The sequence below is a fragment of the Triticum aestivum genome, chromosome 2A (assembly GCF_018294505.1).
Source record: "Triticum aestivum cultivar Chinese Spring chromosome 2A, IWGSC CS RefSeq v2.1, whole genome shotgun sequence".
Classification (NCBI taxonomy): Eukaryota; Viridiplantae; Streptophyta; class Magnoliopsida; order Poales; family Poaceae; genus Triticum; species Triticum aestivum.
This window is the reverse complement of record NC_057797.1, coordinates 52,929,987-53,002,075: the sequence shown is the minus strand read 5'-3', so window position 1 is coordinate 53,002,075 and position 72,089 is coordinate 52,929,987. Positions and strand designations below refer to the sequence as shown.

At 45.0% G+C, this 72,089-nt stretch overlaps 1 protein-coding gene and 2 pseudogenes across 1 annotated transcript; all 3 read right to left on the bottom strand.

Annotated features, from left to right (window-relative positions):
• Positions 1–17,295: 17,295 nt before the first annotated feature.
• LOC123191482 (cell division control protein 48 homolog C-like) lies at positions 17,296–19,311 on the bottom strand (annotated as a pseudogene).
• Positions 19,312–22,415: 3,104 nt separating this feature from the next.
• LOC123184669 (galactinol synthase 2) lies at positions 22,416–23,944 on the bottom strand. Its single transcript, XM_044596749.1, has 3 exons — positions 23,541–23,944; positions 23,002–23,463; positions 22,416–22,898 (listed from the first exon to the last, which is right to left on the bottom strand). Exons 1-3 carry the CDS (start codon positions 23,844–23,846, stop codon positions 22,698–22,700), a joined length of 969 nt encoding a protein of 322 aa, XP_044452684.1. The 5' UTR covers positions 23,847–23,944; the 3' UTR covers positions 22,416–22,697.
• A 2,574-nt stretch (positions 23,945–26,518) lies between these two features.
• On the bottom strand, positions 26,519–49,207 carry LOC123191481 (galactinol synthase 3-like; annotated as a pseudogene).
• Positions 49,208–72,089: the final 22,882 nt, after the last annotated feature.

Sequence of the window (72,089 nt, the reverse complement as noted above, 5' to 3'; positions counted from 1 at the left end):
TGGAGCAATAAAAAATTATAGATACGTTGGAGACGTATCAGTGGGTGGCGTGAGTGACAGAAGCACAGACCCGAGTAAGTAGGTTGTTTGCGTATGGGATAAAGAGGACTTGATACTTTAATGCTATGGTTGGGTTTTACCTTAATGATCTTTAATAGTTGTGGATGCTTGCTAGAGTTCCAATCATAAGTGCATATGATCCAAGTAGAGAAAGTATGTTAGCTTATGCCTCTCCCTCAAATAAAATTGCAATAATAATTACCGGTCTAGTTATCGATTGCCTAGGGACAAATAACTTTCTCGTAACAAAAAGCTCTCTACTAAAACTAATTTAGTTGTGTCTTTATCTAAACAGCCCCTACTTTTTATTTACATACTCTTTATTACCTTGCAAACCTATCCAAAAACACCTACAAAATACTTCTAGTTTCATACTTGTTCTAGGTAAAGCGAACGTCAAGCGTGCGTAGAGTTGTATCGGTGGTCGATAGAACTTGAGGGAATATTTGTTCTACCTTTAGCTCCTCGTTGGGCTCGACACCCTTACTTATCGAAAATTGTTGCGATCCCCTATACTTGTGGGTTATCAAGACCTTTTTCTGGCGCCGTTGCCGGGGAGTCATAGCGTGGGGTGAATATTCTCGTGTGTGCTTGTTTGCTTTATCACTAAGTAATTTTTATTTACTGTTCTTAGTTGTTTTCTATCTTTAGTTATGGGTAGGAAACACAAAATACCAAAAAAATAGTTGTACCTACTGAACCAATGGTTGAAGAACCACTCAAAATCTATCACACTCATGAAGCTTATTACTTGGATCATCTTCGATCGCTATGTGCTCGTGCTGAAACCCCAACTAGCTTAGTTGAGGGCAAATCTTTAGATGAGCATGCTTGTTATGTGCGACATCGGATATCTGAAAAAGGGAAAATTTTACTGGGTCAAATTCATCGTTTGCAATGCTATGCTTGGAATTGATGCGAAATATATGATATTACTTGTTGTTCTGAAAACCCTAAGAAACACCTTCCCTATCAATGTGAGTTTAGTGATAATGGAATCGTATCTTCGTATGCTAAGTGTGTTTGTAGTTACTATGATGTTCAACAAATTGAAGAATTTGTTGCTTTTAAGGGTGCTTATGAAATTGCTTCTTTGATCGAAACGTATGATGCTGCTCTTTACAAATCTGAAAAATTTGCCATACTTAAATATTGCTATGATAATTATGCTTCTAATGCCTATGTTGAACCATATATTGAGGACTACCCCGCTGTCCAAGAAGAGACTAAGATTTTGCAGGAGTCTATGGAAGAAGAAATTGATGAAACTGTGAGCTCATTGGATGAAAAAGATGAGGAGGAGAGCGAAGAACAAAAGGAGGAAGAGCGGATTAGCTACCTGTGCCCACCTTTTAATGAGAGTAACTCTTTAACTCATACATTGTTTAATTTCCCTTCGTGCTTATCGAAGGATGATTGCTATGATGATTGTTATGATCCTTTTGATTCTCTTGAAATATCCCTTTTTGATGATGCTTGCTATGCTTGTGGCCAAGATGCCAATATGAATTATGCTTATGGAGATGAACTTGCTATAGTTTCTTATGTTAAACATGAAATTGTTGCTATTGCATCCACGCATGATAGTCCTATTATCGTTTTGAATTATCCCGACTACACTATATCGGAGAAGTTTGCACTTATTAAGGATTATATTGATGGGTTGCGTCTTATTATTACACATGATGATTTTGATGAATATAATATGCATGTGCTTGCTGCTCCAACTTGCAATTATTATGAGAGAGGAACTATATCTCCACCTCTCTATATTTCCAATACTATAAAATTGCAAGAAACTGTTTATACTATGCATTGGCCTTTACTATGTGTGCATGAATTTTTCTTTTATGACATGCTGATGCATAGGAAGAGAGTTAGACTTCGTCATTACATGATATATGTTGCTTTGTGCTCACTACTAAATGCTAAATCATTGCTAATTAAAATTGGCTTTGATATACCTTGGGATCCGGATGGATTCATTACTTGAGCACTATATGCCTAGCTTAATGGCTTTAAAGAAAGCGCCAGGGAGACAACCCGGAAGTTTTAGAGAGTCATTTATTTATGTTGAGTGCTTTCATATAGTTTAAAAATAACAAAAATAAAGAGGGGAACCCAAAACCTTTTCAAAAAGGAAAGTGAAAGTGAGAAAGACAAGTATTGTTGAAGTGGGAGAGCTCCTTGAACTTTGTTCATGCTCACGGCAACTATGTGAATCTTGATCACAGAAACTTTTCAATAAAAATAATTATTCCCTTGTATAATTCCATTGTATTATAAAAATTATGTGCCAAGGTTTGCTTTTAGGATGTTTACATTTGCTTGATGGTTTGTACGGTGCAGGACAGAAACTTTGGCTGTAGTGCGCGGTTTTACATTTTTTACTGGAACGTCAAACGGTTCTGATTCTTTTTGCACTGTATTTATTTATAAATTGTTTATTCTTCCTAATTTTAGCAGAATTTTTCAAGTATCATAAGTATGATGAATGTTCAGATTGTTACAGACTGTACTGTTTTAGACAGATTCTGTTTTTGATGCATAGTTTGCTTGTTTTGATGAAACTAACGATTTATATCAGTGGATTAAGCCATGGAAAAGTTATATTACAGTAGACACAATGCAAAAACAAAATATGAATTGGTTTGTAACAGTACTTGGAGTAGTGATTTGCTTTATTATACTAACGGATCTTACCGAGTTTTCTGTTGAAGTTTTGTGTGGATGAAGTGTTCAATGATCGAGAAGGTCTCGATGTGAGAAGAAGGAAGAGAGGCAAGAGCTCAAGCTTGGGAATGCCCGAGGCACCCCAAGTAAATATTCAAGGAGACTCAAGCGTCTAAGCTTGGGGATTCCCCGAAAGGCATCCCCTCTTTCTTCAACAAGTATCGGTATGTTTTCGGATTCGTTTCGTTCATGCGATATGTTCAATCTTGGAGCATCTTTTGCATTTAGTTTTCATTTTCTTTTATGCACCATGCAGGTATGAGATAGTCCTTGGTTGATTTATAGAATGCTCTATGCACTTCACTTATATCTTTGGAGTATGGATTTATAGAATGCTTCATGTGCTTCACTTATATCTTTTGAAGTTTGGATTGCCTGTTTCTCTTTACATAGAAAACCGCCATTTGTAGAATGGTCTTTTGCTTCACTTATATTTGTTAGAGCGTGGGCATATCCTTTGTAGAAAGAATTAAACTCTATTGATTCACTTATATCTATTTAGAGAGATGACAGTAATTGGTCATTCACATGGTTAGTCATAAAAGCCTACATAAAACTTGTAGATCACTGAATATGATATGTTTGATTCCTTGCAATAGTTTTGCGATATAAAGATGGTGGTATTAGAGTCATGCTAGTGGGTAGTTGTGGATTAGTAGAAATACTTGTGTTGAGGTTTGTGATTCCCGTAGCATGCACGTATGGTGAACCGTTATGTAACGAAGTTGGAGCATGAGGTATTTATTGATTGTTTTCCTTATGAGTGGCGGTCGGGGACGAGCGATGGTCTTTTCCTACCAATCTATCCCCCTAGGGGCATGCGTAGTAGTGCTTTGCTTCGAGGGCTAATAAACTTTTGCAATAAGTATGTGAGTTCTTTATGACTAATGTTGAGTCCATGGATTATACGCACTCTCACCCTTCCATCATTGCTAGCCTCTCTAGTATCGCGCAACTTTCGTCGGTATCATAAACCCACCATATACCTTCCTCAAAATAGCCACCATACCTACCTATCATGGCATTTCCATAGCCATTCTGAGATATATTGCCATGCAACTTCCATCATCATCATATACATGACTTGAGCATTCATTGTCATATTGCTTTGCATGATCGTAAGATAGCTAGCATGATGTTTTCATGGCTTGTCCGTTTTTTGATGTCATTGCTATGGTAGATCATTGCACATCCTGGTACACCTCCGGAGGCATTCATATAGAGTCATATCTTTGTTCTAGTATCGAGTTGTAATATCGAGTTGTAAGTAAATAAAAGTGTGATGATCATCATTATTAGAGCATTGCCCCAGTGAGGAAAGGATGATGGAGACTATGACTCCCCCACAAGTCGGGATGAGACTCCGGACTTTAAAAATAAATAAAAGAGGCCAAAGAAGCCCAAATAAAAAAAGAGGCCAAAGAAGCCCACCATAAAAAAATAAAAAATAAAAAATAAAAATGAGAGAAAAAGAGAGAAGGGGCAATGTTACTATCCTTTTACCACACTTGTGCTTCAGAGTAGCACCATGTTCTTCATATAGAGAGTCTTTTGAGTTATCACTTTCATATACTATTGGGAATTTTCATTATAGAACTTGGCTTGTATATTCTGATGATGGGCTTCCTCAAATGCCCGAGGTCTTCATGAGCAAGCAAGTTGGATGCACACCCACTCAGTTTCAGTTGGAGCTTTCATACACTTATAGCTCTAGTGCATCCGTTGCATGGCAATCCCTACTCACTCACATTGATATCTATTGATAGGCATCTCCATAGCCCGTTGATACGCCTAGTTGATGTGAGATTATCTTCTCCTTTTTGTATTCTCCACAACCACCATTCTATCCCACCTATAGTGCTATATCCATGGCTCACGCTCATGTATTACGTGAGGGTTGAAAATGCTGAAGCGCGCTAAAAACTATGAACCAATTGCTCGGCTTGTCATCGGGGTTGTGCTTGATGTGAATATTTTGTGTGGTGAAGATGAAGCATAGCCAGACTATATGATTTTGTAGGGATAACTTTCTTTGGCCTTGTTATTTTGAAAAGACATGACTGCTTTATTAGGGGGCTTGAAGTATTATTGTTTTTGATGTCAAATGATAGACTGTTGCTTTGAATCACTCATGTCTTAATATTCATGCCATGATTAGATATGTGATCAAGATTATGCTAGGTAGCATTCCACATCAAAAATTATCTTTTTTATCATTTACCTACTCGAGGACGAGCAGGAATTAAGCTTGGGGATGCTGATACGTCTCCGTCGTATCTATAATTTTTTATTGTTCCATGCCAATATTCTACAACTTTTATATACTTTTGGCAACTTTTTATATTATTTTTGGGACTAACATATAGATCCAGTGCCCAGTGCCAGTTCCTATTTGTTGCATGTTTTTTGTTTCGCAGTAAATCCATATCAAACGGAGTCCAAACGGGATAAAAATTGACGGAGTTTTTTTTGTTTGGAATATATGTGATTTTTGGGCCTGCCTCCTAGTTTCTTGTGTTCTGTGCATATTGTGTATTGGGCCCGCCTCCTAGTTTCTTGTATAGTGGAGGTCCGTGGCCCACCGTTGTATATCATATATACGTGCCTATGTATAAGAGCAATACATCGTGCAATCATAATCTCATACATGCTCCATTCATTGCTCTTCTACACATCCTCGACAAAGACACATTTCTGCACCTGACACGAATTTGCTTTGTCGAAAGACGAAGACACATTTCTGCACCTGACACGAATTTGCTTTGTCGAAAGATGCTTGTTAGCAAATCAATCTGTGGTTGAATGGTTAGAAAGAAAATGGTATCCCCAGCCCATCAAGCTTCAAGTTCTAGACTTGACACCGGTGGTCGTACCCCCAGCCCACCAAGCCTTCTCACGATGCTCGTTCAGTGGGATCGGAGGAGATGTTCCCATCGACTACGAATGTCAATCTCAAGATGACATGCTGACTCAGTCTCTCAAAGGTGCTCATATGAGTAGGGCATGTGTGTGTGCATTCATAGGGATGAGTGTATGTACCTATGTATGAGTGTTTGCATCTATATTGTTTAAAAAAAGACGCTAGTTAGTAGCCTTTTGCAAAGTGATGACAAAATTACACGTACAAGGTCTTTCAAATTGATGTTCCAATATCTTCTTGTCATTTTTTCACACTTTTTTTCTTTTCTTTTTTCCATCATACCATTCCATTCCATATTTTTTTAAGAATAATAAAGATCCAAAATAGCTTAAAGTAAATAATATTTGTTTCGAGGGAACCTTGTACTAAGAGCAATGTAGAAAAAGCTTACATGCATAATTATTTATAAACCAAAAGAAAAAGATTTGTCTACGGCATAAAAGGATGCTCTAAGTAGTTGAGCAACAAAACCACAGCAATAGCGTCTATTACAAGCCTCTTTTGCAAAGCGATGCCGAAATTACGCGTACAAGCTCTTTCAAATTGATGTTCCAACTTCTTGTCATTTTTCCACACTTTCTCTTTTTCCATCCTACTATTCCATTATGATTTTTTAAAAATAAAAATGATTCAAAATAGCTTGAAATATAAATAATATTTTGTTCCGAGGGAACCTTGTACTAAATGCAACGTAAAAAAACTTATGTGCATACTATTTTTTTAATATTTTGTCTACGGTCCACACTTTCTCTTTTCCATCCTACTATTCCATTATGATTTTTAAAAAATAAAAATGATTCAAAATAGCTTGAAATATAAATAATATTTTGTTCCGAGGAAACCTTGTACCAAATGCAACGTAAAAAAACTTATGTGCATACTATTTTTTTAATATTTTGTCTACGGCATATAAGGATGCTCTAAGCAGTTGAGCAACGAAACCTAACCTGCGGTTGATAAAACCGACGCTCTAACTAATTGAGCTACAAGATCTCACCAATTATGAATATTATTTAACTTTTAAATATTGAAATTAATATGTATTGCAAGCTTATTACGTGCATAATTTTAAAAATATTGGTCTCGGAGGGGCTTGAACACTCAACCTGCGGCATATAAGACCGATGCTCTAACGAATTGAGCTACAAGACCTTGACAATTACGTTCATTGTTTAATTATTAAATATTGAATATTTGCTTGGTCAGCATACGAGGAAGAAATTGGATTATTAGAGAACATGCATGGCGAACCATGATTAACACAATTATGTAGAGCAATCTCCACACCACACAGGTAGCTATCACGGTACGTAAAATCTCAACACCACACTGTTCTTGATTGCGAGCATATGAAAAAGTTGAAGTATTTCATTCCGCAATTTAGTTATTAATGGATCGTTTGTGATTGATTTTTTTTGGCAGGAAAATGCGGGAATGTATATATTACTCAAACAGGACAAAACATCATTCATACAGACCTTCGTATGGGGAAGAGTCGAACGTATCAGCGTTGACAAAGAGCATTATACACAACAGCGATGAGATATACTAGGTCAAAAGAAATCTGCATGATGCTTCATTTGTTAAGGTGCGTCCTTCCAGTGTGTGATCTCATTCCAAACATGCCAAGACACCAAAGGGTCATGAGCAGAACCATTCTTATCGTCTCAGGTAGATCAGCAAGGACGTCCAGCAGCCACTCCGGCCCTGTGTTGCGGACGGAATCAACATCCGGCAGGGGCTAGTTTTCTGCCTTGGCCCGCCAAAGAGCTCTCGCACGAGGGTACCTGTTATGCCTGTCGCGTCAGCAAACATGTTCGCCTCCTGTTTAATAACTCCACCATCATAGCTTCTTTTCCTTTTCAGTTGATTCATAGCGATGTGTGGACCTCTCCGGTTCCTAATAATTCGGGCTATTTATATTATTTGGTTATCCTTGATGATTATTCTTATTATGTATGGACTTTTCCTTTGCGCAGAAAGTCGGATGCACTTTTCACTTTGACGGCTTTTTACTCATATGTCAGCATGCAGTTTGGGCGTCTCATCCTTGCTCTTCAGACTGACAATCAAAAAGAGTTCGACAACCTTGCTTTCCGCACTTTTCTATCGCACCACGGCACAATTTTTCGTCTCACATGCCCGTATACTTCTCAGCAGAACAGTCGAGCCGAACGCGTCCTTCGCACTCTGAACGACTGCGTTCGCATGCTCCTGTTCCATGCTAACATGCCGCCTCGTTTCTGGCCGGACGCACTCGCTACTGCTTCGAACGACTGCGTTCGCACGCTCCTGTTCCATGCTAACATGCCGCCTCGTTTCTGGCCGGACGCACTCGCTACTGCTTCTCTTCTCCTTAACCTTCGCCCTTACCGCCCACTGTGGAACTATGCACCTCACCATCTTCTCTTCGGTATGCCCACATCTTATGATGGCTTGCGTATTTTCGGGTGCCTTTGCTATCCTAGCACTGCCGACTCCGCTCCTCACAAACTCGCACCTTGTTCTGTCGCTTGAATTTTCATCTGCTACCCCTCCAACTTCAAGGGATATCGGGGCTACGATCCCGTTTCCCACCGTGTGTTCACTTCCCGGCATTTTTACTTTGATGAGCATGTGTTTCCGTTTCACCAGGTACCCGCGGCTGTTCCTCCCGCCACCGGTGACGCGGGCTCCTCGACACCTCTCCCAGGGCGCTCGCGCGCCTCTCTTGGCCTGCCCTTGGCTTCGAGGCGCGCCCCCGCATGTGGCGCCTCCTCCAGCCGCGACGTTGGCGCCCCCAGCGCCCCAGGCGCCCGTGACCGGTCCGGTCACCCGCGCCCGTACGGGTGTTTTGCCCAAGCTCGCGCTACGCCATGGATGACTATGTCCACTTGTTGAGGAACGCAGTATTTCAAAATTTTCATACGATCACGCAAGATATATCTAGGAGATGCATAGCAACAAGCGAGGAGAGTGTGTCTACGTACCCTCGGTTGACGTAGTCGAACGTCTTCACGATCCAACCGATCAAGTATCGAACGCACGACACCTCCGCGATCTGCACACGTTCCGCTCGGTGACGTCCCTCGAACTCTAGATCCAGCTGAGGCCGAGGGAGAGTTTCGTCAGCACGACGGCATGGTGACGGTGATGATGAAGTTACCGGCGCAGGGCTTCGCCTAAGCACTACGACAATATGACCGATGTGGAAATCTGTGGAGGGGGGCACCACACACGGCTAAGAAATCAACTTGTGTGTCTATAGGGTGCCCACCTTCCCTGTATATAAAGGAGGGGACGAGGAGGAGGGCCGGCCTCAAGGGGCACGCCCAAAGGGGGGATTCCTACTCCTAGTAGGAGTAGGTTTCCCCCATTCCTAGTCCATGTAGGAGAAGAAGGAAGGAGAGGAGAGGGAGAAGGAAAGAGGGGGCCGCCGCCCCCTCCCTAGTCCAATTCGGACTAGCCCATGGGGGGGCACCCCTTGAGGCCCTTCTCTCCTTTCCCGTATGGCCCATTAAGGCCCACTACTTCCTCTGGCGAATTCCTGTAACTCTCCGGTACTCCAAAAAATACCCGAATCACTCGGAACCTTTCCGATGTCCGAATATAGCCTTTCAATATATCGATCTTTACGTCTCGACCATTTTGAGACTCCTCGTCGTATCCGTGATCTCATCCGGAACTCCAAACAACCTTTGGTACATCAAATCACATAACTCATAATACAAATCGTCATCGAACGTTAAGCGTGCGGACCCTACGGGTTCGAGAACTATGTAGACATGACCGATACACATCTCCAGTCAATAATCAATAGCGGAACCTGGATGCTTATATTGGCTCCTACATATTCTACGAAGATCTTTATCGGTCAAACTGCATAACAACATATGTTGTTCCTTTTGTCATCGGTATGCTACTTGCCCGAGATTTGATCGTCGATATCCTCATACCTAGTTCAATCTCGTTACCGAAAAGTCTCTTTAATCGTTCCGTAATGCATCATTCCGCAACTAACTCATTAGTCACATTGCTTGCAAGGCTTATAGTGATGTGCATTACCGAGAGGGCCCAGAGATACCTCTCCGACAATCGGAGTGACAAATCCTAATCTCGATCTATACCAACTCAACAAACACCATCGGAGACACCTGTAGAGCATCTTTATAATCACCCAGTTACGTTGTGACGTTTGATAGCACACTAAGTGTTCCTCCGGTATTCGGGAGTTGCATAATCTCATTGTCATAGGAACATGTATAAGTCATGAAGAAAGCAATAGCACTAAACTAAATGATCATAGTGCTAAGCTAACGGATGGGTCTAGTCCATCACATCATTCTCTAATGATGTGATCCTGTTCATCAAATGACAACATATGTCCATGGCTAGGAAACTTAACCATCTTTGATTAACGAGCTAGTCAAGTAGAGGCATACTAGGGACACTCTGTTTGTCTATGTATTCACACATGTACTATGTTTCCGGTTAATACAATTCTAGCATGAATAACAAACATTTATCATGATATAAGGAAATAAATAATAACTTTATTATTGCTTCTAGGGCATATTTCCTTCAGTCTTCCACTTGCACTAGAGTCAATAATCTAGTTCATATCGTCATGTGATTTAACACCAATAGTTTCACATCTTTATGTGATTAGTTCACATCTCCATGTGACTAATACTCAAAGGGTTAACTAGAGTCAATAATCAAGTTCACATCGCTATGTGATTAACACCCAAAGAGTGATCATGTTTTGCTTGTGAGAGAAGTTTAGTCTATGGGTCTGCAATATTCAGATCTGTATGTATTTTGCAAATTTCTATGTTTACAATACTCTGCACGAAGCTACTCTAGCTAATTGCTTCCACTTTCAATATGTATCTAGATCGAGACTTAGAGTCATCTAGATCGGTGTCAAAAGCTTGTATCGACATAACTATTTACGACAAACTCTTTTATCACCTCCATAACCGAGAAATATTTCCTTAGTCCTCTAAGGATAATTTTGACCGCTGTCTATTGATCTACTCCTAGATCACTATTGTACTCCCTTGCCAAAATCATGCTAAGGTATACAATAGGTCTGGTACACAGCATAGCATACTTTATAGAACATATGACTGAGGCATAGGGAATGACTTTTTCATTCTCTTTCTATTTTCTGCCGTGGTCGGTTTTTGAGTCTTTACTCAACTTCACACCTTGCAACACAGTCAAGAACTCATTCTTTGACTGTTCCATTTTGAACTACTTCAAAAACTTCTCAAGGTATGTACTCATTGAGAAATTTATCAAGCGTCTTGATCTATCTCTATAGATCTCGATGCCCAATATGTAAGCAGCTTTACCGAGGTCTTTCATTGAAAAATTCTTATTCAAGTATCTTTTTATGCTATCCAGAAATTCAGTATCATTTCCGATCAACAATATATCATCCACATATAATATTAGAAATGCTACAGAGCTCCCACTCACTTTCTTGTAAATACGGGTTCCTCCAAAAGCCTGTATAAAACTATATGCTTTGATCAACTCATCAAAGCGCATATTCCAACTCTGAGATGTTTGCACCAGTCCATAGATGGATCGTTGGAGCTTGCACACTTTGTTAGCATATGTAGGATTGATAAAACCTTCTCGTTGCATCATATACAACTCTTTTTTAATAAATCCATTAAGGAATGTAGTTTTGATATCCATTTGCCAGATTTCATAAAATGCGGTAACTGCTAACATGATTTAGACAGACTTTTAAGCATCGATACGAGTGAGAAATTCTCATCGTAGTCAACACCTTGAACTTGTCGAAAACCTTTTGTGACAATTCGAGCTTTGTAGATAGAAACATTACTATCAGCGTCCGTCTTCCTCTTGAAGATCCATTTATTCTCAATGGCTCACTAATCATCGGACAAGTCAATCAAAGTCCATACTTTATTCTTTATACATGGATCCCATCTTAGATTTCATGGCTCAAGCCATTTTGCGGGATCTGGGCTCATCATCGCTTCCTCATAGTTCGTAGGTTCGTCATGGTCAAGTAACATGACCTCCAGAACAGGATTGCCGTACCACTCTGGTGCGGACCGTACTCTGGTTGACCTATGAGGTTCGGTAGTAACTTGATCTGAAGTTTCATGATCATCATCATTAACTTCCTCACTAATTGGTGTAGGCATCACTGGAACTGATTTCTGTGATGAACTACTTTCCAATTCGGGAGAAGGTACAATTACCTCATCAAGTTCTACTTTCCTCCCACTCACTTCTTTTGAGAGAAACTCCTTCTCTAGAGAGGATCCACTTTAGGCAACAAAGATCTTGCCTTCGGATCTGTGATAAAAGGTGTGCCCAATAGTTTCTTTTGGGTATCCTATGAAGACACATTTCTCCGATTTGTTTTGAGTTTATCAGGCTGAAACTTTTTCACATAAGCATCGCAACCCCAAACTTTAAGAAATGACAACTTTGGTTTCTTGCTAAATCACAGTTCATACGGTGTCATCTCAACGGATTTTTAGACGATGCCCTATTTAACGTGAATGCAACTGTCTCTAATGCATAACCCCAAAATGCTAGTGGTAAATTGGTAAGAGACATCATAGGTCGCACCATATCTAATAAAGTATGGTTATGACGTTCGGACATACCATTACGCTGGGGTGTTCCAGGTGGCGTGAGTTGCAAAAACTATTCGACATTGTTTCAATTGAAGGCCAAACTCGTAATTCAAATATTTCGTCTCCGCGGTCAGATCGTAGAAACTTTATTTTCTTGTTACGATGATTCTCCACTTCACTTTAAAATTATTTGAACTTTTCAAACGTTTCAGACTTGTGTTTCATTAAGTAGATATACTCATATCTGTTCAAATCATATGTGAAGGTCGGAAAATAATGATACCCGCCGCGAGCCTCAACACTCATCGGATCGCATACATCAGTATGTATTATTTCCAACAAGTCAGTGGCTCGCTCCATTGTTCCGGAGAACGGAGTCTTAGTCATATTGCCCGTGAGGCATGGTTCGTAAGCATCAAATGATTCATAATCAAGTGATTCCAAAAGTCCATCCGCATGGAGTTTCTTCATGCGCTTTACACCAGTATGACCTAAACGGCAGTGTTACAAGTATGTTGCACTATCATTATCAACTTTGCATCTTTTGGCATCAATATTATGAATATGTGTATCACTACGATCGAGATTCAATGAACCATTTATATTAAGTGTATGACTATAGAAGGTATTATTCATGTAAACAGAATAATAATTATTTTTTGACTTAAATGAATAACCGTATTGCAATAAACATGATCCAGTCATATTCATGCTCAACGCAAACACCAAATAACATTTATTTTAGGTTCAACACTAATCCCGAAGGTAAAAGGAGTGTGCGATGGTGATCTTATCAACCTTGAAATCATTTCTAACACACATCGTCATCTTGCCCTTAATTAGTCTATGTTCATTTGCAACTCCTATTTCAGAATTAAACTATGTACTGTGTACTCAATGCTCCCCAAATCTAGTGCATGTGATAATAGCGCAAATTTAGTTCAGTTCAAGTCTTCAAGATTAAGTGTGGGTGCCATTTAGATCATTTTTTTCTATGGGCAATAGCTGCCATTTAGCTCAGTTCAAGTTCAGGTTTTGGTGCCATTTAGTTCAACTCAGTTTGGAGCATCAATTGGCAAGCAATTCAGTTTAGATATTTGCATATGTACTCCTGTTCAATTCGGTTTGGAGCAACAGCTGACATTCAGTTCAATCCAGATTTTTAGCATATGCACTCCTGTTCAATTTGCACATGCACAATGTTTATCTGAACATTCGTTGAACATTCATTTATTCATGGGGGGGGGGGGTGCTATGCATCCACCGGCTGCTGCCGGGTCGCTAGCCGCCAGATTTAGCGCCACCAAGCGGCTGACGGACATCCTAAATTTTAAAACATAGATTATGTTGCAGAATTTTTTGGAATAGAGATCATGTTGCGAAAATGTCGGTAGAATTATTATTTTTCTATACTACTATTAAACAATCAAACAAGAACTTTTTTAAGCACACCCCACAAAGCGTACACAGATCCAATACCACCGCACGATTAGGCCCACTAAAATCAATCTAACGGTTAGCCTTAACCTAAACCATTTTCTGTGTGCACTTAGCAATTTACATTGACTGACCGTACTCCACCATGGAGGAAAATATGAAACTCCACGCTTGAGCAATTAGGAAACTAATTATCACGGGTGCATCCTATTTTAGGAAACTAAATCAGAGTGCATCCATCCTATTAGGAAACTAATCTCAGACAAATCCATCCTATTAAAAAACTTATCTTGGATGCATCCATCCTATTAGGAAGCTAATCGCGAGCCGCCTGCCGCCATCATGCACGCTAGCCACGATGGGGGAAGCGCGAGGAGCTTCGTCTTTCTTCGGGAACATCTATACTACTATTAAACAATCAAACAAGAACTTTTTTAAGCACACCCCATAAAGCGTACATAGATCCAATACCACCGCACGATTAGGCCCACTAAAATCAATCTATCGGTTAGCCTTAACCTAAATCATTTTCTGTGTGCACTTAGCAATTTACATTGACTGACCGTACTCCACCGTGGAGGAAAATATGAAACTCCACGCCTGCGCAATTAGGAAACTAATAATCACGGTGCGCCCTATTCTAGGAAACTAAATCAGAGTGCATCCATCCTATTAGGAAACTAATCTCAGACAAATCCATCCTATTAAAAAACTTATCTCGGACGCATCCATCCTATTAGGAAGCTAATCGCGAGCCGCCTGCTGCCATCATGCACGCTAGCCACGATGGGGGAAGCGCGAGGAGCTTCGTCTTTCTCCGGGAACACATGTGCTATCGCCGCCATCGTCTTCTGTTTGGAGGCCAGACACTCTTCTGCCGCTACTGCGACGACTCCATCCACGTCCAGGGCATGCTCTCCAGCAACCATCGACATCTGCATTGACTTCAGCTCCGTTCGCAGCACCCATGCCGACAAAGTGTCTGTTCAATGGGTGCACGTGCATTACATATTAAATAAGAATCACGGGCCTTCAAGCAATCTAGAATTATAGATTTGGGATTATCTTAGGTTGCCGATTGCTGTACTGAAAATGTGTAATTATATATGGCACGTACATAAGAATGCAGCAATCTTGTCTTACAAAGTAGGATCAAGAGGGATATTGAAGAAGTCAAGCAGAGTCTATTTCCCATGATTACTTCTCATGTTCATGTCGGCTTCCTTCGGCTTTACTTCGTACCACCATATGCATTAAACTGGACCGTATCAAGAGGTAACACCATCCCCTTGATTAGAATTGCCTTATTTGTGCTATTTGATCAGTGTGTGTTTTACGTATGACGTTGCTTTACCTGGAATTAAGGTGGGTTGCACCTGCCTAGGCACTATCTCTAGGGATAGGTTGGAAATCAGAATATATGATTCATTCTTAGAGAAAACTTTACACGCGTTACTTTAACATAATTGCACAGCAATCCAGTAAATTATGTAAGATTCAGTAGGAGGCAAGATATTGAAGATGTACTACTATTTCAGTTACATGATTCTATACATCTAAAACGGGTCACATGACTCCGTAACTATTGTTAGAGAATATCTCTTGCTGTTCTGTAAAGGTATGCAATCTCTACTGCGTTCCAATAAAGAGAATTTTACCATACAGAAGGATCCAATGAGGAAACTAATCCGGCTGAGTTCCAATAAATAGATCCTTCAAATGATCTGTCCTAATACAGCTGCTGTATATTGGTACAGAGAAATCATATAAATTGTACTCAGTCAGATTTTTTGTTTCATGACAGAGAAACCAAATACCTTTCGCTATTTTGGCATATATATTTATTCTTATATATTTGTGCAGTTTCGAATGATCCAACATATCTGCAGTCATCAAACTTGAAGACATGATGTTTAAGGCCTTATTTGCACCGCCTCTCTTTCTTTGTCTGTGCGCCTCTTTCCTCCAATAATAATAATGAACAACTTTTTTCGGATCAGGTATTACATTATTACAAATGTATGCTGAAGCTACTCCTTACGACAAGGAAAAAGAGGATGAATGCTTTCTATCTTCCCCAGTTTTGTAGCATGTTCCAAATTGTTGGCTCTTTCTTATTTGAGGATTCATCATTTTTTTGTAATTTAGAAGCTGACCTGAAAGCTTGATAAGGTTAAGCTTGACAAATACTCTAGAATACTTTTCCTTCCATTTTTATTTTTCTTCATAACTCATTTCAGTTTCTATACGTACAAAGCGTCTTACATCATTGTAAGTTAGTATGGTTGCCAACGCATAAACACATACAAAACCGGATAAATATTTTCTATTATGATAATTATTGGATTTCTTCTAGCCCTTTTACATTTCAATTAGTTCTTGTAAATCATCTTTATTTCATATAGAAGTCGTTGTAGTCACATATCATCTTCTATTTCCTATTATCCATAGTAGGTAGCTATATAATTTTGGCAGTCCACACAACCAAAAAATATATGTAATTTGATCCAAATTAGTACAAATATATATTTTGCTATGCAGATTAATAGAATAAAATAAGATTCAAGAATTAAGCATCTTGAACAATATAATTGCACCGTAAGGTAGTTTATACTTTTTTTTCCTGGCTGCACTCGAAGAGAAGACTAAACTACATGCATATATTACTGCATTAATAAATAATTGCTGATTTTATTTAAATGAGAATATTTTCCTGCTATTACTCTATGCAGCAACATAACCACTATTGTGTCTCGCTTTTGAAAATACAATTTGAGCGACATCAAACATTGTGTATCCATTTAATTTATATTTTTAAAAACGTTTATTTTTTTATATTATGTGAATTCACCTGTTTTACGTTTGAGACGTGCGTTGCACGTGCATGCTTACTAGTGCAACATAATTTATGTTATAGAATATTTTCTGCATCAGCGATCGTGTTGTGGAAACATCTATAGAGTTTTTTTTTGCCAAAGGTCGTATTGCATAATTTTTTGCAACAGAGCACATGTTGCAGAAACGTCACTTGATTTTTTTTCTTGCAATAGAGGTCGTGCTGTAGATTATTTTTCCAACAGAACGCTTGTTGCAGAAGACGAATGAAGAAAAAAAGAAACAAATGGCACTCAGTCATTAACGATTAAGATAAGAAGGAAAAAGAATGAGCGATGACAGGACCCACATAAGAAGCGTGGTGTGCATCTCATGCTGCGGACGAAGCGCTGTAAATCGGCCGGCCGAAGGAAATCTTTTCCCAAATTTAATGGGTACCCCAAACAGCCAAGTAACAAAAAAAGTTCCAATGTGGAATCAAAGCTAAAAGGATTTTACATTTCGTTACCCGTCTTTTTTTGTCTACTCTGCGAGGCTTGCTGTGTACATGCTACAAGTATAAAAGTTTGAAATAAGAATTTGAAATGAACCATGGGGTTTACGATTTCTAATATGGAACAGCGCGCTTGGTTGCTGGATCCCAGCCACAAATAGCCAGATCTATCAACGTAGATGCATGGTGTTGGGTCAGTTTGCACACTATTTCTTCCACAAGGCGTCGTAGAATTTCCTTTGCTGCCACACCAACAAAAGTAAAATGTAAGGCATGCATATGCTGCTACATAAAAGGGGTAAGCAAAACGAGAGATGATCGATTAGAATGTCGGCCTGCACCTGTTCTGACACTGACGGCTTTATTTTGGATAGTGCTCGCTCAAAGTGCGAGAGTTCAATCGACTCACCCAAACCTGACCCCAATCTATCTTCCAGAGCTTCCATGGCTGCTTCATTCATCTGAACAAGGAAGCAAGGAAGCATACATGCTAACTGGTTCCACTTTGCCCGTTGGATCATAGCCTAAATTACATCCATGCTTCATCAATGAAGAAGAAAAAGTCACAAAAGTACTTACCAGTGATGCTAGGTCAGCACCGGAGAGATTGTTGCACTCCTCACGGCGAGCTAGTGCATCCAAATCGACACTGGGGGAGAGTGGTTTTTTCCCGGAACCTGCTAGTGATTTGAGTATTGAAGCACGCTCATTAGCACCAGGTAGAGGTACACAACGTTTCCTCCCAAATCTACCAGGCCGTAGAAGAGAATCGTCTATCGCATCAGTTCTGTTTGTAGCTCCAATAACAAAAACACCTTGATCAGAACTACTACCAAGTTCAGTAAGTAACTGCAAGTGCAAAGATGAACTAACATGAGAAATACAGAGCATGGAAAGAAATGACTGAACATGTTAGAGAATCTCTGCATTGCCAATATATATCGGATGTTGAAGTTACCTGGTTCACGACACGTTCAACAACCCATGCTCCCTCATTCCCTCTTTTTGTTGTCAAGGCATCTATCTGGCACGTACAACAAATTAATGGATTAACTAAAAATTTGAGCACCGTATTTTGCTTAGAATATTAAGCACCTTATCAAGCAACACATGCAAGTTGCTGAGCAACTCTAAATTCTAATAGCACAGATCAATGTATCAGACATTAAAAAAATGTTCCAGACTTTCACAGTTTCACTAAACAGGATAAATGTTACAATGAGCAAAGCAAGGACTTATTTTACCTCATCAAAAAATATTATGCATGGGGAGTTCGTCCGTGCACGGGCGAATATTTTCCTTACTCCTGATTCACTCTCCCCAACATATTTGGTTAACAGCTCAGGCCCCTAAGTTCCAAACAAAACAAGAATCTTAGTTAGCAGTCTGTATGAAACTAGAGCAAGTACTGAGAATATGGAAATCTCAACATGAGTTACCTTTTTGTAAATAAAATTAGCCCCTGCATCGTGTGCAACTGCTTTTGCTATTAGTGTTTTCCCACAGCCCGGAGGCCCAAATAGCAAAAAACCATCTTGCATATCCACTCCAAATTTCTTTAAAGGTAGATAACAGAGGACATGAATATACAAAATTACAAATAAATAAAGGATACAATTGAAACACATATAAAACATGCTGGATTTCAAGCAATATTGCAAATAAAGCACCACAGGTGCCCATGACTCTAGCTATGAGATCTGTCTTCAGTATACAAATGAACTCAATATGCAAGCCAAACAACAGACTGGAGAAAAATAGCACTTGAACTAAAACCATGACAAGAATTATGGAATGGAGGGAGTATGATAGAACACATTTCATCACGGGATTCACCTTATAAAGTTGAGGGTGCTTGATACACCGGACGATGCAGCGATCAAGTTCTTGCTTTAAAGAATCAAGACCTCCAACATCAGTCCATTTGACATCAGGGATAGAGGAAAATCCTTCCCTTATCAATGATGGTTGAGCCACTTTAATTGCTTCCTTCAGATCAATGACAAAGGTATATATGTTAAACATGGTACAGTCTACTGAAATCCCCCCTTTTCACATGAGCGGAGGAATTAATTAATTCAACTGTTGCATGTAGCTAGATGTAAAAGTTGAAAAATCATGCTTAACTTAATTACCTCAAAGTTATCCATGGTGACACTTAGGCTCTACATCTCGTTTTGACTAAAAGGATGCCTCCACCAATTCAGTCCATTCTCATTCATTTTTACATGTATCATTAGGCAGATATCTCGTTTTCCTCCCTTAACCCTAAGCGGAGGAAAAACTCTTCCCTCCAAGCTTCATCGGCGAGCCCGTGGATTCCTTCCCTCTGCTTGCCGCTACGGCGGTCAGTGGCCGGAAGGGGAATCCTGGTGCCTCCACTCTGGTTAGTTGTTTAGATTAGGGTATTTAGTCCTTGCAGGGGTTTTTCGCCACTCGGGCGAATGGCGAAGCTTCTTCTTCGAGTTTATCTTTCGGGCTCTAATCCTCCTTGAATTCGTCTGTCTGGGCATAGTCGACGGAGCTCGATGTAAATTCCTCTCGTCTCCTTGGGGTGATGAGGTTAAAGTTTCTCCTCGTGTGACGAGATTTGGTGTCAGCTGCTTCACATCTACTATTCAAGTGTAAAGTGTTCAACGGCCACAATTGCGGCTCCAAAGTACTATTCCGTGGTGACACGTGCATGAAGACTTCCCGACTGTCATCGGCAAGGTCAAGCCAACTTAGATAGGGAGCGGCGACAGTGACCCATCGGTAGCTCGTTCTAGCGGCAGTAGTGATTGTTTGGTGGTCTCGAAATCTTGATGTAATTTTTATTATACTTGAGATGTTGTACTTATGAGGAATTTTTATAATAATTTGATCCTTTTCACACAAAACATTATAGCATTAGGCAATATTATAGGGCCACATATCTAGGTGTTAGATCGAATATCCATGGACAATATATCCAAGACTTCATTATTGTAAATAATTGGAGAGCAGGTATATTATGTATAAAACATATAGAGAACTTACTTCTAAATAATGAAAGTCTTAGCATGTGTGTGATTATTTTATATTACATCTCAACAAAAAGATATTAACAATACATTATTATTTTCGTCATAATTTAAATCGCCAAAACTGCTATGCAAACGATTGCCAAAAGATAGGTTGCATGTGCATGCCGAATGATAGTGTTGGCTGGGACACCATTGTATGACGTCTATTAGGCCACCCGGTTTCGAGACGATTCTGTGTGGGATTTCGTCGTCAGTCCGACATAGCGGATGTGGCATTTTATATCCACCCTTATATTTGGGCTGGATATGAGGAATGCCGGTCAGCCCGGGCGTTTGAAGACGGCCGTTTAAATCAAATTTTCATGCTCGATCAATGACCGGGCCGTCCGTCCGAACATTTGAGACGTGTTTGAGCAGCCATAGATGTTCTAAGGTTGTGTACACGTTCCAAACACCTGCAGCAATTAAAAATAAGTTCTGCTACTGTTGGGGTAAACCACGACGGCTGGCCGCCCAGCACGGAAGGAACCAGTAGCGTCCGGCCGGCCGAGCACATGCCAGACGAGGCAGCGGTGCTAGTGCGGCCTAGAGCGACTTTTCCTTTGCGCTCACCGAATCATGCATGCAACTTTGGCCGGTCAATCGCTCCGTCACGCAGCTAGTCAGATCAGGCTTCCCGAAGCAGCTCGCATTTGCTCGACTGACCGCCCTGCCCCGGTCCCCGGAGGCCAACGACGCTTGTCAGTTCATCCTCGCCGCGTTGTGCCGTGGCTCGTAGGGAGCAGCGCAGTGTTGACGAATCGCGTCCGATCAATCGATCGGCACGAGACACTTGTTCCACGCTTGTGCATGGCGCCCTGCAGATTGATTAGACTGGACTTCCGACCGTGTACGTGTGCGCCGGTCTAACGGGGTGGCCAGCAGCACGCGACTTCAGCGCGGTCGGTCGCCGGCCGCCGCCGGCGGAAACTTATAGTGGACATAAATTTTCTGGGGGCTGAATGTGCTGTGCCCTGAGCTGCATGCTACCCTGATCGATCTAAGTATTCTTCGTGACTCGGTGTGTAGTATGAACAGTAATTACTCTAATATAAAGCCTTGCACGACATGGAACTCAGTCATCGCTAGTTTACTACTACTACGTACGTATTTGTCCAAAGATAGTACGTGGCCGGCCGGTTCGAAATTCTCGAAACAGGGGTACGTGGCATTGACAAAAGGGATCGCCGTTTAAATGAAGGCGTAGTGACCGTTGGTGCACGCACGCTAACGTAACGGTGGATGCAGTTACGGTCTTACGGACAGGATGCTGCGATGAGCGGCAAAGAGACGAGGGTACGAGGCGCAGCTACAGTACGCCACGTATGCGGGGAAACATGTCCTCTTCCGTCGGTCAGTACCGGCACGCACACCAGCAGCAAAGCTACTGTGCCTACCTAGTATACTAGCTTGCTTGGGCGGCCATGCGCGTCGTCCGTCCGTGTGTCGGTCGGTCTGTTCATGCTCATGCCGAGGCAGCAGGACGACGTACACGTACAGGTGGCGCGTTCCGTGCGACTGATGAAACCGGCCGGATGTCCGTAAGTTAAGTCAAACGCTTTGAACGTATAGCATGCAATAACTATCATCGGTGTCACCGTTTTTTATGCCGGATAAGGCGCTGGTCAACGTCGGCGATACACCTGCCCATGTGGGCGATCAGGACGAAGACGACGACGGCTCGTAGACGTCCCGGCGAACGTTGGCCAGCACCGGCCGTACGGACGTGGACGCGCCACCGGAACGATTTAGACACGCCGATCGTGATGCCGGAACGTTCTTGCGCCGGCCACCCAGAGTAGGAAAGCACCGTCAGGGACCGAGCTGTTACGGTCGTGGACAAAGGCGCAAGGGACAGCCGTCGCATCGTCACAGGCTACTATTCCTTCCATTTTTAAATATAAGTCTTTGTAATTCCACTATAAACTACATATAGAGTAAAATGAGTAAACCTACACTCTAAAATGCATCTATATAGATTCGTATGTGGTTCATAGTGGAATCTCTACAAAACTTATATGTAGGATTGGAGGGAGTAATTATCTGTCGAAACAATCGATAAGGACACGCGCGGGGATCAAAAGACAGATCCATTTTGGATGAGCGGCCGCGGATTTGGCTTTGACTACTACTAATTCAAATCTTTGCAGATGCTACTCCCTCCGTATCAAATATAAGACCTTTTTTGATACTCATTCCGCGTGTCGTGGCTCGAAAAACTCACACGGCGCGATCTCACAGAAAAAACGACAGAGCCCTGTGGCATTCACAAGAACATGCACAATAATTTGCAAATAGCTTTGATTTAAGCATGCAAAATACACGTAGGTAACAAGAGTATATCTATACATTGTGTACACGCGTCTATTTTTCTTGCAAACTAATATTAAACAAGAAACATGGACTAGATTGATCTACCATACCAAAAAACGTCTAGATCGATCCCTCATCCATACTTCGATGCTATAGTAAAGTTCATTACCGAAAATCCGAAATCCCCTACAGATAATACTTAATTAATCATTGCGACGACCCAGCCGGGCAAACGCCGGCATGCAGCGAGCCTACGCGGCCGAGGGCGCCGGGAAGTACTTCACGGCACCGGCCTCAACCAGAGCTCCACGTAGCAGGTTGGTGCCCTCATCGCCGGCCTTGTAGTCCAGGCTCTCGTCGTTGTAGATGTCCCACCATTTCTTCACGAGCATCTTGATGTCCTCCCTGTCCATGTTGGCCTCCTCGCCGGTGTACCTCCACGGCTTCGAACCCTGCATCATTCATGCATGGCACAGAAACATCGAGCATGAATTCAGATATAAGAATAAACAGACTAAAAATGTTTGTACTAGGAAATCGATGACAAAGACGTACCGCTGCGCAGTAGTGCACGACCTTGACCTTGTCGAGCTCGACGTTCTCCGGGTGCCTCCAGAGCATGGCCAGCACCAGGTTGTACACCGGCGGGATGGGCTTGTACACGTCCCTGAAGAACATGTTGAGAAAGTCCTGCTCGGCGAACGGGGTGGGGTTGGTGACGACGAGCCTGTCGAGGAGGGCCTTGGCGGTGGCGAGGCTGGGCTCGTGCACGAACATGCCGGCGTTGAAGTAGAGCGGCGGCGGGGGCACGCTGAGCTCACGCTCCGGCCACGCCACCCGGTCCGGGCACTGCTGGCAGTAGCCGATCCTGTACTGCAGGGTGTGGCTCCACGTCTTCTCGCAGAAGCAGTCCATGATTGCGTAGAAGCTGCCCTTGTCGAGGTCGAAGAGGTGGTCGATGTTGTCGAACACCTGGATGTCCGCGTCCAGGTACACCATCCTCTCGTATTCCACGAACTGTTCGTGCACCAGAATCAGTCAACATCTAACGATCCAGGATGGAAGAAGAAGAGAGCTAGAGAGTAAGTAGGTACCTCCCAGATACGGAGCTTGGAGTAGTTGATGACGTAGTAGGCCATGGCGAACTGGGTCTGGCTCTCGGGCGGGTACACCGGCTCGATCTCGCGGACGAGGCATCCCTGGTCGACCAGCTTGCGGCGGTGATCCTCGGGGACGTCGGGGAGCACGGCCACCACGAGCGGGTAGGCGGAGTTGACGGCGCGGAGGCCCTTGGCCAGGCCCACCACGCCCTTCCAGTAGTCGCCGGAGCCGGCGAGGAAGGTCACGTACGCCGCCCTCTTGGGCGCGGCATCCACGATGCCCTTGAGCATGGGAGCCATTGCTCGCTCGATCTCTCTTGTCTTGCTTGACAGAATGGGTGAGATGGGTTTGCTGTGTGTTGTGCACTAGTGCGTGTTTGTGTTTGATGATGCTTGATGATGGACGATGGTGGTGCCTGCTGGCGTTTATATAGGGCAGCGGGGCGTGGGATCCGCCACGAAATGGAAAGCGTTAAAAAAAAGGGTATAAATGTGGATTGGAATGTTTGAGATGGTGCTATTTTCTTGGGTGATTTGTTTCGGTGGATATAAGGTGACAAAAATCAAACATTATCTTGTCGTAGATCTCTTGCCTTATATGGTAACTGATGACTTAATTAAAGATGGCAAGGAGTGATTTTGGGTGTGATACTCCCAAAATTACCGACCATTTCTGCCACGTATGGTTCGTCGACGGATGGCATCTTCTAGTTTGACTTCAGTATATGCTGCTACTGTATTAAATGGCATGTAGGAATATATTGGCAAGAGATCATCAAACGATTTATCTATCCAATCCGGATAATATTAGTTCACCCGAAATAAAAAGATGCGTACTAATATTAGTTGATTCAATCCATTCCAATCCAATTGTAGCAGGGGCCAGGAGGTACGTCGGTTTTACAGATAAAGGTGAAAATCCCAGGCAGAGTCTAGCTACTTCAACCGCCCTCGCGAGGCGCGTCCAGTGAAATCTGCGTAGTATTTCTTTCCACGTCTTGCTTTTCTGTCTAGTCACCCTGCATCCATCACGACAAAATGTTGTTTCTACGACCGCCAAGGAAGATCGACGGAACCTTTTGTGGTTGAGCTACCTTTCACGGTGTGGCCCATGCAAAGGAATCCATCGACAGATCGATCGCGAGATAATTAGTTAGCACATGACTGTGGTCAAATCAAACAACGAACACAAGGATTGCTAGCTATAGTGCACTGTGTCATCAGCTCAGACGGACAACAGAATGATGATGGAACTTAATTGGACTGTGCATTGTGAATTTGATACTACTATACAACATACTGCTACTAATATTATCCACGGCGCGAAGGTGAATGAAATCGTCGGCCTAGCCTGCGTGGAACAATCAGACCAGATCCCAACCAACCTTTTGTACGAACCCAACAGGAAGCTTGTATGCACATTGATCATGGACGGTGCAGCAGTTGGTGTCGCCGTTTTTCTGGATAACGTACGTACGTGGTGTGGCCGGTTACTTAATTGTATGCTCCTGCGCCGTGAGAACAACACGGCTGGCAGCAGAGAGACGTACGCGTTTTCCCCCCGCCGACGCGAGGTCACTCTCCGTCGAGTCAGTAATAGCATCGAGCAGTTTTCAATGGAGAGAAATAGCGAGTCTTGAGCTAACAAGATTTGGACGGTGAAAGCAGCCAAGATGGATGGAAGCGGCCGAAGCTGAGCTGAGCTCGTCCGGTTGGGAGAGTGCGACACCACAAGGTGCGGGCAGTTCGTGTCTCCCTGCCTTTTCCCTCAACTCTCTCGTTCCTAGTCGTCGTGGGCATGGCCTCGTTTGGACATGTGCGGCAACAAGACTTCTCGCGTATCCTGCAGCAACAACAGGAGCCGCTGTGTCTCGCCCGCAGCGTGACACAAGCTCGTCTCGCCGAAGCCTCGCAAACTAATGGACCAGCCCAAGTAGCTTTGCAGGTTAATACTTTTTTATTCTCTTTTGTTTATATTTTAAAAAAATAGTCCAAGTGCATGCATTTCAAAATTTAGATGCACTTCAAAATTTAAAAACCACACACAAATTTGAAAATTGTTAATGCAATGTAAATAAACATTAGCGTAATTATAAAAAATGACGATAGCAATAAACAAATTTTTTTGTTACATTTAAAAATGTTCACATGATTCAGAGTGTACGTGACACTACAAAATATGTTTATACAATGTAAAAAATGTTTTATAATTCATAAAACAAATTTTTGTACCATTCTAAAAAGTATAGGGTACATTTAAAAAATTGCACACACTTTCAGAAATATGTTCTTGATAAAATGCTCAGAACATATTAGGAAAATTTTCAAAAACATGTAGTATATGAAAAAATGTTAATCATGCAATTGAAAAAAAAGTTAATTGTGTATAACAATATGTTTCTGATGTATACCAAAATTTATGACGTGTATGAAAAAAGTAGACATAGAATCATATATTTCCAAAAAATGTTATGTATTTGAAAAAATTTCAACATGTAAAAATATATTTTAAATGTATACGGAAAATGTACATATGTATGAAAAAAAAAGCAGACAAAAAAACATATCTTTGAGCGAACCAACCTGTCGTTGGATAGTTAGGTGGACAGTGGTATCCCCAGGCTCCCAGTATTCAAGTCCTAGTGCTCGCATTTAGGGGCAGTTCCCACAATCATATCATTACTTTGAGATTTAAGAATCATTTTGGTCAAACATTCAGCTGCAATGTTGAAAATAAAAGGAAAGAGGGGGTCACCCTGTCTGACCCCCTTAGCACTTTGGAAATAGGTGCCTACTTTATCATATTTTTTTTGTGAGAAAAAAAACCCTCTAACTTGTTGCAATTAATCTAAATAGGGGCCTACTTTATCATTAATCTAAATGGACATGGTGCAATTACGTAAAACTTGTTTTGCCCAATTGCATCATTTTTAATTAAAACCTCTAACTTGGTGGCAGGCAATAAGAATGTCTTAATTGACCATGCCGTACGCCTTCTCAAAATCAAGTTTAGCAACAAGCCCCACTTGCTTTTTAACATGAGCATGCTGCATTACTCGTGTAAAGAAAGATTGTCATGCACAATAGATCGTTTTTTATTAAAGAATCCTGATGAACACTAAACGGTTTAATAAAAAAGGATTCAAACAAGTTGTATCTAGAATATCAGTTATATATGTGGTATGAGGATGTAGGAAGGGACAAACCTTACTACGCACGTCAACACATTCAACCAGGTGATCATGGAAATAGGTCGGCTAGAGGTCAAAGCGGGAAGACAAAGCGTCAACACATTCATGCATGGCACAGAAACATCGATCATGAATTCAGATATAAGAATAAACAGACTAAAAATGTTCGTACTAGGAAATCGATGACAAAGACGTACCGCTGCGCAGTAGTGGACGACCTTGACCTTGTCGAGCTGGACGTTCTCGGGGTGCCTCCAGAGCATGGCGAGCACGAGGTTGTACACCGGCAGGATAGGCTTGTACACGTCCCTGAAGAACATGTTGAGGAAGTCCTGCTCGGCGAAGGGGGTGGGGTCGGTGACGACGAGCTTGTCGAGGAGGGCCCTGGCGGTGGCGAGGCTGGGCTCGTGCACGAACATGCCGGCGTTGAAGTAGAGCGGCGGCGGGGGCACGCCGAGCTCGCGCTCCGGCCACGCCACCCGGTCCGGGCACTGCTGGCAGTAGCCGATCTTGTACTGCGGGGTGTGGCTCCACGTCTTCTGGCAGAAGCAGTCCATGACGGCGTAGAAGCTGCCCTTGTCGAGGTCGAACAGGTGGTCGATGTTGTCGAACACCTGGATGTCTTCGTCCAGGTACAACATCCTCTCGTACTCCACGAACTGTACGTGTTAGACTCTGTATTTAATGGGCCCACTTGTAATTATGTTATAATCACTATATAATAAAAAGGTCACCCCACGTTTGGAGGTGTGCCACAAACCCTAAAAACCCTTGTCTAATATGGTATCCGACCTACCGATCTAATGTCTTCCGCTCCGCCCCCGTCACCAGCCGCCGCCGCCGCCTCAAGCACCGCCGGCACCGCGGTTTCCTTCCTCATCCTTCTACCGCCGGCCCCCGTCCACATGGATCACTCGTTCCTCCCACCGTCCCTCGTGCGTCTCCTCAACGTCGGGACTGCGCCCTACACGGCGGACGGATCGCTCGGCCCCCTGCAGACTCAATCGGCGGGGTCTCTCTTCGTCGGCCCGGTGTCTTCGCTGTACGCCGGCGTCTCCTCTCGCTGCTTCGGCCCGGTCCCAGCAACCGTCGCCGCTGCTGGCTGCCGTGCACTCCCTTGTGCCTGCGCCGCCACCACCTACCGCGTCGCACCAGATGCGTGCGATCGCGCCTGCTCCGGCTGCCTCCATCTACACCGCAGCCGGCCCTACTGTTGCCGATGCCGCCCATGCCAATCACGGCGGCTACCCACTGTACGCGGCGCCGTACGGCCCGTCGCCACCTGCACGTCCTTCCTATGGTGCGTACCCTGGCCAGGGCGCGTACCCGGCTCCGCCGCCCTATGGGGCGCCCTACCCGTACGACCCCTCGCACCTGTACGCACCGGCTGCGGCGCCATCTGCACCAATGCCCTCTCCGACGCCATACGTGGATGCCGAAGCTGCTCTGGCCGCGATCTCCTCGCCGCCGTTTTTATTCTCGCACCTCCTTCCGGTGAAGCTTAAACCGGACAATTATCTATATTGGCGTGCTCGGGTGCTTCCTCTCCTTCGCAGCCATTAGTTGGAGGGGTTCGTCAACGGTACACTGCCATGTCCACCGCCACATCATCCGATGTTCCGTGCGTGGATCGCTCAGGACCAAGCCATCCTCTCAGCCATCCAGTCTTCTCTGGGTGAGGGTGTGGCCGGGCTCGTCCTCTTTGCTTCGTCCTCTCATGAGGTGTGGGACATCCTGGAGTCGAGTTTCTCGTCTTAGTCTACTGCTCAATCCATGGCCATCCGTGCCAAGCTTGGTGAAACTCGCAAGGACAATGGTACGGTGACCACCTTCTACAACAAGATCAAGAAGTTAGCTGACACTCTTGCTTCCATTGGAGAGCCCCTTTGTGACAGCGAGTTCACATCCTTCATCCTAGCCGGCCTCAACAGCGACTACGACTCGCTTGCCGAGGTGATTAATGAACGCAAGGAGCCTCTTCTGTTGGGTAACGTAGTAATTTCAAAAAATTTCCTACGCACACGCAAGATCATGGTGATGCATAGCAACGAGAGGGGAGAGTGTGATCTACGTACCCTTGTAGATCGACAACGGAAGCGTTAACATGGTTGATGTAGTCGTACGTCTTCACGATCCGACCGATCCAAGTACCGTTACTCCGGTACCTCCGAGTTCTTGGCACACGTTCAGCTCGATGACGATCCCCGGGCTCCGATCCAGCAAAGCTTCGGGGATGAGTTCCATCAGCACGACGGCGTGGTGACGATCTTGATGTTCAACTGTCGCAGGGCTTCGCCTAAGCACCACTAAATATGACCGAGGTGGAATATGGTGGAGGGGGGCACCGCACACGGCTAAGGAACGATCACGAGGATCAACTTGTGTGTCCTAGGGTGCCCCCTGCCCCCGTATATAAAGGAGCCAAGGGGAGGGGGCGGTCGGCCAAGGAGGGCGCACCAAGGGGGAGTCCTACTCCCACCGGGAGTAGGACTCCCTTCTTTCCTAGTTGGAGAAGGAGAAGGGGAAAGAGGAGGAAGAGGGAAAGGAAAAGGGGGGGCGCCGCCCGCCTTCCCTTGTCCTATTCGGACTAGGAAGGGGAGGGGCGCGCGGCCACCTCTTGCCTCCTTTCCTCTTCTCCCTTAAGGCCCATGTAGGCCCAATAACCCCCCAAGGGGTTCCGGTAACCCCCCCGGCACTCCGGTAAAATCCCGATTTCACCCGGAACGATTCCGATATCCAAATATAGGCTTCCAATATATCTATATTTATGTCTCGACCATTTCGAGACTCCTCGTCATGTCCATGATCATATCCGGGACTCCGAACAACCTTCGGTACATCAAAATACATAAACTCATAATGAAACTGTCATCGTAACGTTAAGCGTGTGGACCCTACGGTTCGAGAACAATGTAGACATGACCGAGACACGTCTCCGGTCAATAACCAATAGCGGAACCTGGATGCTCATATTGGTTCCTACATATTCTACGAAGATCTTTATTGGTCAGACCGCATAACAACATACGTTGTTCCCTTTGTCATCGGTATGTTACTTGCCCGAGATTCGATCGTCGGTATCTCAATACCTAGTTCAATCTCGTTACCGGCAAGTCTCTTTACTCGTTCCTTAATACATCATCTCACAACTAACTCATTAGTTGCAATGCTTGCAAGGCTTATGTGATGTGCATTACCGAGAGGGCCCAGAGATACCTCTCCGACAATCGGAGTGACAAATCCTAATATCGAAGTACGCCAACCCAACATGTACCTTTGGAGACACCTGTAGAGCTCCTTTATAATCACCCAGTTACGTTGTGACGTTTGGTAGCACACAAAGTGTTCCTCCGGCAAACGGGAGTTGCATAATCTCATAGTCATAGGAACATGTATAAGTCATGAAGAAAGCAATAGCAACATACTAAACGATCGGGTGCTAAGCTAATGCAATGGGTCATGTCAATCAGATCATTCAACTAATGATGTGATCCCGTTAATCAAATAACAACTCTTTGTCCATGGTTAGGAAACATAACCATCTTTGATTAACGAGCTAGTCAAGTAGAGGCATACTAGTGACACTCTGTTTGTTTATGTATTCACACGTGTATTATGTTTCCGGTTAATACAATTCTAGCATGAATAATAAACATTTATCATGAAATAAGGAAATAAATAATAAATTTATTATTCCCTCTAGGGCATATTTCCTTCAGTCTCCCACTTGCACTGGAGTCAATAATCTAGTTCACATCGCCATGTGATTTAATAGCAATAGTTCACATCACCATGTGATTAACACCCATAGTCCACATCGATATGTGACCAACACCCAAAGGGTTTACTAGAGTCAGTAATCTAGTTCACATCGCTATGTGATTAACACCCAAAGAGTACTAAGGTGTGATCATGTTTTGCTTGTGAGATAATTTTAGTCACTGGGTCTGTTATATTCAGATCCGTAAGTATTTTGCAAATATTTATGTCAACAATGCTCTGCACGGAGCTACTCTAGCTAATTGCTCCCACTTTCAATATGTATCTAGATTGAGACTTAGATTCATCTAGATTAGTGTCAAAACTTGCATCGGCGTAACCCTTTACGATGAACCTTTTTTCACTTTCATAATCGAGAAACATATCCTTATTCCACTAAGGATAATTTTGACCGCTGTCCAGTGATCTACTCCTAGATCACTATTGTACTCCCTTGCCAAACTCAGTGGTAGGGTATACAATAGATCTGGTACACAACATGGCATACTATATAGAACCTATGACCAAGGCATAGGGACTGACATTCATTCTCTTTCTATCTTCTACCGTGGTCGGGCTTTGAGTCTTACTCAATTTCACACCTTGTAACATAGGCAAGAAACTCTTTCTTTGACTGTTCCATTTTGAACTACTTCAAAATCTTGTCAAGGTATGTATTTATTGAAAAAACTTATCAAGCGTCTTGATCTATCTCTATAGATCTTGATGCTCAATATGTAAGCAACTTCACCGAGGTCTTTATTTGAAAAACTCCTTTCAAACACTCCTTTATGCTTTGTAGAATAATTCTACATTATTTCCGATCAACAATATGTCATTCACATATACTTATCAGAAATGTTGTAGTGCTCCCACTCACTTTCTTGTAAATACAGGCTTCACCGCAAGTCTGTATAAAACTATATGCTTTGATCAACTTATCAAAGCGTATATTCCAACTCCGAGATGCTTACACCAGTCCATAGATGGATCGCTGGAGTCTGCATATTTTGTTAACACCTTTAGGATTGACAAAAACTTCTGGTTGCATCATATACAACTCTTTTTTAAGAAATCCATTAAGGATTGCAGTTTTGTTATCCATTTGCCAGATTTCATAAAATGCGGCAATTGCTAACATGATTCGGACAGATTTAAGCATAGATACGAGTGAGAAACTCTCATCGTAGTCAACACCTTGAACTTGTCGAAAACCTTTTGCGACAATTCTAGCTTTGTAGATAGTAACACTACTATCAGCGTCCGTCTTCCTCTTGAAGATCCATTTATTTTCTATGGCTTGCCGATCATCGGGCAAGTCAACCAAAGTCCATACTTTGTTCTCATACATGGATCCCATCTCAGATTCATGGCCTCAAGCCATTTTGCGGAATCTGGGCTCATCATCGCTTCCTCATAGTTCGCAAGTTCGTCATGGTCTAGTAACATGACTTCCAGAACAGGATTACCGTACCACTCTGGTGCGGATCTCACTCTGGTTTACCTACGAGATTCGGTAGTAACTTGATCTGAAGTTACATGATCATCATCATTAGCTTCCTCACTAATTGGTGTAGTAGTCACAAGAACAAATTTCTGTGATGAACTATTTTCCAATAAGGGAGAAGGTACAATTACCTTATGAAGTTTTCTACTTTCCTCCCACTCACTTCTTTCGAGAAAAACTCCTTCTCTAGAAAGGATCCATTCTTAGCAACGAATGTCTTGCCTTCGGATCTGTGATAGAAGGTGTACCCAATAGTCTCCTTTGGGTATCCTATGAAGACATATTTCTCCGATTTGGGTTTGAGCGTATCAGGATGAAACTTTTTCATATAAGCATCACAATCCCAAACTTTAAGAAACGACAACTTTGGTTTCTTGCCAAACCACAGTTCAGATTGTGTCGTCTCAACGGACTTAGATGGTGCCCTTTTAAACGTGAATGCAGCTGTCTTTAATGCATAACCCCAAAACGATAGTGGTAGATTGGTAAGAGATATCATAGATCGCACCATATCTAATAAAGTACGGTTATGATGTTCGGACACACCATTACACTGTGGTGTTCCAGGTGGCGTGAGTAGTGAAACTATTTCACATTGTTTTTAACTGAAGGCCAAACTCGTAACTCAAATATTTTACTTCTGCGATCATATCGTAGAAACTTTTATTTTTTTTACGATGATTCTCCACTTCACTCTGAAATTCTTTAAACTTTTCAAATGTTTCAGACTTGTGTTTCATCAAGTAGACATGCTCATATATCCTCAAATCATCTGTGAAGATCAGAAAATAATAATACCTGTCGCGAGCCTCAATATTCATCGGACCACATACATCAGTATGTATGATTTCCAACAAATCTGTTGCTCGCTCCATTGTTCCGAAGAACAGAGTCTTAGTCATCTTGCCCATGAGGCATGGTTCGTAAGCATCAACTGATTCATAATCAAGTGATCCCAAAAGCCCATCAGCATGGAGTTTCTTCATGCGCTTCACACCAATATGACCTAAACGGCAGTGCCATAAATAAGTTGCACTATCATTATTAACTTTGCATCTTTTGGTTTCAATATTATGATTATGTGTATCACTACGATCGAGATCCAATGAACCATTTTCATTGGGTGTGTAATCATATAAGGTTTTATTCATGTAAACAGAACAACAATTATTCTCTAACTTAAATGAATAACCGTATTGCAATAAACATGATCAAATCATATTCATGCTCAACGCAAACACCAAATAACACTTATTTAGGTTCAACACTAATCCCGAAAGTATAGGGAGTGTGTGATGATGATCATATCAATCTTGGAACCACTTCCAACACACATCGTCACTTCACCCTTAACTAGTCTCTGTTCATTTTGCAACTCCCATTTCGAGTTACTACTCTTAGCAACTGAACTAGTATCAAATACTGAGGGGTTGCTATAAACACTAGTAAAGTACACATCAATAACATGTATATCAGATATACTTATGTTCACTTTGCCATCCTTCTTATCCGCCAATCACTTGGGGTAGTTCTGCTTCCAGTGACCAGTCCCTTTGTAGTAGAAGCACTTAGTCTCAGGCTTAGGACCAGACTTGGGCTTCTTCACTTGAGCAGCAACTTGCTTGCCGTTCTTCTTGAAGTTCCCCTTCTTCCCTTTGCCCTTTTTCTTGAAACTAGTGGTCTTGTCAACCATCAACACTTGATGCTCTTTCTTGATTTCTACCTTCATTGATTTCATCATCATGAAAAGCTTGGGAGTCGTTTTCGTCATCCCTTGCATAATATAGTTCATCATGAAGTTCTACTAACTTGGTGATGGTGACTAGAGAATTCTGTCAATCACAATTTTATCTGGAAGATTAACTCCCACTTGATTCAAGCGATTGTAGTACCCAGACAATCTGAGCACATGCTCACTAGTTGAGAAATTCTCCTCCATCTTTTAGCTATAGAACTTGTTGGAGACTTCATATCTCTCAACTCGGGTATTTGCTTGAAATATTAACTTCAACTCCTGGAACATCTCATATGGTCCATGACGTTCAAAAACATCTTTGAAGTCCCGATTCTAAGCCGTTAAGCATGGTGCACTAAACTATCAAGTAGTCATCATATTGAGCTAGCCAAACGTTCATAACGTCTGCATCTGCTCCTGCAATAGGTCCGTCACCTAGCGGTGCATTAAGGACATAATTCTTCTGTGCAGCAATGAGGATAAACCTCAGATCACGGATCCAATCCGCATTTTTGCTACTAACATTTTTCAACACAATTTTCTCTAGGAACATATCAAAATAAACACAGGGAAGCAACAACGCGAGCTATTGTCTACAACATGATTTGCAAAATACTACCAGGACTAAGTTCATGATAAATTTAAGTTCAATTTAATCAAATTACTTAAGAACTCCCACTTAGATAGACATCCCTCTAATCCTCTAAGTGATCACGTGATCCAAATCAACTAAACCATGTCCGATCGTCACGTGAGATGGAGTAGTTTCATTGGTGAACATCACTATGTTGATCATATCTACTATATGATTCACGCTCGACCTTTCGGTCTCCGTGTTCCGAGGCCATATCTGTATATGCTTGGCTCGTCAAGTATAACCTGAGTATTCTGCATGTGCAACTGTTTTGCACCCGTTGTATTTGAACGTAGAGCCTATCACACCCAATCATCACGTGGTGTCTCAGCATGAAGAACTTTCGCAACGGTGCATACTCAGGGAGAACACTTCTTGATAATTAGTGAGAGATCATCTTATAATGCTACCGTCAATCAAAGCAAGATAAGATGCATAAAAGATAAACATCACATGCAATCAATATAAGTGATATGATATGGCCATCATCATCTTGTGCTTGTGATCTCCATCTTCGAAGCACCGTCGTGATCACCATCGTCACCGGCGCGACACCTTGACTCCATCGTAGCATCGTTGTCGTCTCGCCAATCTTATGCTTCCACGACTATCGCTACCGCTTAGTGATAAAGTAAAGCATTACAGTGCGATTGCATTGCATACAATAAAGCGACAACCATATGGCTCCTGCCAGTTGCCGATAACTCGGTTACAAAACATGATCATCTCATACAATAAAATTTAGCATCATGTCTTGACCATATCACATCACAACATGCCCTGCAAAAACAAGTTAGACGTCCTCTACTTTGTTGTTGCAAGTTTTACGTGGCTGCTACGGGCTTAAGCAAGAACCAATCTTACCTACGCATCAAAACCACAACGATAGTTTGTCAAGTTGGTGCTGTTTTAACCTTCGCAAGGACCGGGCGTAGCCACACTCGGTTCAACTAAAGTTGGAGAAACTGTCACCCGCTAGCCACCTTTGTGCAAAGCACGTCGGGAGAACCGGTCTCACGTAAGCGTACGCGTAATGTCGGTCCGGGCCGCTTCGTCCAACAATACCGCCGAACCAAAGTATGACATGCTGGTAAGCAGTATGACTTATATCGCCCACAACTCACTTGTGTTCTACTCGTGCATATAACATCAACATATAAAACCTAGGCTCGGATGCCACTGTTGGGTAACGTAGTAATTTCAAAAAAATTCCTACGCACACGCAAGATCATGGTGATGCATAGCAACGAGAGGGGAGAGTGTGATCTATGTACCCTTGTAGATCGACAATGGAAGCGTTAACGTGGTTGATGTAGTTGTGCGTCTTCACGATCCGACCGATCCAAGTACCGTTACTCCGGTACCTCCGAGTTCTTGGCACACGTTCAGCTCGATGACGATCCCCGGGCTCCGATCCAGCAAAGCTTCGAGGATGAGTTCCATCAGCACGACGGCGTGGTGATGATCTTGATGTTCAACTGTCGCAGGGCTTCGCCTAAGCACTGCTACAATATGATCGAGGTGGAATATGATGGAGGGGGGCACCGCACACGGCTAAGGAACGATCACGAGGATCAACTTGTGTGTCCTAGGGTGCCCCCCTGCCCCTGTATATAAAGGAGCCAAGGGGAGGGGGCGGCCGGCCAAGGAGGGCGCACCAAGGGGGAGTCCTACTCCCACCGGGAGTAGGACTCCCTTCTTTCGTAGTTGGAGAAGGAGAAGGGGAAAGAGGAGGAAGAGGGAAAGGAAAAGGGGGGGGGGGGGGGCGCCGCCCCCCTTCCCTTGTCCAATTCGGACTAGGAAGGGGAGGGGCGCACAGCCACCTCTTGCCTCCTTTCCTCTTCTCCCTTAAGGCCCATGTAGGCCCAATAACCCCCCGGGGGGTTCCGGTAACCCCCCCTGTACTTCGGTAAAATCCCAATTTCACCCAGAATGATTCCGATATCCAAATATAGGCTTCCAATATATCGATCTTTATGTCTCGACCATTTCAAGACTCCTCGTCATGTCCATGATCACATCCGGGACCCCGAACAACCTTCGGTACATCAAAATACATAAACTCATAATGAAACTGTCATCGTAATGTTAAGCGTGCGGACCCTACGGTTCGAGAACAATGTAGACATAACCGAGACACGTCTCCGGTCAATAACCAATAGCGGAACCTGGATGCTCATATTGGTTCCTACATATTCTACGAAGATCTTTATCGGTCAGACCGCATAACAACATACGTTGTTCCCTTTGTCATCGGTATGTTACTTGCCCGAGATTCGATCGTCAGTATCTCAATACCTAGTTCAATCTCATTACCGGCAAGTCTCTTTACTCGTTCCGTAATACATCATCTCACAACTAACTCATTAGTTGCAATGCTTGCAAGGCTTATGTGATGTGCATTACCGAGAGGGCCCAGAGATACCTCTCCGACAATCGGAGTGACAAATCCTAATCTCGAAATACGCTAACCCAACATGTACCTTTGGAGACACCTGTAGAGCTCCTTTATAATCACCTAGTTACGTTGTGACGTTTGGTAGCACACAAAGTGTTCCTCCGGCAAACGGGAGTTTCATAATCTCATAGTCATAGGAACATGTATAAGTCATGAAGAAAGCAATAGCAACATACTAAACGATCGGGTGCTAAGCTAATGGAATGGGTCATGTCAATCAGATCATTCAACTAATGATGTGATCCCGTTAATCAAATAACAACTCTTTGTCCATGGTTAGGAAACATAACCATCTTTGATTAACGAGCTAGTCAAGTAGAGGCATACTAGTGACACTCTGTTTGTTTATGTATTCATACATGTATTATGTTTCTGGTTAATACAATTCTAACTTGAATAATAAACATTTATCATGAAATAAGGAAATAAATAATAACTTTATTATTGCCTCTAGGGCATATTTCCTTCATCTTCGTCCTCAAGAACTCTACAGCCGTCTCTTGTCAACGGAGCAACGGCTCAACGCGCGCTGCCCCGACGTCTCCATCGACTCCTCCGTCAACGCCATGTACCGCGACAAAGGCGGTGGCCGTGGCCCCTCTACAGCTTCCTCGGGAGGAGGGGGCAAGTCCGGTGGTGGTGCGCCCTCGGCACAACAGCAGCAGGCCCCGCGTTCTGGTGCCCCAGTAGTCGTCGTTGACGGCCGCGCCTGCGCCTGCTGTACCGCCTGTGGTGCGGCTCAGCCATGTCAGCTCTATGGCCTGCCTCGCCATGTCGCCTCTTGCTGTCATCGCCGGTTCAAGACGGACTTCCTTGGCCTCGGCAATTATGGCAAGGGCAACGAGCGTCAAGTTAACATGGCGCAACAGGGTCACACCCCTTCTTATCCTGTTGATCCTTCTTGGTACATGGATACTGGAGCAACCACGCACGTCACGAACGAGCTGGGCAAGCTAACTGTCCAGCAGCCTTACCGTGGGCATGACAAGGTTCACACAGCTAACGGGGCAAGTATGCACATTTCGCATGTTGGTCAGGCATCACTTCGCACAAACACCTCTAGGACATTGCATCTTAGAAATGTTCTTCGTGTTCCCACAGTTGCACGTAATTTACTCTCTATTCCTAAACTTACACAGGATAATAATGTTTTCTATGAGTTTCACCCGTTTCATCTCTTTGTTAAGGATCGTGCTACGAGGAACATACTTTTTAGAGGTCGCTACCGCCATGGTCTATATGCTCTTGATGCCCCCACCGACGTTCCCGCTCCTGCTGCTGCGTTCCAAGTCTTCAGTGGCGTTCGTGTGTCTCCATCACTATGGCACTCTTGTCTTGGTCACCCAGCATCTCCCATTGTTCGCCATGTCCTCCATCGTCATGAGCTACCGTCCGAGTCTAGTAATAAAGATGTCACTGTCTGTGATGCCTGCCAGCAAGGCAAGAGTCATCAGTTACCTTTTTCTGTTTCTACACATATAGTCAAAACTCCTCTTGAGCTTGTGTTTTCCGATGTATGGGGTCCTGCCCAGCTGTCCGTTAGTGGGCACAAATATTATGTCAGTTTCATTGATGCTTATAGTCGCTTTACCTGGATTTATCTTCTTAAGCATAAGTCTGATGTGTTTAATGTGTTTTTACAATTTCAAGCACATGTTGAGAGACTCCTAGATCATAAAATCATTCATGTACAGTCAGACTGGGGGGGGGGGGTGAATACCGCAACCTCAGTACTTTCTTTGAAAAACTTAGAATTGCTCATCGTGTTTCTTGCCCACATACACATCAGCAAAATGGTTCAGCTGAACGTAAGCACCGTCATATTGTTGAAACTGGGTTAACCTTGCTTGCTCATGCCTATGTCCCGTTTCGTTTTTGGAGCGATGCTTTTACTACAGCCTGTTTTCTTATAAATAGGCTTCCTTCGCGGCTCCTTCATATGAAAACTCCACTTGAACTCTTGCTTGGTCAGACTCCTGATTACACGTTTCTTAAAGTGTTCGGTTGTGCGTGTTGGCCGCATCTCCGTCCGTATAACAATCGCAAGCTTGAGTTCCGATCAAAGAAGTGTGTCTTTCTGGGGTATAGTTCTGTTCACAAAGGGTATAAGTGCCTTCATGTCCGGTCTAATCATGTGTATATCTCCCGAGATGTTGTTTTTGATGAGCACGTTTTCCCCTTTGCTGTTCTTCCCTCACCTGACACAAGCTCCACACCGCCAGTGCACCCATCCACTATATTGCCTGATCAATTTGTAGATGCTGCACATTCGCCCTCTTTGTTGTCTAACCATGGTGCAGGTATTGGGAGATGTGTGCGGCTTGAGCTCCTGGATGAGGTTGACACTCCGGCTCCCTCGTCCCCGACAGCTACGTCATCACCACCCACTCACGTCGATCGGCTGGCTTCGTGCATGTCCCATGCAACGAGCCCGCCTGTGCCCGTGACCGCGGCTGCTGCACCGCGCGTCACCACTCCGGCCCAGCCGCCGCTTCTGCTGACTGGCGCGTCGGCCCAGCAGCCCGTCACATCTGCGCCGGCATCCTCGTCATCGACGCCTAGTCCGTCACCTGCACCGACGCATGGGCCGTCCCCGCCTGGGAGTCCCCCGCCATCGACGCCTGGGCCGTCTTCGCCTGGGAGTTCCGCGTCATCCTCGTCGCCTGTGCGGCACTTGTCCCGCTCGCCTAGATCGGCGTCGCCCTCGAGTGGGTCGGCGTCTCCTGCTGTGTCTTCCTCGTCACCGCCACCGACTGCATCAGCCTCTGCCATGATGGATGCTGCGTCCACTTCATCATCCTCACCATCGGTTTCGCCACCTGCTTCGCCCCCAGTGTTGCGTCCTCATACACGTAGCAAAAGTGGGGTGTTTCGTCCTAAGGAACGCAAGGATGGCACGGTGGCCTGGCTTGCGGCTTGCATGGTGCAGGCACAGTCCGACCCTACTGCTGAGCCTCGGCATTTTCAGGCTGCCCTGAGTATCCCTCACTGGCGTACTGCGATGGAACAAGAATACCACGCTCTTCTTAAGAATGAAATGTGGCGACTGGTTCCTCCCAAGGCTGGTGTCAACATCATTGACTCAAAGTGGGTCTTCAAGGTAAAGAAACATGCTGATGGTTCTATCGAGAGATACAAGGCTCGACTGGTTGCTAAAGGATTCAAACAACGCCATGGCCTTGATTATGAGGACACCTTCAGTCCAGTGGTCAAACCGACCACGATTCGGCTTCTGCTCTCACTGGCAATTACCCGTGGGTGGTCTCTTCGTCAGCTTGATGATCAGAATGCTTTCCTTCATGGTGTTCTTGAGGAGGAGGTTTACATGCGTCAGCCTCCCGGTTTTGTTGATCCAGCTCGTCCGCATCATCTATGTCGTCTTGTTAAGGCACTCTATGGTCTGAAGTAGGCTCCGCGCGCTTGGCATGCGCGTCTTGGCACCACTCTTCGGGCTCATGGATTTGTTCCCTCTCTGGCCGATACCTCGTTATTTCTTCTTCAGCGACCTATAGTTACTATGTACCTACTGGTCTATGTTGACGATATCATCTTGGTCAGTTCCTCGGACTATGCTGCGGATCGCTTGGTTTCTGCTTTGAGTGCTGACTTTGCGGTTAAGGATCTTGGGAAGCTTCACTATTTCCTTGGCCTTGAAGTATTTTCCTCTGGTTCTGGCTTGACTCTCACTCAGCAGAAGTATTCTCTCGATATTCTTCGGAGGTCTGGTATGCTCCAGTGCAAGACAGCTACTACACCAATGTCCTCCACTGACCGACTATATGCTCTCGATGGTTCTCTCCTCCCTGCTGATGAGGCTACTGAGTATCGCAGTATTGTTGGTGGCTTGCAGTACTTGACTATCACTCGTCCTGATATCTCCTATGCGGTCAACCGGGTCTGCCAGTTTCTTCATGCTCCTCGAGACTCTCACTGGGCTGCAGTTAAGCGCATTTTGCGTTACATCCGGTCCACTTCTTCTTATGGCTTGCATCTACAACCGGCCCCCTCTGGCGTTCTCTCTGCGTTCTCTGATGCGGACTGGGCTGGGAGTCCGGATGACAGACGATCAATGGGGGGATATGCAGTGTTCCTTGGTTCGAACTTGATCGACTGGAGTGCTCGTAAACAAGCAACGGTGTCCCGCAGTAGCACTGAAGCTGAGTACAAAGCAGTTGCAAATGCCACAGCAGAGCTTATTTGGATACAGTTTTTGCTCAGAGAGTTGAAGATTCCTCAGAAGCAGCAGCCGGTGTTTTGGTGTGATAACATTGGGGCGACGTATTTATCTTCAAATCCAGTCTTTCATGCTCGCACCAAACACATTGAACTTGATTACCATTTTGTCAGGGAACGTGTTGCCCAGAAACTGCTTCTTATCAAGTTCATCTCCTCGAAAGATCAACTTGCTGACATCTTCATGAAGCCACTGCCTCTTCCTCAGTTTGAAGGGTGTAGGCGCAATCTCAACCTAGTGAATTCTTCTGAGCATGGTTAAGATTGAGGGAGGGTGTTAGACTTTTTATATACTGGGCCCCACTTGTAATTATGTTGTACATCACTATATAATGGAAAGGTCACCCCACGTTTGGAGGTGTGCCACAAACCCTAAAACCCTTGTCTAATAGTACGTACACCAGAATCACTACCGGACTCGCGGTCTATGCCTACGGCTAGGGGCCGTCGGCATAGGTCCTTTGCCGTCGGCATAGATCTATGCCTACGGCTGCCGTCGGCATAGACCCGTCGGCGTAGATATCGTCAGCGTAGTCTTGTCAGACCGTTGGCGTAGTATAGCCGTCGGCATAGGGACCTATGCCGACGGCCGGGATTAGCCGTCGGCATAGTTTAGCCATTGACAGTGTTTTTCCGTCTGATGGCAACGGACAGCGCCGTCAAAAGCGCTGACGAGTCATGGGACGCCACGTGGCAGAGGTACGCTGACGGCTTGGCCGTCGGCATAGGTAGAAATCTATGCCGATGGCCTAGCCATCGGCGTACCTCTGCCACGTGGCGTCCCGTGGTGCTCCTGGTGGCAGTGCTATGCCTACGGCAAAGCCGTCGGCATAGATGGAATCTATGCCGATGACTTTGCCGTAGGCATAGCCCTGCCACCAGGAGAAACCAGGACACATGGCAGGACTATGCCTACGGCAAAGCCGTCGGCATAGATGAAAATCTATGCCGACGGCATTGCCGTAGGCATAGATCTGCCACGTGGCAAGCCCTGGTAACTCCTCGGCTTATATATGCCGACGGCTTGCCGTAGGCATAGTTTTTTTATTTTTTTGTTATTTTCCCTTTTTCTCTTTTTCAATTCATTTGACAGCATTTCAAAGCAGAATAATATGGAATTATGCAGAAATATGACAGTTCATCATCTAAACATACTCAAGTTCATCATCTAAACATACTCAAGTTCATCATCATCATCTAAACATAGTCAAGTTCATCATCATCATCTAAAGATCATCACTGGCGGAAGTTCATGAACATAAAAGTAGTGCAAGACATGGAACATCATAAAGTAGCAACATGAAAGGCATGGCACGACGACCACATGCACGGAATCATCATCGACATCAAGCAAGACCACCTCCGCCAAAACCACCCCGAAGACCACCTCCGCCAAAACCACCACCACCAAGACCACCTCCGCCAAAACCGCCACCGCGACCACCATCACTCTGCCAGATCGGAGTGACTGGGGTCGATGGAGTAGTAGTCGAGCCACCGGTCCCCTACATGTTTCAGAAAAGATTCTAACGGTAAATATGCTATGATAGTGTTGAATGAACGAGAACTAGTTTGCCAGTAGTTAGGCAAATTTACTAACCGGACCATCACTTCCTAGTGCCACCCATTCATCGAACGTGGGCACGTGTGGGGGTTCTCCCGCAGGTGGTGGTGGGGGTCCCATTTGTGGTGGATCCGTGCGGTTACTCCAAGACGCCAACATAGCCTGGATGTTAGTTAAACAAGCAAACTAGAAGGTCAGAAGGAATGAAAGTGCAAAATTTTAGCTTGGTTTTAAGAGGGCAAAACTAACCGCCATCATCTGACGGTTGTAATCATCATTTGCCTTCACTCGTTGCAAGTACTCTCGCACCTCGAGATTCCTATGCTCGACAAAGGCCTTATATGCCTACATAATTTAGGTTGTTTCTAAGTGAGCAATGCTGAAAATGAACTGAGAATGCTAGAGAGAAAAAGATAAAGGGGAAGTACTTACAACATGCTGGTGGGTTAAGGGAGTCTGTGAATGCCCCGTACTCTCTAACTGGCTCGGGTTGGTAGACCGAAGCCGTGTGTACGAGATCGAAGGAGTTATCAAGCCATCGAAACACGGATACCGGCCATGTGACTTCCCCTGGATGGCCACCACCGCCGTGTCGTCGATCTGAGACTGGGCGACCTCAGGAACAGGAACATCCGGATGCAACTTCTGATAGTGCTGAGTGTAAGACTCCAGGTGCTCCTCAGTCTTGCCATAGTACTGGCTCTCGCCCTCCTTGGGATGACTCCGCTCGCGGGTCAGCTTCCATGACTCAATGTCTGAGAGCGGCCTCTTCAACTTGTCCTCCTGCAATGTCAAACAGAAGTTAGCTATACATAAGAACATGACGGTAAAGAAGAACAAAAATGCATCATGCATATAGATATACCTTCATGGCCTTGAAGCCCCAATGGTTCCTGTTTCCTTGGCCGTGTGTCCCGTCTTTTCCACGGTTAGCCCGGGCCTTGATGCTCTTGGCAGCAAACTCTGCATCGTCGCCGAGCCACCTATCCACCAAACTCGCCCATCCGTCATGCCTTCCATAGCACCCACGAGGAACAACCTATGCAAATTTTGGAAGCATAACATGTGAGCACGAAACATATAGTTGACTGCTTGAAACAATGATAAGTTAGTAATAGTTACCATCATGAACTGCTCCCTGTTCAAGGTAAGTCGTTGCCTCTGCGCTTGAGTTTTGGTCATCTTTTGTTGCAGGTAGATGTGGTAGTACTGCGAGACGGCAACCCAGCGCACCTCGTACTGCAACTGACGAGCTTTCTTCTTCGCAGCCGCAAGCAAGACCACGTCGGCTCTGGCCTTGTGCTCGTCAAGAACTCTATAGAGTTGCTGCAATCATGCATAAACCAGAAGCAAACAAGGCATGAGTTGAGTGATTCAATGATAAACTATGAATGAAACTGAAGACAAGTGATTCAGAAGAGAACTTACCCAAAATTTGGTGATCACGGCCTTAGCGGCTGTCCCGTACTCCGCGTTGCTGCAAGCCTCGTAGTGGGCCCAGCTCGTGGCCAAAACCCGCAGCTGCGGGTCCTTGTCTGGCCGCGGGCAGAATAGGCCAGGCCAAAACTCCTTCAATAGGACAGTGATAAAGCCGTTCGGTTTACGTCCCTTTCCGCGAAGGATCCAGTTTCTGCAAAAGAATCAAATGATTGCCATGTGTACAATAAAAAATGTTGTCATGTGTTGAAAATATGATTGAGAGGCACTTACTCTGTCCCCACAGGTTCAATGAGCCACTTGTGCTCCTCGATAGAAGGTGGTGTAGGTAGTCCGGCATTACCACGCATCCACCCCTGCGGAGCACCCGGTGGCAAGTCACCCCACAACTCGGGATCAACATCCCCTCCACCCTCCTCGCCCTCCTCCTCACCCTCCTCCTCGGCCTCCTCCTCCTCGCCCTCCTCCTCCTCACCCTCCTCCTCGCCATCAGGAACATACTCCTCCTCCTCAAACTCAGAAGGTGCCTCTGTATAGGAGGGCATCGAAGAATACCCTCCTATTTCGGACACGGCCCGGAGTTTTTTGCCCTGGCTGCCTCTCCCCCCTCCTCCTCCTCCTCTAGGGGCTCTCCCCCACCGCCTCCTCCTCTAGGGTCTCCTCCCCCGACCCCTCCACCTCCTTGTGAGGTGTCATCCTCGCGTAGTCGGGAGGGAACCTTGTGGGCTCATCCACTCCGAGTAAGTCCTTTGAATTTACTGAGGAAACTGGCGCCGCTGGACTTGCCCATGATTAGCAAACCTGCATTGAGAAGAGAATAAACAATTAGTAAGGATATCAATTAAACAAGTATACAGGAAAAACATTAATACCAGAAGAGCACATTAAGCATACTATTGTAATGATCATTAAAAGAACTTACATTTTCTAGAACCCATATGAATCATCACTATTGTAATCTATTTGTGGACCGGTCTCATCATCACTATCACACATATCTTCTTCGTTGTCTGACGGAGGTGGAGGCTCTTCCTCATCGTCAGCATCTTCATTTAACTTTTCAAGCATAATTATGTCTCTTTGATTCACAACTGCCTCACCATCAATCTGTGCGTCGTCGTTGTTTGGGTCCAGGTCAACATAACCCAAGTCATCATCCTCGTTGTTTCGGACCACATCATCATGTTCCTCTTGATAGAACACTCCCTTGTATGTCATGGGGTTTATGTTGTAGTAATCATCATCGTTCAGGTCCGGTAGCTTACCATGCAGCGACACCTTGAACACAACTTCCCTACCCTTTAGGTACTCTTTCTGGAGTGGGTAAGGCAGATAATATACTTGTGTGGCCTGGGTAGCGACGATAAAGAGATCAGCTCTGGCATAGATGGTTGATGGTTTAACTTCAACTAAACCAACAGAAGGCGTATGTCTCAGACCCTTTTTGGGGTCGAACCATCGGCATTTGAACACAGTGAGACTTAGCTGTTCGCGGCCACGTTTGAATGTAAGCTCGTATATTTTTCCTACCCTTCCGTAGTAATCTACTTTATTATCTCCTTCAGTGAAGACTCCAGTATTTATGGTTTTGGGATCAGGCCGACTGTTCTGGTGCTCTGTATGGAAGCGATACCCATTCACATCATACTTTTGGCATGTCATGACGACAGGGTCAAAACCCATGGAAACCCATCTCAATTCTTCATCCATTGATTTGGTCGGATCATTTCTCTACAAGTTTAATTGAAATTATAGGGTGCATGAGTTTAATTGAAATTATAGGGTGCATGAGTTTAATTGAAATAGGTAATAGGGAAGTGTGAAAAATTACTTTTTCCATGAACCACGCAACGAAATTTTTCCTTCCATCAGCACCCTTTCGGAGAAGAGCAAGTGCCTCCGCTTCAGTAGGAGGCAGCATTCCCGTCCATTCTTCTTCAACGAATCGACTATAATAAGAACAAGGGTATAAGAACTAGGCAAAGTGAACATAACGAATTGACTAAAAGAATGGTGCAAAGGTATTACCTCATCCACTCATCCTCAACTTCCTTGATGTTGTGCAAGATATAGAACATGACATCCTCCCACTCATCTCGTGGCATGAGATAAGGTTTCGAGCATCCAGCCCTACCACCTTGCCCGATGAATAGAGGCAACTTGGGTTTATACTTGGGTTCTTCTGTATTGTATCAAGACACCTTATTGTGCAACGTGGGAACATGGTCCGGATAGTAGGCTGTCCTGAGGTCTGCCACCTCCTCTAGGATAACTGCCTCAGCTATGGAAGCTTCAATCTTAGCTTTGTTTCCACATTTCTGTCTCAGATGCTTGTTCTGTCTCTCAGGGCCGTACTGCCAATGATTCTGCACAGGGCCCCCAACAATACCTCGTTCGGGAGGTGCAAAATCAGATGTGTCATCGGAGTAAAGAAGCCTCGCGGGAAGATCTTCTCTAGCTTGCATATCAACTCCGGCGCCTTCTTATGCATTTCTTTTATCTTCTCAGGACATACTTCTTTAGCACAAAGCATGCAGAAGAAATGGCTTAACTCCGCAAGCACATGCCAGACACGCTCGGGAACATAGCCCCGAACCATCACCGGCATAATCCGCTCAATCCATAGATGATAGTCATGACTCTTGAGCCCGGTCACTCTGCCCGTTGAAAGATTGACCCCCTTACTTATATTCGACGCATAACCATCAGTGAACTTCACGATGTGTTTCAGCCACTTGAATGCCTCCATCTTATGATCCTTTTTAAGTACGAAGTCAGCATCTGGCTTGAACCAAGATTTTCGACTGCCTGTGGGAGGTTGCATGTGTAGACGTGGTCTATCACAAATATTCTGTTGATCAACTCTAGCATTAACATTATCCTTTGTCTTATCAGGAATGTTGAGGATCATGTGAAAAAGGGACTCTGCGACATTCTTTTCGGTGTGCATCACGTCTATGTTGTATGGAAGTTTGAGGTACTTAAAATAGGGAAGCTACGTGAAGGGGGTAATGTGAGTCCAGTTGTGCGTCTCACCATATCCTTCAAAATTTTTTCCCTTTCCCTTTTCCGTTGCCCTCGCCCTCGTCTTCGCCTATGGCTTTGCCCTTGCCTTTGCCTTTGCCTTTCCCTTCACCGGCAGGCTTAAGAGCTTTCAGCTGAGCAAGCACATCCGCACCAGAAAACGTTGGAATCTCGTTTACTTCATGGACAACTTTGCCTTTTGTGAAGTTCTTCTTGTCTTCCCTATCAGGATGGTCTGGAGGGAGGAACTGTCGATGCAGGTCAAATGCAACATACTTGCCACCCTTCTTCAGCCAAATGAAAATCAAGGCCTGCATGCACACTGGGCAAGACATCTTTCCACTTGTACACCATCCGCAGAACAGGGCATAACCGGGAAAGTCATGCATGCAATATTGTAGCCAAACTTTCATCAAGAAATTTTTCTGCAGATGTCGGTCGTATGTCAACCTCGGGAAGTACCAAGAATGGTGCAAATCATCCACCAACGGCTGCATAAACACACTCAAATTCTTTCCCGGATATTCAGGCCCCGGAATTATAAGCGACAGGAACATGGTCTTGCGTTGCATTATGGCGCCGGGAGGGAGATTGAGCGGAATAACAAATACGGGCCAACAGCTATATGGATTAGACGACATACCATATGGATTGAACCCATCACCTGTTATAGCAATTCTGACATTCCCAGCCTCGGCTGCTTCCTCCGGGTACTCTATATCGAATGACTTCCATGCTTCACCTCCTGATGGATGTACAATTTTTTTGGATTGTACCTTTTCCCTTCCTTGTGCCACTTCATCATTTTGACAGACTCCTCGGTGATGAAAAGGCGCTGCAGTCTTTTTATAAAATCAAGATACCGAAGAACCTTCACAGGGATTTTTAGCTGCTGCTTCTAACCATGCTTATCGACCACCTCAATATACCGAGAGGAACCGTACTTCCTACAGTACTTGTCATCCGCATACTCATGCCTAAACAAAAGACAATTCTTTGGACAAACATGTATTTTCTCATAGTCCAAGGAGAGCGCCTTCATGATTTTCTTCGTAGCGTACATGGTTTTCGGCAGTTCATGGCCCTCAGGCAGGCTGTTAGCCCATACTCCCAGAAATGCTTCGAAGCAACCTTGGCTACAGCCGTACTCAGCCTTGACTGCCATCAGTTGCGAGATGGCATCCAGCACAGACAGCTTGGCACCCTCATAGAGAGGTTTCTTTGACGAGGCCAAGATTTCCAGGAAGGCCTTTGTGGTTTCCTCCGGTTCATTCGCTGAATGTGACGGAGGTGTCGGCTGTGCAGCAAAGACATCATCTAGCATGTCTCTAACCCCATCATCCTCATAACCAGCGACGCGTTGTCGTATCACATCCTGTCTACCATGGTCCTGCTGGGCAAAATTTATCGGCATATTAAAGTTGGGCATAAATCCATGCGTGCGAAGGTGCTTAGTCATCTCACTCTTATCTCTGCGGATACATCTCTTACATCTGGCACACGGGCATTCTGGTACCATCCTCATTGGACTACGGAATATCTTTTTCAAAAACACATCAGTTTTCTCGATCCACTCTCTTGTTACTTGATTCCGACGAAAAAACCCACTATACATCCACTGATTGTAACCTGACGGCCAGTTTAAGCCGACGGCCAGGACTGGGCCGTCGGCATATCTCGAACTAGGCCGACGGCAGCCGTAGGCATAGCTTTGGCCGTCTGCGTATGCCCGTTTTCCGGTAGTGAATCAGTCAACATCTATCGATCCAAGATGGAAGAAGAGAGCTAGAGGGTTAGTCAGTAGGTATCGTACCTCTCAAATGCGGAGCTTGGAGTAGTTGATGACGTAGTACGCCATGGCGAACTGGGTCTGGCTATCCGGCAGGTACACGGGCACGATCTCGCGGACGAGGCAGCCCTGTTCGACCAGCTTGCGGCGGTGATCCATGGGGACGTCGGGGAGCACGGCCACCACGAGCGGGTAGGCGGAGTTGACGGCGCGGAGGCCCTTGGCCACGCCCACCACGCCCATCCAGTAGTCGCCGGAGCCGGCGAGGAAAGTCACGTACGCCGCCTTCTTCGGCTCGTCCTCCACGATTCGCTTGGGCATGGGAGCCATTGCTCGCTCGATCTCTCTTGTCTTGCTTCAAAGAATGGATGAGATGGGTTCGTTGTGTGTTGTGGACTCGTGCGTGTTTGCGTTTGATGCTTGATGGTGGTGCCTGCTGGGCGCTTTATATAGGCGCCATCCGCGACGAAATGGAAAGCGTAAAAAAAGTCTGGACTGGAACGCTCTGAGATGGACTTTCCTACTATTTTCTCGACCCTTTCATCTAGTTTCCTTTTACTCTTGTGCGGATTTTTCTCGAAGAAGACGGCCATGGCCCCCATTTTCATTACAAAAATATCCCTTGATTTGTGGCGCCACCCTCACTTTGATATTGTTGGCTGATTTGTTTCGGTGGATAAGGTGACAAGAACCAAACATTATCTTCTTCTCGTAGATATCTCGTTGTAGCTGGAGCCAGGACATATGTCGGTTTTACTAAAAAAAGGTGAAAAATCCATGCAGAGTCTAGCTACTTCAACCGACCTCGCGAGGTGCGTCCCGTGAAATCTGTCCACGCCTTCCATTTGTGTCTAATCACCCTGCATCCATCATCACAACAAAATGTTTCTACGGCAGACACCAGACAGAGGAGGTCGATGGAACCTTTTGTGGTTCAGCTACCTTTCCGGGTGTGGCACATGCAAAGAAGCCATCGACAGATCGCGAGATCAACTAATCAGCACATGATGGTGCGGTCAAATCAAACAAGGACACCAGCTAGTGCACTGGTATATTATCAGCTCATGAAGATTACGGAATGATGATCAAGATTAACTCGGACTGTGCAGGTGAATGATAACCGTCCGCCCCGCGCCTGCGTACGTGGAAGAGCTAGGCCAGATCCCAGCCAGCATTTTGTACGAACTAAACTGGAAGCTTTTGATCATGGCCGGTGCAGCAGTTGGTGTCACCGTTTTTCTGGATAACGTACGTGGTGTGGCCGGTTAGTTAATTACACCTCCTATGCCGTGAAAACAACAACACGGCTGGCTGCAGAGAGACGTACGCGTTTTGCCCCGCCGACGCGAGGTCACTCTCTGTCGAGTTAGTAATAGCATCGAGCAGTTTTCAATGGAGAGAAATAGCGAGTCTTGAACTAAAGATTTGGACGGTGAAAGCCCAGTCCGGTGCTTGGCACTTGGCAGCCAAGATAGATTCCAATGCGGAATACCAATATTTGAGACCATGACAAATATTAGCTACTAATTGATCGGTTATCAAGTTGCTAATATTTGACAAGTCTTGCAATTACAAATGTTTGGCAATGCCAACATTTGGAAACCAATCATGCTAGCTTTTCGTGTCTTCCTGTCTTTTTCCTCAACCGCTCAACTCTCTTGTTCCTAGTGGTGGGCGTGACCGGGCGTTTAGACATGTGCGGCAATAAGACTCCTCGCGTATCCTGCAGCAACAACAGGAGCCGATGTGTCTCGCCCGCAGCGTGACACAAGCTCATCTCGCCGCCGCCTCCCAACTAATGAACCGGCCCAAGTAGCTTTGCAGGTTAATACTTTTTTCTTCTCTTTTGTTTACATTTAAAAAAATATTCCAAGTACATACATTTCAAAACATAAATGCACTTAAAGTATTTAAAAACCACAAATCTGAATTTTTTTTAACACAGTGTAAATAAATATTAGCATAATTATAAAAAATGATTATGGCAACAAACAAAGACATTTTACATTTTACAAGTACATACATTTCAAAATTTAAGTGCACTTAAGAATTTAAAAACCATAAATTTGAAAATTGTTAACACAGTGTAAATAAATATTAGCGTAATTTAAAAAAAAACGATGATAGTGACAAACAAAGATCTTTTTTACATTTAAAAATGCTCACATGATTCAAAAAAGTGTATGTGACATTTAAAAATATGGTTATACAATGTAAAAAATGTTTCGTAATTCATAAAACAAATGTTTGTACCATTCTAAAAAGTATAGGGTACATTTAAAAAATTGTACACACTTTCAGAAATATGTTGTTGATAAAATGCTCAGCACATGTTTTTTTGCGAGGGTAAAGGGAGTTTATTAAAGAGTTATAGAGTTACAGTCGAGAGGCCACAAGTCCTCAATACAAGGTGGAACCGAGCGCAGCCAGACAGCCGTGGCACGCTCGGTGCGGCTATACTTAGCCAACCAACCGGCAACTCTATTTTGAAGTCTAGTGATCTTTTGAGGAAAAAACTCCCTAGTACCAAGAAGTGCTTTGATCTCCATGACGATCTGTCCATACGCCGAACGAAGAAGTGCATCATTTGCCAAGCTAGACAAAGCTGCAGACGAGTCCGTCTGAACCACCACCGGCAAGTCAGAGTGTTGTAGTGCTAAGGCCAAACCTTGCATGATCGCATGTAGTTCTGCTTCCAGCGGATCATTGCAATAGAAGATGAAACGGTATGCAGCCATTAGGACATATCCTTTGTCATTTCTAAGCACCATACCAACAGCAGCAGATCCATCCTCCTTCAGGAACGAGCCATCAACTGATAGAGCCACCCTACCTGGCTGAGGCACCGGCCATGGAGTCGATATGACCCTGCCCTTTTGGTCTGGTATCGGCATCTCCCCGGTTGACATTTTTCCTTTAATGATCTCCTCCGTAGTGTAGCATGCAGCCAGTTTAATGGACTTGTAGTAACTGTCAAGGAATTCGACGGTGGCTGGAATAGGAGGGAACTCCTTCCCATGGATCAGGTCGTTACGTAGCTGCCAAATCCGCCAAATAAACATAAGTAGCATGTCCTGGACATCGGTCGAGCACTTCGCCAGTAAAGTAGTTAACCATTCTCTCCCATCACGGATTAAGAAATCATCCTCCGGGAGTGGCCAGCGGCAGCGCATGTTAATCCAGAGCAAACGTGCATGTGAGCAAGTCACCAAGGCATGAAATGAGTCCTCCTCCTCCACCCCACAAATCTGACAGTTTGGTCGTGTCGTCAGATGTCTGTATGCCTTGCAACTTTGCGTTGCCAAAGTCCCCGTCACACATCTCCATGCGTTGATCTTCATTTTCTGAGGACCCCTAGACTTCCAGATGTAGTTCCATCCTGACCGGTTCCCATCTGGGGCAGTACTCGAGGCACCATTTGCTGTAATAACATTGTGATCATATGTAGCCAGCTTGTATGTGTTGGGGAACGTTGCAGAAAACAAAATTTTTCCTACGGTTTCACCAAGATCCATCTAGGAGTTCATCTAGCAACGAGTGATCGGATTGCATCTACATACCTTTGTAGATCACGCGCGGAAGCGTTCAAAGAACGGGGATGAGGAAGGCGTACTCGACGTGATCCATATCACCGAAGATCCTAGCGCCGAACGGACGGCACCTCCGCGTTCAACACACGTACAGTCAGTGTAACGTCTCCTTCTTCTTGATCCAGCAAGGGGGAAGGAGAGGTTGAGGAAGATGGCTCCAACAGCAGCACGACGGCGTGGTGGTGGTGGAGCTGCAGTACTCCGGCAGGGCTTCGCCAAGCACTATGGAGGAGGAGGATGTGTTGGAGAGGGAGAGGGAGGCACCAAAGGCAAAAGGTAAGAAGTCCTCTATCTCCCCAACTATATATAGGGGGGCCTAGGGGGGGCGCCGGCCCTAGGAGATCCAATCTCCTAGGGGGGCGGCGGCCAAGGGAGGAGTCCCTCCCCCCCAAGGCACCTAGGGGTGCCTCCCCCCTTTGGGACTCTTCCCTCCTTGAAACCCTAGGCGCATGGGCCTCTTGGGGCTGGTGCCCTTGGCCCATGTAGGCCAAGGCGCACCCCCTACAGCCCATGTGGCCCCCGGGGCAGGTGGCCCCATCCGGTGGACCCCCGGGACCCTTTCGGTGGTCCCGGTACAATACCGGTGACCCCGAAACTTGTCTCGATGCCCGAAATAGCACTTCCTATATATAATTCTTTACCTCCGGACCATTCCGGAACTCCTCGTGACGTCCGGGATCTCATCCGGGACTCCGAACAACATTCGGATTACTGCATATACATATCCCTACAACCCTAGCGTCACCGAACCTTAAGTGTGTAGACCCTACGGGTTCGGGAGACATGTAGACATGACCGAGATCGCTCTCCGGTCAATAACCAACAGCGGGATCTGGATACCCATGTTGGCTCCCACATGCTCCTCGATGATCTCATCGGATGAACCACAATGTCGAGGATTCAAGCAACCCCGCAGTTCCCTTTGTCAATCGGTATGTTACTTGCCCGAGATCTGATCGTCGGTATCCCAATACCTCGTTCAATCTCGTTACCGGCAAGTCACTTTACTCGTACCGTAATGCATGATCCCGTGACCAGACACTTGGTCACTTTGAGCTCATTATGATGATGCATTACCGAGTGGGCCCAGTGATACCTCTCCGTCATACGGAGTGACAAATCCCAGTCTTGATCCATGTCAACCCAACAGACACTTTCGGAGATACCCGTAGTATACCTTTATAGTCACCCAGTTACGTTGTGACGTTTGGTACACCCAAAGCACTCCTACGGTATTCGGGAGTTACACGATCTCATGGTCTAAGGAAAAGATACTTGACATTGGAAAACTCTAGCAAACGAACTATACGATCTTGTGCTATGTTTAGGATTGGGTCTTGTCCATCACTTCATTCTCCTAATGATGTGATCCCGTTATCATTGACATCCAATGTCCATAGTCAGGAAACCATGACTATCTGTTGATCAACGAGCTAGTCAACTAGAGGCTTACTAGGGACATGTTGGTGTCTATTATTCACACATGTATTACGATTTCCGGATAACACAATTATAGCATGAATAAAGACAATTATCATGAACAAGGAAATATAATAATAATGCTTTTATTATTGCCTCTAGGGCATATTTCCAACAGTCTCCCACTTGCACTAGAGTCAATAATCTAGTTACATTGTGATAAATCGAACACCCATGGAATTCTGGTGTTGATCATGTTTTGCTCTAGGGAGAGGTTTAGTCAACGAATCTGCTACATTCAGGTCCGTATGTACTTTACAAATATCTATGTCTCCATCTTGAACATTTTCACGAATGGATTTGAAGCGACGCTTGATGTGCCTTGTCTTCTTGTGAAACCTGAGCTCCTTGGCAAGAGCAATAGCTCCAGTGTTGTCACAGAAGAGCTTGATCGGCCCCGACGCATTGGGTATGACTCCTAGGTCGGTGATGAACTCCTTCACCCAAATTGCTTCGTGTGCTGCCTCCGAGGCTGCCATGTACTCCGCTTCACATGTAGATCCCGCCACGACGCTCTGGTTGCAACTGCACCAGCTTACTGCCCCACCATTCAAAATATACACGTATCCGGTTTGTGACTTTGAGTCATCCAGATCTGTGTCGAAGCTAGCGTCGACGTAACCCTTTACGACGAGCTCTTTGTCACCTCCATAAACGAGAAACATTTCCTTAGTCCTTTTCAAGTACTTCAGGATATTCTTGACCGCTATCCAGTGTTCCTTGCCGGGATTACTTTGGTACCTTCCTACCAAACTTACGGCAAGGTTTACATCAGGTCTGGTACACAGCATGGCATACATAATAGAACCTATGGCTGAGGCATAGGGGATGACACTCATCTCTTCTATATCTTCTGCCGTGGTCGGACATTGAGCTGAGCTCAATTTCACACCTTGCAACACAGGCAAGAACCCCTTCTTAGACTGATCCATATTGAACTTCTTCAATATCTTATCAAGGTATGTGCTTTGTGAAAGACCTATGAGGCGTCTTGATCTATCTCTGTAGATCTTGATGCCTAATATATAAGCAGCTTCTCCAAGGTCCTTCATTGAAAAACTCTTATTCAAGTAGGCCTTTATGCTGTCCAAGAGTTCTATATCATTTCCCATCAAAAGTATGTCATCTACATATAATATGAGAAATGCTACAGAGCTCCCACTCACTTTCTTGTAAACACAGGCTTCTCCATAAGTCTGCGTAAACCCAAACGCTTTGATCATCTCATCAAAGCGAATGTTCCAACTCCGAGATGCCTGCACCAGCCCATAAATCGAGCGTTGGAGCTTGCACACCTTGTCAGCATTCTTAGGATCGACAAAACCTTCCGGCTGCATCATATACAATTCTTCCTTAAGGAAACCATTAAGGAATGCCGTTTTGACGTCCATTTGCCATATTTCATAATCATAGAATGCGGCAATCGCTAACATGATTCGGACGGACTTTAGCTTCGCTACCGGTGAGAAAGTCTCATCGTAGTCAACCCCTTGAACTTGTCGATAACCCTTAGCGACAAGACGAGCTTTATAGATGGTCACATTACCATCCGCATCTGTCTTCTTCTTAAAGATCCATTTATTTTCTATGGCTCGCCGCTCTAGGGGCAAGTTAGTCAAAGTCCATACTTCCTTTTCATACATGGATCCTATCTCGGATTTCATGGCTTCCAGCCATTTGTTGGAATCCGGGCCCGCCATCGCTTCTTCATAGTTCGAAGGTTCACCATTGTCTAACAACATGATTTCCAAGACAGGGTTGCCGTACCATTCTGGTGCGGAACGTGTCCTTGTGGACCTTCTAATTTTAGTAGGAGCTTGATCAGAAGTATCTTGATCATCATTAACTTCCTCTCTAGTCGGTGCAGACACCTCAGGAACATTTTCTTGAGTTGCGCCATTTTCCGGTTCAAGAGGTAATACTTCATCAAGTTCTACTTTCCTCCCACTTACTTCTTTCGAGAAAAACTCTTTCTCTAGAAAGGACCCATTCTTGGCAACAAAGATCTTGCCCTCGGATCTGAGGTAGAAGGTATACCCAATAGTTTCTTTAGGGTATCCTATGAAGACGCATTTTTCCGACTTGGGTTCGAGCTTTTCAGGTTGAAGTTTCTTGACATAAGCATCGCATCCCCAAACTTTTAGAAACGACAGCTTAGGTTTCTTCCCAAATCATAATTCAAACGGTGTCGTCTCAACGGATTTCGACGGAGCCCTATTTAAAGTGAATGCGGCAGTCTCTAAAGCATAGCCCCAAAAAGATAGCGGTAAATCGACAAGAGACATCATAGATCGCACCATATCTAATAGAGTGCGATTACGACGTTCGGACACACCATTACGCTGAGGTGTTCCAGGTGGCGTGAGCTGTGAAACTATTCCACATTTTCTTAAGTGTGTGCCAAACTCATGACTCAAATATTCTCCTCCACGATCTGATTGCAGGAACTTGATTTTCCTGTCACGTTGATTCTCAACCTCACTTTGAAATTCCTTGAACTTTTCAAAGGTCTCAGACTTGTGTTTCATTAAGTAGACATACCCATATCTACTCAAGTCATCAGTGAGGGTGAGAACATAACGATAGCCACCGCGAGCCTCAACACTCATTGGACCGCACACATCAGTATGTATGATTTCCAATAAGTTGGTTGCTCGCTCCATTGTTCCTGAGAACGGAGTCTTGGTCATTTTACCCATGAGGCATGGTTCGCACGTGTCAAATGATTCGTAATCAAGAGACTCTAAAAGTCCATCAGCATGGAGCTTCTTCATGCGTTTGACACCTATGTGACCAAGGCGGCAGTGCCACAAGTATGTGGGACTATCATTATCAATCTTACATCTTTTGGTATTCACACTATGAATATGTGTAGCATTACGCTCGAGATTCATTAAGAATAAACCATTCACCATCGGAGCATGACCATAAAACATATCTCTCATATAAATAGAACAACCATTATTCTCGGATTTAAATGAGTAGCCATCTCGAATTAAACGAGATCCTGATACAATGTTCATGCTCAAACTTGGCACTAAATAACAATTATTGAGGTTCAAAACTAATCCCGTAGGTAAATGTAGAGGTAGCATGCCGACGGCGATCACATCGACCTTGGAACAATTCCCGACGCGCATCGTCACCTCGTCCTTCGCCAGTCTCCGCTTATTCCACAACTCCTGTTTTGAGTTACAAATGTGAGCAACTGCACCGGTATCAAATACCCAGGAGCTACTACGAGTACTGGTAAGGTACACATCAATTACATGTATATCTCATATACCTTTTGTTTTGCCGGCCTTCTTGTCCGCTAAGTATTTGGGGCAGTTCCGCTTCCAGTGACCACTTTCCTTGCAATAAAAGCACTCAGTCTCGGGCTTGGGTCCATTCTTTGGCTTCTTCCCGGCAGCTTGCTTGCCGAGTGCGGCAACTCCCTTGCCGTCCTTCTTGAAGGTTTTCTTACCCTTGCCTTTCTTGAACTTAGTGGTTTTATTCACCATCAACACTTGATGTTCCTTTTTGACTTCCACCTCTGCTGATTTCAGCATTGCAAATACTTCAGGAATGGTCTTTTCCACCCCCTGCATATTGAAGTTCATCACAAAGCTCTTGTAGCTCGGTGGAAGCGACTGAAGGATTCTGTCAATGACCGCGTCATCCGGGAGATTAACTCCCAGCTGAGTCAAGCGGTTATGTAACCCAGACATAGTGAGTATGTGCTCATTGACAGAACTGTTTTCCTCCATCTTATAGCTGAAGAACTTGTTGGAGACTTGATATCTCTCGACCCGGGCATGAGCTTGGAAAACTATTTTTAGCTCTTCGAACATCTCATATGCTCCATGTCTCTCAAAACGCTTTTGGAGCCCCGGCTCTAAGCTGTAAAGCATGCCGCACTGAACAAGGGAGTAGTCATCGGTACGTGCCTGCCAAGCGTTCATAACGTCTTGTTCTGCAGGGAGAACAGGTGCGTCACCTAGCGGTGCTTGTAGGACATAATCTTTCTTGGCAGCTATGAGGATGATCCTCAGGTTCCGGACCCAGTCCGTGTAGTTGCTGCCATCATCTTTCAGCTTGGTTTTCTCTAGGAACGCGTTGAAGTTGAGGACTACGTTGGCCATTTGATCTACAAGACATATTGTAAAATATTTAGACTAAGTTCATGATAATTAAGTTCATCTAATCAAATTATTCAATGAACTCCCACTTAGATAGACATCCCTCCTGTAATCTAAGTATAACATGATCCGAGTTAACTAGGCCGTGTCCGATCATCACGTGAGACGGACTAGTCAACATCGGTGAACATCTTCATGTTGATCGTATCTTCTATACGACTCATGCTCGACCTTTCGGTCTTCTGTGTTCCGAGGCCATGTCTGTACATGCTAGGCTCGTCAAGTCAACCTAAGTGTTTGCATGTGTAAATCTGTCTTACACCCGTTGTATGTGAACGTTAGAATCTATCACACCCGATCATCACGTGGTGCTTCGAAACAACGAACTGTCGCAACGGTGCACAGTTAGGGGGAACACTTTCTTGAAATTATTATGAGGGATCATCTTATTTACTACCGTCGTTCTAAGTAAACAAGATGCATAAATATGATAAACATCACATGCAATCAAATAATAAAAGTGACATGATATGGCCAATATCACATAGCTCCTTTGATCTCCATCTTGGGGCTCCATGATCATCTTGTCACCGGCATGACACCATGATCTCCATCATCGTGTCTCCATGAAGTTGCTCGCCAACTATTACTTCTACTACTATGGCTAACGCGTTTAGCAATAAAGTAAAGTAATTTACATGGCGTTTCTCAATGACACGCAGGTCATACAAAAAATAAAGACAACTCCTATGGCTCCTGCCGGTTGTCATACTCATCGACATGCAAGTCGTGATTCCTATTACAATAGCATGAACATCTCATACATCACATATAGATCATTCATCATTCATCACAACTTTGGCCATATCATATCACAAAGCACTTGCTGCAAAAACAAGTTAGACGTCCTCTAATTGTTGTTGCAAGTTTTACGTGGCTGAAGTAGGGTTCTAGCAAGAACGTTTTCTTACCTACGTGAAAGCCACAACGTGATTTGTCAACTTCTATTTACCCTTCATAAGGACCCTTTTCATCGAATCCGCTCCAACTAAAGTGGGAGAGACAGACACCCGCCAGCCACCTTATGCAACTAGTGCATGTTAGTCGGTGGAACCGGTCTCACGTAAGCGTACGTGTAAGGTTGGTCCGGGCCGCTTCATCCCACAATACCGTTGAAGCAAGATAAGACTAGTAGCGGCAAGAAAGTCGACAACATCAACACCCACAACCAATTGTGTTCTACTCGTGCAAGAGAACTACGCATAGACCTAGCTCATGATGCCACTGTTGGGAAACGTTGCAGAAAACAAAATTTTTCCTACGGTTTCACCAAGATCCATCTAGGAGTTCATCTAGAAACGAGTGATCGGATTGCATCTACATACCATTGTAGATCACGCGCGGAAGCGTTCAAAGAACGGGGATGAGGAAGGCATACTTGACGTGATCCAAATCACCGAAGAACCTAGCACCGAACGGACGGCACCTCCGCGTTCAACACACGTATGGTCAGCGTAACGTCTCCTTCTTCTTGATCCAGCAAGGGGGAAGGAGAGGTTGAGGAAGATGGCTCCAACAGCAGCACGACGGCGTGGTGGTGGTGGAGCTGCAGTACTCCGGCAGGGCTTCGCCAAGCACTATGGAGGAGGAGGATGTGTTGGAGAGGGAGAGGGAGGCACCAAAGGCAAAAAGGTAAGAAGTCCTCTATCTCCCCCACTATATATAGGGGGGCCTAGGGGGGTGGGGCGCCGGCCCTAGGAGATCCAATCTCCTAGGGGGGCGGCAGCCAAGGGAGGAGTCCCTCCCCCCAAGGCACCTAGGGGTGCCTTCCCCCTTTGGGACTCTTCCCTCCTTGAAACCCTAGGCGCATGGGCCTCTTGGGACTGGTGCCCTTGGCCCATGTAGGCCAAGGCGCACCCCCTACAGCACATGTGGCCCCCGTGGCAGGTGGCCCCACCTGGTGGACCCCCGGGACCCTTCCGGTGGTCCCGGTACAATACCGGTGACCCCGAAACTTGTCCCGATGCCCGAAATAGCACTTCCTATATATAATTCTTTACCTCCGGACCATTCCGGAACTCCTCGTGACGTCCGGGATCTTATCCGGGACTCTGAACAACATTCGGGTTACTGCATATACATATCCCTACAACCCTAGCGTCACCGAACCTTAAGTGTGTAGACCCTACGGGTTCAGGAGACATGTAGACATGACCGAGATCGCTCTTCGGTCAATAAGCAACAACGGGATCTGGATACCCATGTTGGCTCCCACATGCTCCTCGATGATCTCATCGGATGAACCACGATGTCGAGGATTCAAGCAACCCCATATACAGTTCCCTTTGTCAATCGGTATGTTACTTGCCCGAGATCTGATCGTCGGTATCCCAATACCTTGTTCAATCTCGTTACCGACAAGTCACTTTACTCGTACCATAATGCATGATCCCGTGACCAGACACTTGGTCACTTTGAGCTCATTATGATGATGCATTACCGAGTGGGCCTAGTAATACCTCTCCGTCATACGGAGTGACAAATCCCAGTCTTGATCCATGTCAACCCAACAGACACTTTCGGAGATACCCGTACTATACCTTTATAGTCACCCAGTTACATTGTGACGTTTGGTACAGCCAAAGCACTCCTACGGTATCTAGGAGTTACACGATCTCATGGTCTAAGGAAAAGATACTTGACATTGGAAAACTCTAGCAAACGAACTATACGATCTTGTGCTATGTTTAGGATTGGGTCTTGTCCATCACATCATTCTCCTAATGATGTGATCCCGTTATCAATGACATCCAATGTCCATAGTCAGGAAACCATGACTAGCTGTTGATCAACGAGCTAGTCAACTAGAGGCTTACTAGGGAGATGTTGGTGTCTATTATTCACACATGTATTACGATTTCCGGATAACACAATTATAGCATGAATAAAGACAATTATCATGAACAAGGAAATATAATAATAATGCTTTTATTATTGCCTCTAGGGCATATTTCCAACGGTATGCACTCCTCACCGTAAACCCCCCACTCTTTTCCGGGAACCAGGCCAAAAAGTCCTCACGTTGGCGAGGCGAAGTTCTGATTTTCAGGGTGTGATCAACATCCATTTGCCAAAAGAACTCCCTCAGCCGAGTCTGATTCCATGCACCATTATCATCCAAAAAGTCAGAGACTCTGTTAAAACGACAGTTTCCCTTAGGAGTTATCGGACGGAAGGAAAACGGCCGGGGCAGCCAAGGGTCGCGCCAGGTGCGGATCATCATGTCATTACCGACCCGCCAGATGACGCCTTTCTTGACCAACGCAAGGCCATGTAGAATACCTTTCCATACCTCAGAACCAGAGCCCGGGAACACCGTATCCAAAAGCTGACCAGAAGGATAGTATTTTGCCTTCATCAACCGCGCACATAGGCTACCTGGTCTATCCAGGAGCCTCCAGGCTTGCTTAGCTAGTAGCGCTTGGTTAAACGCCCTCATATCCCTAAACCCCATGCCCCCCATGGGTTTAGGCAGACGCAGCCTATCCCAGCTCATCCATGCCATCTTCTTCTTGTCGTTCTCTACCCCCCACCAATACTGATGTATCATCCTTGTAAGATCATCACAAACAGAAGCCGGGAGTTTGAAGACACTCATTACATATGCTGGTATGGCCTGTGCCACTGACTTAATAAGAATCTCCTTGTTCCCCGACGACATGTACTGTTCACTCCAATCCACAAGCACTTTCCTCAAACGCTCTTGGAGAGTCTCAAATTTCCCTTTATGCATCCTCCCCTCTGGAACCGGCAAGCCCAAGTACTTGGGTTCGAACGCTTCTAGGGTGATATCCAGCGTGTGTTTAACCTCCTGAATAACATCTGGACGACACTGGCTTGAGAAAAGAATGGAACACTTCGACGGGTTTATGAGTTGTCCAGTCGCCGTCGCAAATGTGTTCAACACCCCTTTCACTAACAATGCCTGCTGATTTGTAGCATGGAAAAATAGGAGGGAGTCATCCGCAAATAATAGGTGTGTAATCACCGGAGCACCTCTACTGATCTTGACTCCACTAAGACCATTCTCCCTTGCAGCCTTTTCCACCAACACAGAGAGAGCATCAACCACAAATAAGAAGAGAAAAGGAGATAAAGGATCACCTTGACGAAGGCCCCTCGACGGAGAGAAGGATTCCATCAGCTTCCCGTTAAAATTTACCGAGTATTTCACTGACGAAACACATGCCATAACCCGAGCAATCCATTCAGGTGAGAAGCCCCACTTGGCCAAGGCTTTTTCCAAGAACACCCAATCCACCCTGTCATAGGCCTTGGAGAGATCAAGTTTGTAGGCACAAAGATCCTCTGCACTGTTCCTTATTGACTGGATATGATGAATACATTCAAACGCAATAATAGAGTTACCAGAAATCAGCCTCCCCGGGATGAAGGCGCTCTGATTTTCAGAGATGAGATCATTGAGAATAGGCCGCAATGTGTTGACAATGCATTTTGAGATGATCTTGTATATAACATTGCACAAGCTTATTGGCCTAAAATCTTTCAGGTCCTTGGGATGAGGAACCTTAGGAATTAGCACATTAGTCGTATCGTTAACATCATCTGGCATAACTCCAGACGCAAAAAACTCATGAACCGCATCAACAATTTCAGTTTTGAGTAGAGCCCAATTCCGTTGGAAAAACCTAGCAGGTAGTCCATCGCAACCCAGAGCTTTGAGGGGCCCCATCTGAAATAAAGCATTAGAGATCTCCTCTTCGGAATAAGGCCTGCATAACATAATGTTCATCTCCTCTGTAACTTTTGGAGCAATGCAATCCAACACCTCGTTCGGGGATAGGGTTGGATATTTTGTGAAGATCTCCTTAAAATAGGAGTGAGCCATCCTCTCCATATCTGATGGAACACTGCACCACGTTCCATCCTGCATCCGTAGGCGTTGTATCAGGTTCCTACGGGCCCGCCAAACCGCTCTCCGATGCAAATATTTGGTGTTGCGCTCACCTTCCTTCAGCCAGGTGATCCGCGACCGTTGTAGCCATAGCATCTCCTCTCTATATAGGAGCTCATCGAGCTGGTTCATTTTATCCCGAACTGCAGTACGGTCTGCTCCAGCCATCTGAAGGTCTGTTAGTTGTGTGCGGAGCCTCTCAATATCCTTCAACACATTGCCAAACTGCTTTTTACTCCATTCTTTCATATCCTTTAAAACCTCCCGGAGGGACTTGGCCACCGACCCCATGCTGCCTGTAGTTTTGTGTTTGTTCCATGCATCCGCAATCACTTGAGGCAGGCCAGAATCACGTTCCCACATAATTTCATAACGCAAGGAGGAGGGTCGACGCTGCTGGTCCTGCAAACCCTCCAAGTGTATCAACAGGGGGCAATGATCCGAACATGAGGTGGCCAAATGAACCACCCTTCCTAACGGGAACGTATCCCGCCAGGCTTCACTAGCACAAGCACGATCCAACCGCACCTGAACATTACGGTCAGAGTCCTGGCCATTGTTATACGTGAACGAAATCCCCGAGAAGCCTAGGTCTTCGAGTTCACACACCTCCAAACAGTCTCTGAAGGCCACCATCTAAGCTTCCGAGCGTTCTGTCCTTAATAGATGTTCATGTTGCCACAAAGCTTCATTGAAGTCGCCGCACACCATCCACGGCTCGCGCGAGAAAGCTCGAAGCCGGCAGATGTGCTCCCACATACAATAGCAGTTTTCCACCCTGGGCTCTCCATAGACAAAGGTGCACCGCCAAGATGTGCCTGATCCACCATCGACCACACTGACATCAATATAACGATTACAAGAATCATTCACCGTGATCGAGAGGGACTCATCCCAGAAGAGTGCTAAGCCCCCACTCCTCCCATCACTACTCACACCATGAAAACCTTTCAGACCAAGTCTCCAACGTAACTTTTCTATTTTCACAGTAGCTTGCCTAGTCTCGCACAGGAAGACAAGCTTGGGGTTATTGGCTTTTGAGAGGGCCAAAACCTCACAAACTGTCCAGCGGTTCCCCCCCCCCCGGCAGTTCCAAACTAGGGCATTCATTGTTGGAAATATGCCGTAGAGGCAATAATAAAAGCATTATTATTATATTTCCTTGTTCATGATAATTGTCTTTATTCATGCTATAATTGTGTTATCCGGAAATCGTAATACATGTGTGAATAATAGACACCAACATGTCCCTAGTAAGCCTCTAGTTGACTAGCTCGTTGATCAACAGATAGTCATGGTTTCCTGACTATGGACATTGGATGTCATTGATAACGGGATCACATCATTAGGAGAATGATGTGATGGACAAGACCCAATCCTAAACATAGCACAAGATCGTATAGTTCGTTTGCTAGAGTTTTCCAATGTAAAGTATCTTTTCCTTAGACCATGAGATCGTGTAACTCCCGGATACCGTAGGAGTGCTTTGGGTGTACCAAACGTCACAACGTAACTGGGTGACTATAAAGGTATACTACGGGTATCTCCGAAAGTGTCTGTTGGGTTGACATGGATCAAGACTGGGATTTGTCACTCCGTATGACAGAGAGGTATCACTGGGTCCACTCGGTAATGCATCATCATAATGAGCTCAAAGTGACCAAGTGTCTGGTCACGGGATCATGCATTACGGTACGAGTAAAGTGACTTGCCGGTAACGAGATTGAACAAGGTATTGGGATACCGACGATCAGATCTCGGGCAAGTAACATCCGATTGACAAAGGGAACTATATACGGGGTTGCTTGAATCCTCGACATCGTGGTTCATCCGATGAGATCATCGAGGAGCATGTGGGAGCCAACATGGGTATCCAGATCCCGCTGTTGGTTATTGGCCGGAGAGTCGTCTCGGTCATGTCTACATGTCTCCCGAACCCGTTGGGTCTACACACTTAAGGTTCGGTGACGCTAGGATTGTAGGAACATGTATATGCAGTAACCCGAATGTTGTTCGGAGTCCCGGATGATATCTCAGACGTCACGAGGAGTTCCGGAATGGTCCGGAGGTAAAGAATTATATATAGGAAGTGCTATTTCGGGCATCGGGACAAGTTTCGGGGTCACCGGTATTGTACCGGGACCACCGGAAGGGTCCCGGGGGTCCACCGGGTGGGGCCACCTGCCCAGGGGGGCCACATGGGCTGTAGGGGGTGCGCCTTGGCCTACATGGGCCAAGGGCACCAGCCCCAAGAGGCCCATGCGCCTAGGGTTCAAGAAGGGAAGAGTCCCAAAGGGGGAAGGCACCCCCTAGGTGCCTTGAGGGGGGGGGGGGGAGGGATTCCTCCCTTGGCCGGACCCCCCTAGGAGATTGGATCTCCTAGGGCCGCCCCCCTTTGGACTCCCTATATATAGTGGGGGAAGGAGGGCCTCTCATACCACATCTTTGGTGCCTCCCTCTCCCTCTCCAACACATCCTCCTCCTCCATAGTGCTTGGCGAAGCCCTGCCGAAGTACTGCAGCTCCATCACCACCACGCCGTCATGCTGCTGCTGGAGCCATCTTCCTCAACTTCTCCTTCCCCCTTGCTGGATCAAGAAGAAGGAGACGTCACGCTGACCGTACGTGTGTTGAACGCGGAGGTGCCGTCCGTTCGGCGCTAGGATCTCCGATGATTTGGATCACGTCGAGTACGCCTTCCTCATCCCTGTTCTTGAATGCTTCTGCGCGTGATCTACAAAGGTATGTAGATGCAATCCAATCACTCATTGTTAGATGAACTCATATATGGATCTTGGTGAAATCGTAGGAATTTTTTTTGTTTTCTGCAATGTTCCCCAACAGTGGCATCATGAGCTAGGTCTATGCGTAGTTCTCTTGCACGAGTAGAACACAATTTGTTGTGGGCGTTGATGTTGTCAACTTTCTTGCCGCTACTAGTCTTATCTTGCTTCAACGGTATTGTGGGATGAAGCGTCCCGGACCAACCTAACACGTACGCTTACGTGAGACCGGTTCCACCGACTGACATGCACTAGTTGCATAAGGTGGCTGGCGGGTGTCTGTCTCTCCCACTTTAGTTGGAGCGGATTCGATGAAAAGGGTCCTTATGAAGGGTAAATAGAAGTTGACAAATCACGTTGTGGCTTTCACGTAGGTTAGAAAACGTTCTTGCTAGAACCCTATTGCAGCCACGTAAAACTTGCAACAACAATTAGAGGACGTCTAACTTGTTTTTGCAGCAAGTGCTTTGTGATATGATATGGCCAAAGTTGTGATGAATGATGAATGATATATATGTGATGTATGAGTTGTTCATGCTACTGTAATAGGAATCACAACTTGCATGTCGATGAGTATGACAACCGGCAGGAGCCATAGGAGTTGTCTTTATTTTTTGTATGACCTGCGTGTCATTGAGAAACGCCATGTAAATTACTTTACTCTATTGCTAAACGCGTTAGCCATAGTAGTAGAAGTAAAAGTTGGCGAGCAACTTCATGGAGAAACGATGATGGAGATCATGATGATGGAGATCATGGTGTCATGCCGGTGACAAGATGATCATGGAGCCCCAAGATGGAGATCAAAGGAGCTATGTGATATTGGCCATATCATGTCACTTTTATTATTTGATTGCATGTGATGTTTATCATATTTATGCATCTTGTTTACTTAGAACGACAGTAGTAAATAAGATGATCCCTCATAATAATTTCAAGAAAGTGTTCCCCCTAACTGTGCACCGTTGCGACAGTTCGTTGTTTCGAAGCACCACGTGATGATCGGGTGTGATAGATTCTAACATTCACATACAACGGGTGTAAGACAGATTTACACATGCAAACACTTGTTGACTTGACGAGCCTAGCATGTACAGACATGGCCTCGGAACACAGAAGACCGAAAGGTCGAGCATGAGTCGTATAGAATATATGATCAACATGAAGATGTTCACCGATGTTGACTAGTCCGTCTCACGTGATGATCAGACACGGCCTAGTTAATTCGAATCATGTTATACTTAGATGACTGGAGGGATGTCTATCTAAGTGGGAGTTCATTAAATAATTTGATTAGATGAACTCAATTATCATGAACTTAGTCTAAATTTTACAATATGTCTTGTAGATCAAATGGCTAACATAGTCCTCAACTTCAACGTGTTCCTAGAGAAAACCAAGCTGAAAGACGATGGCAGCAACTACACGGACTGGGTCTGGAACCTGAGGATCATCCTCATATCTACCAAGAAAGATTATGTCCTACAAGCACCGCTAGGTGACGCACCTGTTCTCCCTGCAGAACAAGACGTTATGAACGCTTGGCAGGCACGTACCGATGACTACTCCCTCGTTCAGTGCGGCATGCTTTACAGCTTAGAGCCGGGGCTCCAAAAGCGTTTTGAGAGACACAGAGCATATGAGATGTTCGAAGAGCTGAAAATGGTTTTCCAAGCTCATGCCCGGGTCGAGAGATATCAAGTCCCCGACAAGTTCTTCAGCTATAAGATGGAGGAAAACAGTTCTGTCAGTGAGCACATACTCACTATGTCTGGGTTGCATAACCGCTTGACTCAGCTAGGAGTTAATCTCCCAGATGACGCGGTCATTGACAGAATCCTTTAGTCGCTTCCACCGAGCTAAAAGAGCTTTGTGATGAACTTCAATATGCAGGGGATGGAAAAGACCATTCCTGAAGTATTTGCAATGCTGAAATCAGCAGAGGTAGAAGTCAAAGAGGAACATCAAGTGTTGATGGTGAATAAAATCACTAAGTTCAAGAAAGGCAAGGGTAAGAAAACCTTAAAGAAAGACGGCAAGGGAGTTGCCGCGCCCGGCAAGCAAGCTGCCGGGAAGAAGCCAAAGAATGGACCCAAGCCCGAGACTGAGTGCTTTTATTGCAAGGAAAGTGGTCATTGGAAGCGGAACTGCCCCAAATACTTAGCGGACAAGAAGGCCGGCAAAACGAAAGGTATATGTGATATACATGTAATTGATGTGTACCTTACCAGTACTCGTAGTAGCTCCTGGGTATTTGATACCGGTGCAGTTGCTCACATTTGTAACTCAAAGCAGGAGCTGCGGAATAAGCGGAGACTGGGGAAGGACGAGGTGACGATGCGCGTCGGGAATGGTTCCAAGGTCGATGTGATCGCCGTCAGCACGCTACCTCTACATTTACCTACGGGATTAGTTTTGAACCTCAATAATTGTTATTTAGTGCCAAGTTTGAGCATGAACATTGTATCAGGATCTCGTTTAATTCGAGATGGCTACTCATTTAAATCCGAGAATAATGGTTGTTCTATTTATACGAGAGATATGTTTTATGGTCATGCTCCGATGGTGAATGGTTTATTCTTAATGAATCTCGAGCGTAATGCTACACATCTTCATAGTGTGAATACCAAAAGATGTAAGATTGATAATGATAGTCCCACATACTTGTGGCACTGCCGCCTTGGTCACATAGGTGTCAAACGCATGAAGAAGCTCCATGCTGATGGACTTTTAGAGTCTCTTGATTACGAATCATTTGACACGTGCGAACCATGCCTCATGGGTAAAATGACCAAGACTCCGTTCTCAAGAACAATGGAGCGAGCAACCAAATTATTGGAAATCATACATACTGATGTGTGCGGTCCAATGAGTGTTGAGGCTCGCGGTGGCTATCATTATGTTCTCACCCTCACTGATGACTTGAGTAGATATGGGTATATCTATTTAATGAAACACAAGTCTAAGACCTTTGAAAAGTTCAAGGAATTTCAAAGTGAGGTTGAAAATCAACATGACAGGAAAATCAAGTTCCTACGATTAGATCGTGGAGGAGAATACTTGAGTCACGAATTTGGCACACACTTAAGAAAATGTGGAATAGTTTCACAACTCACGCCACCTGGAACACCTCAGCGTAATGGTGTGTCCGAACATCGTAATCGCACTCTATTAGATATGGTGCGATCTATGATGTCTCTTACCGATTTATCGCTATCTTTTTGGGGCTATGCTTTAGAGACTGCCGCATTCACTTTAAATAGGGCTCTGTCGAAATCCGTTGAGACGACACCGTATGAATTATGGTTTGGGAAGAAACCCAAGCTGTCGTTTCTAAAAGTTTGGGGATGCGATGCTTATGTCAAGAAACTTCAACCTGTAAAGCTCGAACCCAAATCAGAAAAATGCGTCTTCATAGGATACCCTAAAGAAACTATTGGGTATACCTTCTACCTTAGATCCGAAGGCAAGATCTTTGTTGCCAAGAATGGATCCTTTCTAGAGAAGGAGTTTCTCTCGAAAGAAGTAAGTGGGAGGAAAGTAGAACTTGATGAAGTATTACCTCTTGAACCGGAAAATGGCGCAACTCAAGAAAATGTTCTTGAGGTGCCTGCACCGACTAGAGAGGAAGTTTATGATGATGATCAAGATACTTCTGATCAAGCTCCTACTGAAATTCGAAGGTCCACAAGGACACGTTCCGCACCAGAGTGGTACGGCAACCCTGTCTTGGAAATCATGTTGTTAGACAACGGTGAACCTTCGAACTATGAAGAAGCGATGGCGGGCCCGGATTCCGACAAATGGCTAGAAGCCATGAAATCCGAGATAGGATCCATGTATGAAAACGAAGTATGGACTTTGACCGACTTGCCCGTTGAGCGGCGAGCCATAGAAAATAAATGAGTCTTTAAGAAGAAGACAGACGCGGATGGTAATGTGACCATCTATAAAGCTCGACTTGTCGCTAAGGGTTATCGACAAGTTCAAGGGGTTGACTACGATGAGACTTTCTCACCGGTAGCGAAGCTAAAGTCCGTCCGAATCATGTTAGCGATTGCCGCATTCTATGATTATGAAATATGGCAAATGGACGTCAAAACGGCATTCCTTAATGGTTTCCTTAAGGAAGAATTGTATATGATGCAGCCGGAAGGTTTTGTCGATCCTAAGAATGCTGACAAGGTGTGCAAGCTCCAACGCTCGATTTATGGGCTGGTGCAGGCATCTCGGAGTTGGAACATTCGCTTTGATGAGATGATCAGGGTTTACGCAGACTTATGGAGAAGCCTGTGTTTACAAGAAAGTGAGTGGGAGCTCTGTAGCATTTCTCATATTATATGTAGATGACATACTTTTGATGGGAAATGATATAGAACTCTTGGACAGCATAAAGGCCTACTTGAATAAGAGTTTTTCAATGAAGGACCTTGGAGAAGCTGCTTATATATTAGGCATCAAGATCTACAGAGATAGATCAAGACGCCTCATAGGTCTTTCACAAAGCACATACCTTGATAAGACATTGAAGAAGTTCAATATGGATCAGTCTAAGAAGGGGTTCGTGCCTGTGTTGCAAGGTGTGAAATTGAGCTCAGCTCAATGTCCGACCACGGCAGAAGATATAGAAGAGATGAGTGTCATCCCCTATGCCTCAGCCATAGGTTCTATTATGTATGCGATGCTGTGTACCAGACCTGATGTAAACCCTGCCGTAAGTTTGGTAGGAAGGTACCAAAGTAATCCTGGCAAGGAACACTGGACAGCGGTCAAGAATATCCTGAAGTACCTGAAAAGGACTAAGGAAATGTTTCTCGTTTATGGAGGTGACGAAGAGCTCGTCGTAAAGGGTTACGTCAACGCTAGCTTCGACACAGATCTGGATGACTCAAAGTCACAAACCGGATACGTGTATATTTTGAATGGTGGGGCAGTAAGCTGGTGCAGTTGCAAGCAGAGCGTCGTGGCGGGATCTACATGTGAAGCGGAGTACATGGCAGCCTCGGAGGCAGCACATGAAGCAATTTGGGTGAAGGAGTTCATCACCGACCTAGGAGTCATACCCAATGCGTCGGGGCCGATCAAGCTCTTCTGTGACAACACTGGAGCTATTGCTCTTGCCAAGGAGCCCAGGTTTCACAAGAAGACAAGGCACATCAAGCGTCGCTTCAACTCCATTCGTGAAAATGTTCAAGATGGAGACATAGATATTTGTAAAGTACATACGGACCTGAATGTAGCAGATCCGTTGACTAAACCTCTCCCTAGAGCAAAACATGATCAACACCAGAATTCCATGGGTGTTCGATTTATCACAATGTAACTAGATTATTGACTCTAGTGCAAGTGGGAGACTGTTGGAAATATGCCCTAGAGGCAATAATAAAAGCATTATTATTATATTTCCTTGTTCATGATAATTGTCTTTATTCATGCTATAATTGTGTTATCCGGAAATCGTAATACATGTGTGAATAATAGACACCAACATGTCCCTAGTAAGCCTCTAGTTGACTAGCTCGTTGATCAACAGATAGTCATGGTTTCCTGACTATGGACATTGGATGTCATTGATAACGGGATCACATCATTAGGAGAATGATGTGATGGACAAGACCCAATCCTAAACATAGCACAAGATCGTATAGTTCGTTTGCTAGAGTTTTCCAATGTCAAGTATCTTTTCCTTAGACCATGAGATCGTGTAACTCCCGGATACCGTAGGAGTGCTTTGGGTGTACCAAACGTCACAACGTAACTGGGTGACTATAAAGGTATACTACGGGTATCTCCGAAAGTGTCTATTGGGTTGACATGGATCAAGACTGGGATTTGTCACTCCGCATGACGGAGAGGTATCACTGGGCCCACTCGGTAATGCATCATCATAATGAGCTCAAAGTGACCAAGTGTCTGGTCACGGGATCATGCATTGCGGTACGAGTAAAGTGACTTGCCGGTAACGAGATTGAACGAGGTATTGGGATACCGACGATCAGATCTCGGGCAAGTAACATACCGATTGACAAAGGGAACTGTATACGGGGTTGCTTGAATCCTCGACATCGTGGTTCATCCGATGAGATCATCGAGGAGCATGTGGGAGCCAACATGGGTATCCAGATCCCGTTGTTGGTTATTGACCGGAGAGCGATCTCGGTCATGTCTACATGTCTCCCAAACCCGTAGGGTCTACACACTTAAGGTTCGGTGACGCTAGGGTTGTAGGGATATGTATATGCAGTAACCAGAATGTTGTTCGGAG

What these genes read in the sequence shown, in the direction of transcription:
- LOC123184669 (XM_044596749.1), bottom strand. Translation starts at nt 23,846, where the DNA reads ATGGCTCCCATGCTCAAGGGCATCGTGGATGCCGCGCCCAAGAGGGCG. An exon ending in CCAAGCTCCGTATCTGGGAG is followed by an intron (nt 23,464 to 23,540) that starts GTACCTACTTAC and finishes GTGCACGAACAG; the next exon opens with TTCGTGGAATACGAGAGGAT. An exon ending in TCGTGCACTACTGCGCAGCG is followed by an intron (nt 22,899 to 23,001) that starts GTACGTCTTTGT and finishes TGAATGATGCAG; the next exon opens with GGTTCGAAGCCGTGGAGGTA.